Below are 72,089 nucleotides of genomic sequence, written 5' to 3' on the forward strand. Positions count from 1 at the left end.
TAATGGACTGGGGGGCTGTTTGGCTATTTACCTCCGTGAGGGGTCTCAGAGCTGTTGCCCAGGGGGTTAGTGCTCCTGGTTTTCCCTGTAATTTCCTGCCACTGGGCTGTGACCTATGCTGTTTCCGTCCAGCTGTTAAATCCCTGTCCCTTTAAGACTTTCAAAAAGCCTCCGCTTTTCTTTGTCACAGGGGCATCAGCTTCGGCACCCGCTCAGAGGTCTTGTTGCCCTATTTCATTAGTTACCAGCCCTCTATATGCATGCACTGTGCCTGCGCTCTGGTGCGGGTGGCTGGGGCTGGGTGTTCGGCAGTCCTGGGCTCCGTCTCCCTCCCGCTCTGCCTATTCTTCTCCCGCCGGGAGCTGGGGGGATGTGTGCTCGGGTCCCGCCGGGCCGGGGCTTGTATCTTACCCCTTTCACCAGGCGCTGGGTTCTCGCTGGTGTAGTTGTATTCTGTCTGTTGTCCTGTGTCTTCTGGTCTCTCTTTTAGGATGAGTTGTATTTGTTGTATTTTCAAAAATATATATTTTTTTGGGAGGAGATTCCCACTGTCCTACTCACGCCGCCATGTTGGCTCCGCCCTCCTTTATCACCTCATTTTTATGAGTAATAACTTGCATCTCTTTAAAATCTATTCTGAAGGATGGCTCTGTCAGCAACTATTTACATTAGAAGATATAAATTTATTATATCACTTTGTTTCTGACATTTCTACTTTAGGAAAATTGCCCTTATGGAACAAAACATTTCCCACCATTAATGAAGAGAAGAGAGTCATTCTAGAGCAAGAAGGCCTTTCTGGCACCTCTAAAATTTACCTGTTTCCTACTACTATACCAGTTTCTCTAAAACAAATTTTTCTCTGAGAAAAACTACACATCTGAGGCCCTTCTCCTTGGTAAAAAGAAAGTGGTTCCCTCTTAGTAATCAATATGGAAACCCATGAAGGAAAAGAGGCAGAAACCCAGACAAGGGAAAATAAATGAACAACCTTCCAGCTGGGAATACTTTTCAGTCTTTGTTTCTCTGTTCTTTTGCCCATTCCCTATCCACCAGCATTGGATGGAGTATTTGGATTTGAAATGTGTATTTTTTCATCCACAGCTTCCTACCTGTGTGGACAAGAGGACCGTGGATGGAATGTAGAAGGTCTGGGCTATGTCTAACCTGAATGACTCACATCTGAAATGCCACACTATGCCTTGACTTATGGATGGAGAACCAAGAGAAAGTGAGGCTACTAAAGAGCCGACTTCTCCACACACACCAACCTTCTGATAATCACGATCACTGGGGAAATGCAGAAAATCAGAAGTAGGTTAAATTGCTTTTTGTTTTAATGTCCTCCTTGTTTGCATCTGTCCTGGTGTGGGAAGCCCCCTTCTGTGTGTGAAGCTGCAAGCAGCCCTCCCTACAACTAAATGCTCAGTGCAGGACTAAGTCTTAAAGTGCTCTCTCAAACAGCCTTTTATTTTTAGAAGTGGATAAGCAGGGGCTCTGTAACATGCACAGATTGGGACAAATACTGTGGCCTAAGACACTAAGGCATCATGTAAATCTTCTAGCACCCAGAAGAGGATCTTGTGCATGTTCAGAGGTATGAACATTGGATGTTTACTCCTCTCTGCTTATAAATTGCCCATGAAACTTTTTTTTTTTTGGTGAAAGGGGTACAGTGGGTAAAGATGAAAATGATAGTTTTTTGATGCTCAGTATAATAAAGTAAAATTCCTGAGGCATTATAGAACTCTAAGTGGCTGTAGAATAGAGGGATAGAATGAAAGACAAATACTGATGGAGTGCCGACCCAAAGCTCTGGGGATGAGATCAAAGGAAAAGAGGAGACATGAGCTCTGCAGACAAAGAGCAATAAGAACAGTAATGAGAATTTTGCAACTGGGCAGGACCTGAGAAGTCAGGATGCAAAGGTGAGTCAGTGATAGCCTTCATGCCTGGCAGAGTCACCTAGTTTTTTCTTCAACATATATTGAATAAGTGCGATGAGTTAAGTGTGCTAGGTCCAGAGGCTAATGAGAAGTATAAGACATGGCTATTATCTGCAAGGATATAAGGATATAAGGACATAACAAACAATTACATTCAAATAGGATCCAAATCAATTTTAAAAAATAGTATTATGGGGCCCAGGGGGAAATGTGAGAAACTTTCAGGCTTAGAAAATGCCTCATGAGAAAGGAAATGTTTTAGCTGGGACTGGCAGAGTGAATAGGGATTTTCCGGGAAAAGAAATGGAGAGATAGTAGCCCAGACCCAAAGGTGTGTGTTGTGGAAGATAATATTTTGTTTAGATAACATTGGATATTTCATGGGTGGGGAGGAAACAGAGATGGATTGAGGAAAAGACAGGGAAGAAGATGAGGCAGACCAGCAAATAGCCAGGAAGTGAAGAGCGATCTGGAGACCTTAAGAGAGGTCTCCATGCAGCTGATAGATGGAGAATGTGGAGGTGTATGCCAGAAAGTCAACAAGGAATACTAGCCATGTAGAATCTGTGGGGTGAACTTAATTCTGAAGCATAGCTTAGCTCCAGGCCGTCAAACGCTTCTTAGTCTCACCAAGACTCCAAATCACAGAAACCAAATCCAGGTTGTTAGAAAGCAATTTCCTTGTAAACGCTTATTTGGAAGAGATGACTAAAGTTTGGAAATTCACCAAATTCATCAAAACTTATTGTAATTTTGTTATGTGCAAGGTATGATACTATGAAAAATTAATAGGTTGAAGTGTTTGCCCCCAGAAGGTTATAAACTAGCAGAAAAGAAATTCATGCACTTCAATCCTAAGTGGCTATAGCATTCTCATGCCTCAGTAGGGAAGGATAATGAACCAACTGAGGGCCTTTGAGGTACAAAGCAATGGGCCAGATGTCTGCATGAATTCCCACTTTAAGTAAAAAAGAGATTATTGTCCAATGTAGAAATGAAAAATGTGCTTAAAAAGGCTATAATAATTCTCCAAGGACACCCAGTTAATACGTGTCAGAGTCAAAATGAGCTTGTTTACCTGACACCCCAACTTGCCTTTTTGGCCTAATACGGGCTACCTTGAATCAAATAGAATGTAAATATTTGCAATATAAGGGAAAAAACCTCATTTTTCTTATGCTGTGTGGGGAAGTTGGGGTTCCTATGGCCAGGATCCTCACTGAGCTTAAACCACTTGATGATGTAACTGGCCTGTTGCTAGGCTACTGCTTCCACAGCCTTAGGCAATAAGCCATTGTTGCACTATATAGAGAGCTCGGCCCAGTGCTCTGGGCAGAGGCAGAGATGGTAACTTTCCTCCGGGAGAACAAGCTGGATAATAAACACTTTCACCCCAAAGAAACGTTCTACTGTCATTTCTTTGGGCACACTGAATCCATAGTGAACTTGCCCGGGGCTGAAACCCATTGGCAAGACATGCTCCTTCCTGTTTAGTTTGTTGAACTGTGCTGTGAGGACTTTTCTGGAAGGAAGGAGACTCCAAGTGCAGAGATTTATTTACTCCAAGTGGAAAGAAAGGCTCTCTGGATGACTACCCTAACCCTCAACAACTGGCATTTATCTTGTAAATAGTAAACAGTGAAGTGCCATTTACTATGGCCCTGAACCTGCTCTTAGGAATTAGGTGGAGAAAACTGACTCACTCTTACCACACTCATAAGACATTGATGTAAAAGCCAAAGTGCCAAATGTTAAGTTAACATCAGACTAGGCAACCTTCTTCTCTCATGGACACATTCTTTCCTTATCAAAAAATTATAGGGAAATCAGCACAAAGTTTCTTGTTGACAAAAGCTGGATGAATTAAATGGCTAGTAATACCCAGATAAATGGCACTCATTCAGTGAAGAATGATCGAACACTTTGATATGAATTATCATATTTAAACCCTGTGCTAGGTCTTGAAGGACAGTATGAAATCAAAAGATCAAACACTAAAGTTGCTCTCAGAAGTTCTCAGTCTTCTGAGAGGCAGCAAAGAAATAGACGACTATTTAATTATGGATACATGTTTACTCAAATGGGGATCAGGTGGGAGAAGTTACAGAGGCCACTTAGCTTAGGCAACACCTGAGCTGCATTATGAATGATCAGCAGAAGTTCCTGGAAGGAGGAAGGAGAAGGAAAAAAAGGGGGTTTCAGATAGAAACAACAGCTCAAAGACTAGAAGCAAAGGATGGCTGAGAGTCTATGCTAAGTATTTCCACTTGACTGGATCGCAGCCTAAGTCTACTCCTGATTGCAAAGAGACGTGGTTAGGTCAGAAACAAAGATACTCCATATATGGGATATTTGTGGAAGAAAAGCAGAGTTGAGTTTCCTGGTAAGGGTTATTTTTCTCTTTTAGAGCTGATTTTTTCCTTGGTTTGTCACTTTATATTTTAATGTTTCTGTTTCAACTCAGTTTTTATATTTGTTGATACAAAATTGTTGATAATATCCTATTTATTCACTACAGTTATACCACCTTTTTCACTATATAATGATATTTGTGATAAAGGCCTTTGGGTTTTTTTCTTTGGTTGTTTTGAAATTTCATTACATATGTCTAGGTGTGTGTAGTTTTCAAATGTATTTATTCCTCTTTGTTATATTGTTTTAATTTCAATCATAATTTTTATTTCTAGATGTACTTTTTGGTTCTTTTTCAAAACTGGAAATATTACATGTTCTTGTTACTCATTATTTTCAGGGTCCTATTTTATTTCTTGGAACATGGTGAAAAATACCAGTTTTTAGTTTTGTGATAAATTTAAGATCTGGATCTTTACAGTTTTGGTTGTAATGGCTGTGGTTTCTTCTGGTTCTCAGGGCTTATTTCCTTGTGTTCTGTGATTATTTACTGTGTTTCTATCTCTGACAAATTTATTGGATAGGATCTTTTGACACTTGGGTCAAAAGTCAGTGCTCTAGAGTACATTTTCTACTGCTTTTGACAAACACCTCAGGGTATTGCTGTCCTGGGATCAACTTGAACTAAATCTTGGGGTTAAAGGGTTTTGCTGCCTGCTCTCATAAGGGCCACCCGCGGTCATGCACTTTCAGGAGAGGTTTGTTCACCCTAACCCATGGCCAGCATTTGAGACCGTTACTTTCCATGCTTCCCCCCTTGAGAGGGACTTAGATTTACATTGCTGGGAGTTTCAGGGTCCCAGTTAAATGTGGGAGTCTTCTACCAGACTCTTCACTTTAGGGGGTTCCTCAACTTTTTCTTTTCCCACCTCTTCACCCCACTGATAGAGCATGAAAGCTAAAAGTCAATAGCTTTCATTGATTGCTATTGACGGAAAGACTCGAAAGTAAAAGCCAACCTCAGTGCTCTGTTTACCTCTCTGGGTTCTGTTTTCACTAAGATTTTGGTCTCAGAGGAGTCTTGTATTCTTGTAGACAAATAAAAGCCCTTAAAGAGATGTTTTAAAAACATTTTATCCAAGACATTTTAAGTTCTCAGTGGTAGCATAGTCAGGGTGCTTAGCTCAATAAATTGCTCTCAGTGGAACCCCAGGCCTTTTTAATTGTGAGTAGTTGCTGCATTTTTTTGGTTTGGCAGAGTCAGCATTGTCAGAGTTTCCATTTTCTTTAACCCATCAACATAATGTTAATCATATGATTCCAAGTTCAGAAAGAATACGACAGCTACCTCCTCCTTCTTATTGTTGACGAATACTGTGATATCAAACTAGGACTAGAAACCAGCTAAAGAAGACGGCATTTTAACAGGTGGAGATATTGGTTTATGTTCAAAGTGGAGAAGAAAACTCTGGCATGGGGCTATTGCTCACTGAGTACTCACACAACAAAGGATCTCATTAAGCTGGATTTATTATCCTTTAGATATTCTAATATTTTCTGCTAGACAAAGAAGTTCTTCGTGGTCAACTTTAAGAAATAATGAAAAAACCTAAGATAATGGGGAGTTGGTCTGGTCTTATTCTAGGGATCCGTCATCCACATAGATATCGCATGTGTACTGTGGTTTAGTAATGAGGGAGCAGTAGGCAGACAGGTGGAGACTATTGTGTGGACGAGCCACTATGCCACAATCTCAGACTGGAAAATTAAAGTCATTCAATTTGGCCGTTTGACCCTGTGGATTCCACAGAAACAGTTGAAAGCACAAGGATGCCATTATTGCTGACATTGTAAAGCCCAGAAGAACTAAAGGTTGGTGGGGGGAAGAACTGTATCTCTTTAGAATTACAAATTAAATATGTATGAAATATCCCCCCCACTAGCCTACCTCCTCCTCAAATCTGGCTCAGGGGATATTTGGAAAATACAGATTTGACAGGTGAAACATAAATAACCTATTTAGTTTCTTGGTAGCTGAATATATTTTTGTTGTTAACCTAGAGAGATGGCAGAAGAGAAAATCAGCTATTTAAGTACCCTGTGGGTAGCCTGCTCAGGAAAACGACAAAACATAAATGGCTGTTTTCATATTGCTCCCTAGTGCAGCTAGAAAGGAATGGTGCTATTTCTTGAGTCTGACATAAATACTGGATTTCCAGATTGCTAGATTGTATATGTGTATTTCAGGATATTATGGTTTCTGCCGTGTTCTTAGGAAAATTAGCAAAATAAAATGACTTCAGGATGCATAAAATCTATGTTTCAAATAAGTGACCTAGGGTAAAACAGAGATACCATGTATTTGGGGAATTAAAATTGTAATCATCACAGATGGTTTCTAAACAGTATTACACAGAACTTTTAATGTACTCTATTTTTTTTCTTAAAACAGGATCAGTTAGGTACTTAACAGCTAACAAAATGAAGTTTCATTAAGTTACAATTCCCTATAGAACAGAATGTATTTGTAGAGAGCAATCATAGAAAATAGTAACAGAATAGTCACCTTATTTTAAGGTGATTTCATCTCCAAGGAAATCTGATGACATGAATGGCACTGTGACAGTCGGTGTTTTCCTTAGTTGGCGGTTTGAACTTGGTTGTCACTAAGCTATTAAAGGCTCCAGTAATTATAGGATCTAGGCTCAAATGAAACACTAGATCTATTTTCAGAAGAAAACTTTTGTTACCTGGTTTCTCTAATTTGCTTTCACACAGATTAGTAATACCTAGTTAGTGAATAGCTTTTAAGGTTCACACACCGAATACACCTTTAAGCCAAACTGCAAGAGATAGAGCACTAAACAGAGAGTCTAAAACCTGGTTTTTAGTTGTAACTGTGCAATCTCTCCCTTTTCAGAACTTCTGTAGACCTTAGCTTCTTGATCTATGAACTGAGGGTATTGTACCAAAGGTCTATTCTAGTCTAAACTTTATAAAGATTAAGAAGTGTATTACTGGACAGGATGATTCCTTTGCAAAGGACAGAAGCCCAACTCAATGTGGTCAATGTGGCTTTTAATAGAAAGAGAATTGATTGACTGGTTAACTTGGCTGAAGGTCCAGAGGTAGACCAGCTCTACAAGTGGCTGAGACCAAGGGTTTGACTGAGGACTCCACAGTCAACTTTTGTCTCTCTCTTGCCTCCCAAATGCTTTCCTTTGTTTCTTTCCCAGGACAGTTGTCTTCCTGCAATAATTATAAAATTCCAGACTTAATTATCCTACATATAACAGTTCCAGGAAAAAAAGAACATCTCCTTTTTAACAGTCCCACCAAAATCCTAGAATTGATACTGACTTGTATGACTTGGGTCAGGTGCCCATCCCTGTTTTGTGGCCAAAGCAAAGTAATTTTCTGATTCCTCAGGCATAGGTTATGTTTTTATCCTTATGCTGAGGGTAAGGAAATGCCTCTCCTTCCAAAATTACATGAACAGGATTGTGTGGCCCCCATAAAATAATAATGAAGTTCTACTACCTGAAATTTAAAAGGGAAAAAAGTATTTTGAGAAAGCAAAGCTAACAGATGTTCAGCACCCATCTTATTTGATATAAAAATCATTCATATTAATATCTTCAGATTTTATTGACAGTGAAAACATTTTGTTGTGTTTATATAGATTACAATAAACAAAATGATAAGTGCAAAAGGAATGAGGTAATTTTAAAATTAGTATTTTGTAAATTTCAATGTAATAATTTATTCAAATACAATCATCAACATAAGCTAAAGGAAATTTAATCATCAAATGCCATGTAGGAATTTAACTGGATCTTGGACTTTAAAAAAAATTCTATAAAATCATTTTTGGAGTAATAGGGAAACATTGAATATGGGCTGAATATTAGTGATACTAGTGATGTTTTGTTTTTTAAGTGTTATTGTGATTGTGTAGGAACATGGTCCTATTAAAATACCCATGCTGAAGCATTTTGGGGTGGGTGAGATATGCATCTTACTTGAAATGGTTCAGCAAAAGAAAACATACCCACAACACATATGTGTGTGTATTTATATATGCATTTGTGTATCTTTATCTGTGATCTAAAGCAAAGAAAAAAATATTCCTAAGTGCAGTTTCATTTTTCTAAACAACAACTTGGAATTGTGTAATTTTTCCAATCCACAATAAATGTACCAAGATACTTGGGGATGCCATTATGAATCACATCACTCCAGTCTTGATACCTTTTCCATTCCTCCACCCTATCCTATTCCCTCATCCAGAGAAAAATATGCTGAGAAATCACTCTTTGTGTGTGAAGACTCCCTGTTGTCAGTTCTTACCCCTATCTTAGCCATGCCAGTTACTGTTAATAAGTAGTTATTTGCAGCTTCTTTTCCCCTCTTCTGGAACCAATGAATGGTGATAGTTTCTCACCCCTACAATCAGTGAAATTTGGAATGATTTCTGCTGCTCCGTAACACTAATACTTAAAATTTTTTGACCATTTCTGTATGACAACGTAATGTTAGATGATGTCATGCCCATAGGAAACCTATAATTTAGATAGATAAAAATTACTGCTCTGATCCTTACCCTAGTCACCACCATTTATCTCTTGTCTGAATTACTACTCTAGGATCCCAACGGCTTCCATATTGTTCTTCTGTAAATGATCCTCTCTGTAGCAGCTCGAGGGACATACCCAGCAGGGAAACGGATTTATGTCTGTATTCAAACAGCCCTCAGCCTATATCAATGCCTGGCATGTTAATGGTAGTAAATAAATACTGATTGGAGGATGTATGCCACTTGTCTCCTTAAAACATTTTGATGGCTTACCTTTTCACTTAAAATAATATGTAAATTGGTTCACAAAGCCTTCCATGGGCTTTCCCCTGCCTACTATTCTTACCTCTAGTATACTCTTGCCTCTTTTTCACACTAGCCTACTTTTCCCAACCATGCCAAGTTTAGTCCTGCCTCCAGATTTTTATACCTTTTTGTTTTGTTATTCCCTCTGCCTGGAATCATCTGCCTCCAGATCTTCCTTGGCTGGTTCTGTCTTTTCAGACACAGCTCAAGTCAAAGGCCTGTTCCTTTGGGTCATAGTAAAGAAAGTCTCCCTATCTTTAATAATCCCTCTAACTAGATACATACTTTATGTTTAATTTGCTCACATCATTCCTATTTTGTTGTCTTCATAGCTCTAAGCCCTATCTAAAATTACCTTTTCCATTTATTTGTTTGTTTTCTGTTGTTCAGCACTAGAATGCAATCTCCCCATGTCTAAGGACATTATCAGGTAGATAAAAATTTATTTAACACAGAATTTCTAGTTCTTAGGGCAATGTCAATACATAGTAGGTCTGAAATGAATGCACTTATTTTGAATGTATGAGGAAATTGAGGATTATGGAGGTCAGGAGCACATATTTCTGATGATTTGAACCCAGATAAATGTTACATTCTGTGTTGTTATCCAGATCTTTTCTAAGCCCTCCAAATGAGATTCAGTTTGAACCATGTTTACACAAGTCACTTACAAAATAAGTGGGGAAGCCTATTTGTGGAATATTGCAAGCAAAGAAGAAAATGAAAATACCCATTCTTTTTTTATACATTTATTTTTTTGTATGAGTTTAACTCTTAGGTTCCAACCAAAGCCAAAATTGGGTACATTTTTCTCTGGGTATTTTCTCTGATTCTGTTTATTAGAATATATTATGCCTTCAGTTGTAGATTAAGGTAGAGCAATTGTAGAGAAAAATATTCTTAGCTTTGTTCCATGAACTAGCATTAAAAAAAAATCTTCCCTGATCTTTCAGGCTGACCTGTCTGTACTTTCTTTTGTTTACTCTTGGGAACAAAATGAGAAGCCAGAAACATGAGTTAAGAAATTTTACCCTGAAGCTTTAGCTGTAATGAATAACTCCCAACAAAACTCTAATTTTTAGAGATAAACTGAACAGGTTCCACAAATTCTTTCAGGTTACATGTCTTTGAAGCATTTATTTTCTGTTAATTCAGGTACTTGAAATTACATAAATGTGCTTTTATATAAAAAGTATTACAGTTTTTTTCTCACAAAAATAAAGAACATATTAATATGATAAATTACATATTCTAAAAGTCCTGAACCAAAGTAATTTCCCCTACATTCTCTCATATTAATTTTAAAACATTCCTAGAAGATAGGCTTCTTATAAAATACTCCTCTTTAATGGATGAGGACATTGAGGCACAATGTGGTAAGAAAGCCATGTAAGGAACACATCTATATAACAATGTACAATGAACTTGAAGAGTCAGATCTGGAAATTAAGTCTTTCAGTTCCTTATCCACAACTGTTTTTTTTTTTTTCATGTGAGATGAGATACAGATAATAGCATCATAGGCAAATGTTAGTAGAAAAATGTTATAACAAATTAAAGTATTTTTAAAAGAACAAAAAGTCAGACTTTTAGAAGGTTTGTAGCATCAATATTTTGAATGATATAGAGAGAGAATGAATTGTCATTGTTTATAAACATCTAAATTGAAAAACGAAAATAGCCATATTAAGGATTTGAAAAAAAGCCATTAAGGCAGAATGCTTATCAGATTAAAGGCCTATATCAAATTTCATCTTCAACAGTTATGAAAACTATATCCTTCCTGAGTATCAGCTAAAGTACCTTTATTTCTTGCTTGGCTGAAATCAGAAATCAGACATATGTGGTAATTGAGTTTGAGTAGAAGCAAGTTTTACTCATTTTAATTCTTTCTGCAAATGATATATGTGGATAAAAACTTGTAAAGATAGTTAACTGACTTCCTAATTTTTCCTTCATAATGTTATACTTTTTATGAAGATAGCTATAAAGATAAATTGATAAATTAGAGCCTCATGAGGAAACAGGTGTCACACTCAAATTAGAATTATTCACAAAGAATATTTATTTTCAAGGCTGTTGAGGATCTCTGATCTCTTTTCTTAGTTCCTTGTTGGTGAACCCAAATCTGAAGTCAGAGGTAAGGTCAGCTTCAAAGGGCAATTGGCAGGATATAGGAGAGAGGAAATATATCTGGAGGTACAAAACAAAGGTGTCTAGTAGGTTGTTGTTGGTGGTGGTGGTGATGATGAAGCTGACACTGAGTATTTACTATCTATACACCAGTGTACTTTCACTTTACATTCATCAAACTCACTGAATTTTCATAAGTATCCTATGGAGTCAGTATTATTCTCACCATTTCATAGGTGAGGAAACTGAAGCTTTGAGAGATTACTTGCTCTCTAGTCAATTTCTTAAAGGTGTGTTTGTGATTATCTTCCTCTTTGTAATAGAGCCCATGAGGAAAGTGGAAAGCAAATGTCAGGCAGGGGAGAATTTCCCGCAGAATATTGTTGGTTATTTCCCTTGGAAAAATAAAAAGGCAATATTGATATATTTATGGTTAGGTATATATTTTTTTATTTAAAATATATAACAAAATACAGATAACTTTAGCTAACAAGAGTGGTCTGATACCAAAATGCCAAATGCCCCACTGGATACAATTCAGAAGATAAGCCACTAATGATTACCCTCCCATCCTACTTCCAGTCTTCTAAGTCTTTGGAGGAAATAAGCCAAGGAGATAGAATGGTTGGATATAGCAATGTTAGAGGAAGTGAATCAGTAAAGAAGCTAGTCTTATTTCTGTTAAGACGTTAGGTGCAACCTTATTGCACTGTCTCTCCTGGGATAAAAAAAGGGAGTATTCACGTAATGGGTCAATCCTCTGGTGAGTCGTGAACATCCAGCCTGGCCAAGACCATGGAGGTCAAGGTGGGTGCAGAAAATGCAGGAAATGGGTATTATCATTTTCTTCTTTGCTTGTAATATTCATCAAATAGGCTTTTCCCATTTATTTTATAAGTTATGTGTAAATGTGGCTCAAGGTGAGCCTCATATGGAGGGCTAGAAAAGATCTGGATAAGATTGCACAGAAATCTTCCTGTGGCACTTTCCCAGGGCCATGAGATAATAAATGCTGGAAATGGATCTTGTACCCAGATAGGCTCTGAAAGTCCATCTACCTACCACTTTGCCACATTGTTCTCTTGACCTTTCCTCTGCATCTACAAGGGGAAAAATGTACAATTGGCATGATGGTAACTTACATACATTATGTGAAAATGGGCTATGCTCTTTGTTTCATATTCTGCATTCTACCAGGATACATAATATGGGTGCCAAAAATAGGTCCTAGAGCACCAAACTGAATGGTTTAGGCAGAAGAGATGTAAAAACAATACTGTTTAAGACAGGTAACACTAAATCACATCTCTGGAGATTTTATCAAAGGTCTTTTAAAGTCTGCATGAGTTGCTTATATAAATGTAGTAGTATCATATTTACCTAGAAAATATGGTTAGGGTGTGAACAGACCCAAGTCCCTCAAGCCTAATACTCTAGGACTGGGATGATTTATGACACAGAACTAACAAAACCATGTCAACTTTTCTGTACCCATGCTGGTCCAGCTTTTACCTCTGTATGTTTTACTTCTCTAGAAAATGGGCATAGAAATCTTTAAGAATTTTCTGGAGATTGATAATTTGTAGAAGGTACTCTTAAATCCCCAGAGATTCTTGCAATTAATTCACTGTAAGTTTTTTTTTTTTTTAACCGGATAAAAATTTGCAGGCCATACACCACATAGCGTTTGTTCTAACTTGGTTCTTGAGAGGTGGAATGGTGTTTCTTGAATGCTATTTTATTGGCACAACATTTTGTTAAACTCTATGGAGAAATACCATGAAAGAAGTGATTGCTTTGTTGGAATTATGCCTGGGGAATGACCATTTTACGGATCTCTAAGGTGTTACCAGATTATACAGCAAACTCCCTTCCCTTTAAAAAAAAGTTAGACACTATGAATAGAAACATAGAATTTTCTAATCTCTTATATATCTTTTCAGGTTTTAAAATACTTTATATTAACTCTGCTCTGAATTCTTAAAGAGCTTAATGTTGATAGTGCTGTCCTAAACCATTTCAACAGGGTATGTTGTCTTCCTCTATAGTATGCACTCACTTTTCCATGTATCCCAATAAGTGTTCTTGGATTAAAAACAAATCAAAAGAACTCACAATTAACAGAAAACTGACAGCTGATATTCAGCTTTCCATTCTGGCTACATTGGTGCCATGAATGGGCTTTCTTCTTGGCATTGTTTTTCTGCACATTTCAGTAACTGAGCCTGTGAATATGGATCCGAGCCAGGAGAAAGTTCATGATATATCTCTGAAATAGCATGAAGTGCATCAGCTTTCCTGACTGAAAACACGTTAGGAGATTCAAATTTAGCTTCTCACCATTGTTGGCTTCCTGAGTGCCAGTTTATTCTTTAGCTGATGGCTGGGAGAAATGGCTCCTGGAACAATCTGACCACATACTGAAGGTTTTTCTATTTCTTGTTTAGGGTACCTTGGGATGGAAGGATTTTGGAATGCAATGTTGACTTTAGTCAACTACTGGGTAAGGAATCAACTCCGAAGAGTATTTATAGGAATATATATATATATATTTGCTTTAAGTGTACACTTTGCTTTCTTAAGAACAAAAAAATTTTCAAGAACTGTTTGCTTTCTAAAAATGTAATTTGAATTTAGCAAAGAGGAAAGAAAAACCCCCAAAGCAATTCCTTCCTTTATCAGAGAGAGAGAAAGATTACATTGAGATTTTGAATTTAATCAAACTGCAGTTAATAAATACCCCAGTATACTAGAATGGACACTCATGGACACAATCCCATGTAGTATATTCTATCAGTTACAATCAGAGCATTCCAAAAGATAATTTGTTTCCTCACTTAAATGTTTGAAGAAGCTGGAGAATTATTTCTTATCATCCTCCATACAATTGCAATGGTCTTGAATGTTCTTGATTATTTCATTTTACTTTATGCAGGGTATATTTCCAACCAAGAGATGGCATGTTTTATTGTTTGCAGACTGCTTACCGTTTTCTGCTCTTTCAGCCACTTGAGTAGTTCTGGTGCAATGGTTCTCAAACCTCATTAGATTATCTGGGAAAATTTTTTAGAATATGCCTATGCCTGGGATGCAATCTAGACCAAATGAGTCAGAATTCAGGTTGTAATGGAGACCTGATGCATGGCTGTGCAATGGTAGCCTTAGATTTCTAGACTTCTTCAGCTGAACCATAAAGTGAATAGACAAATGCTAAGGCCCTTCAAGGGGCACGTAAAATCCAAGTCAAAGTATCACTTCTTATTTTTAACTAGTTGGTTTCCAGCCAGGACTTGACATTCAGTGTTTTGTTTAATCCAACCACAACTTTCTGAGGTCAGTATTATTATCTATATTTAACAGAAAAGGAAATCAAGAGTCGGTGAAGTTCAGAACATTTCCTTAGGACACAGCATTTACACATGGTAGAGTTAGGATTTAAACACAGATGGATTTACATGGAACTAAAGTCAAATTCTTATCTTTATCAGTGGTTTTCATTCCGATTCAACCCCTCCTTCTTTTTAAAAAATATTTTGAATCTCCCTATACTATCTTGAAATTCTATGCATAATATATTTAAAAGTAAAATAATACATCCATAACAGTAATGAAGTAAAAGATAATTAAAAAGAAAGTAACTTGACCTAAAAAGAATAACCAGCACATTACTGATGTCTCAACACCCAGGTGCCGCCACACTGTAAGTCTTACAAGTAGCCAGCTGCCTGTACCTATAAGAATCAGTGAATGCCACAAACACATGCACACTGACAGAGATGTGTTGGAATAGGCAATTTGTGTATTGTGAGCAGCATTGCAGTCCAGGACAGTTTTTCCAAAGATAAAACTCTTGAGACATTTCTGAACAAAATAGTACAATTTTTTCCCTTGATTTACATATAGCTGCAATCCTGGAAAATTCAGTGTGAACTAAAACTTTGCAAAAGATATTTTATGTCTGTGTAAAATAGAGTTAGAGTATGGGCTCTGATACTGTAAACAGGTTTTTCACTTCAGTGGCTGTTGGAGGCATTCAAAAGACATACAGAGTGCCCATTGTTTTTATTTGTGTGGGACTCTGGTGAATTTCAGAAAGATAAGAATCTCTAGCCCTTGCTGGCTAAAACCCCACCCTCATCCCGCCCTAACCTTGCCTTGACCAGAAACTCTACAAGAAATTCACCTAATGCACTCTAGGGGGCAGCAGGGCCATTGTTGAGAACTCCCCGAAGGCTAATCTTGTATGTCTGTGAAACCAGCTTGTGGTTTTTATCTTTTGGGCATATGATACAGTGGTTAACTGGGTAGCTAGAACTCCAGGTTTGATGTACTCTGCTAAGTCAAGGAGCAACTTCTCTGAAGATTCCTGTATTTAGTGTCTCTTATAGAGATTAATTACACAAAGGCAAAAGGTGAAGTGATGGAAGTGGGATGCTGAGCTCACTCCATTATTTGAATATTAGAACACAGTGACACATACAGATGCTCTAGAAGAGACTAAAAATCTACTTTTCTGTCTGAGATGTTGTTGTGACACTTCAAAAATTCCTAACAGGGATCTTTCCTTCATTCTATGCTATTCCACAGTGAAGCTAAAAATAGTTTTTGCTTCAGGCCTTCTTTTTCTTTAAGCCACAGTGCAAAGGGAAAGAATGGCAGGTGTTTCCCTTCAATTACATAGATTTTTTTGTCCTCCTTTTTGCTTCTGTCTTAAACACTGGCCACCAAATAGGTCCAATTTGAACTAAAACTCTAAAAACTGAACAAGCTGGGTATTTATCCTTCTCATCATTTTTCCCATGATCCACCATTCATTTTTATTATACAAATATTTACATAATATTAAGATATTAGCTATTTCTCAATTTCTGGCATACTTTAGGATTCATGAAGGAAACATTCTTTTTACATTGTTTATGGCTTTATGTTGTTTCAACCTTTGAGAATTTTGACTGCCCATTTGTAGTGAGGAAGAACACTACCAACATCATTAATTTTCCAGAGTAAAATTCAACACTTAGAAACAGTCTGCATGTCTTAAAGTAAGTCTAAGATAGATTAGAGATTATTTCCTAGCTGCTTAAAGCTCTTGATATGGGTTAAATTTTAAAGGATGGGATGGAAGGAAATTTTTTCCACTTGGGGAAAATGTTGAAATAAATGTTTTCTGTTCAAACATCATATCTCTTCATACCAATGACAGGTAATTTTCACAGGTGGAAAATTGCTGTTCTTCTCTTTTTCCCAATCTAATATCCCTTTGAAAAATAGTTTTTGGTTTGGAAAATGGACATTTTTCTCTAGTAAAAATATTTGCCAATTGATACAAGCACCTTACCTCAGGTTAGGTCATACTGGGGGAAGTTTGCATTTGCAGTGGTTAATAAAAAGTAGATTTTTCTTTCATAAATTGGGAGTCTCTCAGTTGCAATTGAGGAAAATTTAAAATTGGACTAAGAAAGAAATAAGAAATTAATACCTCAACCCTCTGTTTAAACATGAACTGCATTCTGTGCTATCTCAAATATATTCAAGTTTTGTTTCTCCAATAATTACTAAGAAATACCAAACAAAAAATGAGAACCAAAGTAATACTAAGCTTTTGGCAGCTGACTCACCTGTGTGTTATCAAGAGCCAGATTACTCCATGCTCATGGGAATGTGTTGAAGCCCAGAACAAATACGGTATTTTGTAATTCAGCATTTACTAACTGTTCAGTTGTGGGGTAAGTGGAAATTTTCACCCAGAATTGCCAGAATTTCCTGCCTGGCCTTAGCCATTTACATACCAATGGATGTTTACCACATCAGAACCTCCAGTCAATCCAAGGCAAGAGGAGGAGAGAAAATGGCCATTCTCTTCTCCCCTCTGTTCCTGGCACCTAACTGGTCTGGCGCTGGCCAGGTACCAAGGATCTGCCCGTGGAGGAGAGCCCACGCCGCGGCTGGAGGAGGCTGACGGGAGCAAGCTGTGAGAAGTAAATTCCTTTAACCCAACCTATCCTTCCCTTCATCTTCCTTCAGTTTCATTTCATTCATAGAGAACTTGCCCCGGGCAGGGAACAGCCTTCCCCCCACCCGGAGCTACAGCAGTTTTAAAATAAGTTCTTTTTTTAAAAAAAACAACACATCAAATCCTTTGGTATTTCTCCCTTCAAGAGATGGAGGATATCTTGAGCATTGGCTGGAATTAGTGATGCTTCTAATGAGTAGAATAAAGCAGAGTGTGGAGACTGAGGCAGAGAAACAACACAGTGGCTTCTATCTAGCTCACTCCTGGCTCACTTTCTCTGGTTAATGGCAGCTGCCTCATTATGAGGCCACTTAAGCAACCTGATGGAGAAGCCCCTGAAGTGAGAAACTGAGGCTCCTATCAACAGTCACATGAGTAGAACATTAGGAGCAGACCCTCTGGTCCCAGTCAAGCCTTCAGATGACCCCAACTGCATGAGGGACCCTGACCCAGGACTCCTAGAGCAGTTCTTTCCTGAATTCCTGACCCATAGAAACTGGCAGACAGTAAATGTTTGTTTTAAGGCATAATTTCAGAGTAACTTTTAGATAGCAGTAGATAACACACCAATAATATGTCTTTGCTATTCATTTCTATTTAGAGCACTTTCAATTCTGACATACTGCAAATCCAAAGGCTTTACTAGCTTCTTAATATGTCAACTAAGATAACTTGGAGGTAAGGCTATAATTAGTTTTATCAGATCTTTGACAACTTTTCCAACTTAAATACTATCACTTCTTTCAGGTTTATAGATATAATCTATATGGTCGGAGGTTTATAGATATAGAACAGGTTATGTGTTCTTTCAGGTTTATAGATAGATTCTTCTGTAATTTGTAGACATTATCTTCTTAAGACTGAGTGACAATTGATGAAGTTCCAGGTCTATATGTGGTGGTAAACTCTATGAATAAGTGCAGGACCTCTAGAGCCAGGCTGTTTGGGTTCAAATTTTGGCCTCACTACTTAACAGCTCTGTGACATTGTACAAGTCACTGGTTATGTCTATGCCTCAGTTTCTTCCTCTATGAAATAGGCAATAATAATACTACATTCTTCATGTTGAAGTGGATTGTTTTAAAATCTAAAATTCAATTAATGGAATTTACCACATTAACAGAATGATGGAGAGAATCATATAATTCATCTTAATATATGCAGAAAAAGCACTTGATAAATGTCATATCAATTCACACTGAAAAAAACTAAGCTAGGAATAGAAGTGAACATCTTCTAATTTGTAGAAAGAGAATCTATAAAATATTGAAAAGAATCTTACATTTGAATCTGAAATGTAAGTTTTCCCTTTGAGTTTAGAAACATTAAAAAATGAATTGTTTTACTTTGGTTACTGGTATCTAGAAATGTAATTAAATTTTATTTTTAGTTGGTTATAAAGCAACTTTTCTCAGTGCACCTATTCTTCAGATTTATCTGTAGAATGTTTCTTTCTTTACCTGAATGATTGAACAGATTTTTATTTTGTGCCATTTATAAACAAGGCAGAGAATCTCATCTACAAGTGAACCCCTTCATGTTAAACTTACCCATAAGGAAGATGGAGGACTTGTTAGTGACTATGGCAGCTTATATGATGTTCATTTAGTCTTTATCTTGTCATCATGCTCATGAAGAAATCTTGTTGATCAGGCACTTTTCTTTGATATTTTAGATTTTGTGTCCATGATTTCTGAACATGGAAAATTATTGGTACCTATGGAATAAACAATAAAATAATACCACATATTTATACAATTCTTTATTGTTTACTAGGACACTTTCATGTTATTTCATTGAACAAATGCAATGACATAGTTACTTTAATTGTCTGTTACTCAGTTATGTTCCCCAATAGACAGAAAAATACAAATGAAAATAACAATGTTGTACTCATTTCCCCATCCTCAGAATCTAACACAGTATCTGACATAAGGAGGGACTCACTTATTGAATGAAATAAGATCTATTTGCTTGTTCATGGTGCCAGTAGTTGTTGGAGCAAATCCTGAATGTGGGACTTCTGGCCCCAGGACAGAGTTTGTTTTCTACACTACTAGCCTCATAGCACCTGCCTATTATGTAAGGGCAAAAAAACTGGAAAACCAGAGAAAAGTAATATAGACATGTTTGTATTTCCTCTGAAACTGTCCAACCTTTCCACTTTAAACATGCTGGCAGATAAACAGATGAAGACAAAAGCATGGGTCACTAGGAAAACAAGTGCTAACAAGTCCCTGCCCATATAATACCACAGATGTACCAATCTGTTCCATATTTAGACACACATTTTTCAAAATTAACATATTTAGACCCATTTAAATGAAGACCATATGTTCAGAAAGGTGTTAGAGAGTGCTTCTGAAGAAGCCGGAGGTCTCAGAGAACATCGGCAGCAAAAATTTCCTTATTCTGGAAAGACCTATGTAAGCTAGTAGAGAAGCTTCCAAAGGGAGAAGGTCTCCAGTGTTGTGTCAAGGGATAAACTTGACCTGTGTAATTTCACTGGCCAGGGCCTCTGACCAAAAGCAGCATTCATCTGTCGCTTTTTAGATTGAATAACTGGATATTAGAATGGCAATGATTTTCCCAAAATGTTCTACTTTCAGAGGAGCATAATTACCACTAAACAGAATAAATTTTGTTAATGGCCCTCTATACAATGTATCAAACTTCCTAATTTCAATTTCTTCATCTTTCTTCTTCTTATATTATCTGTGCATTTTACCAGTCATTAGCCATTTTTCCAATCTGCTTATGGACGTCTAGGTGCCCTGGGTGATAGAATCACAAATAAATGTCTATCTTCCTGAAATTAATAATCTAGATATAATTCAGGAGAACATATGAAGTGGTTTCATACTATGGACAAATTTGGAATCATTAAATTAGCACCTGTTTTGAGTCAGTCTATTGTGGGAAGCACAAAGGATTGAATCCATAATATTTGCTAGAAAATAATCACATAAAAAAACATGAAATAATTATAGTAAACTAAATTCAATGCAAAACTAAAAATGCATGCTATTATAAAATATATAATATGATCTGCTTACATATAATTAAGGATGTATATTATATATTTAAAAAATAATGCAGTATATACAATCTTACTACTAAGTGCTTAATACAATTTTTAAATACAATGAGTGTTAGTAGAGGCAGAACTTTGAGCTGTAGTAAATGGGGAATTCCACGAAGGAGGAAAAGACTTGAGATATGCCTTGATGGAAGAATTAAGTGTCCAATCTTGAGAGACTACAAAATGAAAGAATAGTCTAGGTTATAGAGTTAGTCAGGTGATAATTCCAAAGCAGTTTGGAGTTTTAATCCCATTTAAGAAGGAAAACAAGGATAATATTTGGAGGAAAAGAAAGAAAGCAGTAAGATAAGACATGTTAAGAACAGGGAGCAGGAAACTGTGTGTTGGTCCATGCAATTTCAATATATTTTTGAGAAAGAATTGTGGTTAGAGTTTTTCTCAAACGTTTCCATCTTAGACTACAGATCAACACTGTAAAAACTGGGTCTAAGTCAAATAAACAGAAACAAACAAGGAAGTAAAACTATGGGGCCAGAACAACACCTTTTCGAGTCTCTGGTATTCTTCAACTTCCTTGCTTTAAGCTTGTAAGAGAAATTTCCCACTCTCTTCAAGCAGTAGTTATCTGACTTACTCAGATATTATATGGGGAGAGTTCTGAAAAATGTATTGGTAAAATGTGCCTTTATTCTACTTGTTGCTATATTAACTCTAATAGTTATGTGTTTAAAAGGAAGAAAAGTGGACCCTGGAAATGCAGGTATAGCTATAATTAGCTGTACCAATGCTTTAGAGGAACCCCAACCATCTTTTTTGCAATTGCTTGGGTTTTCTTCATATTTTCTCAGACTGTGTGAATTCCCAGATATTATTATTCCTGCCTTCTTTTGCAATGCAATTATTCACAATCAGGCATATACTCAAGTTTTCATCCACCTCTTCACAAGCATATTCATCATGAAATAATACACTTGAAACAGAACCTCTTTTCATATTCTGCCTAATACTGTTCAGCTCAGATAACCCAGCATTTTGCAGAGCAGTGTGATGCCACACTACCCATTTTCTTATGGATTTGAGTGTTTAGGAGACTCAGTCATGCACAGAGCATTTTTACATCCATAGTTACTTTAAAGCCATGTTGTCTGATTCAGACAAAATGACTGTTGTCCTTTCTTCCTCTAGTTATTTTTGCATCATCCACTGACAATTTCTGAATCTAAAATTCAGAAACAACAGCAAACATCCACTTAATGTGCATCACTAATTTGATCACCAGTCCAGTGATTTATTAGAAAGGACTTTTTCTACCATTTATCTCTATTGTAGTACTGTTATCTGTGATCTGAAAAGCACAAGGTCATTTCACACCGAAAGGGCACAAAAGTGCTTTAGTGCATTTCTCACTGAAAATGAAAGTATGGAATCTTACTGCGAGGAAGGGGTCTGGTATATATTCACTGACCTAGAAACAGCTTTAATTAATCTAGATATACTCACTGAGGAGACCAGAGGAGGTGGTTACAACTATTGATCCACTCCATTCACTCTGCTAGATAAAGAGAAGAAGTAGTGAAGGTTCTCGTCCTTAAGGAGTACAAACTTAACAGAATAAGCACATACATGAGTAAATATGGCATAATGAAGTACAGTATCAGAGGTATGTGACCCACCTAGGCCAGTGCTGGGATCTCAGTAAGCATGGCAGTGTCACCATTAGAACTTTTCATTCAATATAATGACATGGAGGAGAAAGCACTTGTCAGTTTCGTTTGTTCAAGAAAATTTGCCTTCAGTTATTATTGCATTAACTATCATAGTAACCATCTGATATAAATGTAATTAACTTTGATATTTATAATAGAAGAAATGGAAATTGAGTAGTTAATTAACTTTCCTCAGATCACATGGCTCTCAGATGGTGCAGTTCATGTTTGGAACTAGAACTGTCTGATAACCAGGACCATCATCTCCCCAGAATGCTGCCTCTTACCTCTATATTACCATCTAGGTCTTGTGGAAATTGCACATATATTGTTCATTCTCTATATCCTTAAGGAGTGTATGAACCTGTATGACTCCTCTTTCTTCCTTAAAAATACACAGTGTAGATTAGAACATAAATAAATGAAATACAGAATAGAAAAGCAGTACAGAAAATCAGCAAAATCAAAAGTCAGTTCTTTGAAAAGATCAACAAAATTGACAAACATTGACAATTTGACAATTAACCCTTTGGGAGCCTATAAGACAATTGAGCCCATTTCCAAAAATGATGTAATAGGAATGTATGCACTCTTTGCAAGATACACATGCATTTGTGATAAGTGGATGTATATAGTATTACAGTGCTGTTGAAGTTCAGCAAAGAGAGCATTTTTGCCCCTGGTAATTATGACTCTGGGATGGAATTGCCATTTTGAAACTTCCAAAGTAACAAATTTTTTGATTTTGTGAACAAACTTGAAATTGCAGTTGCTTTAACCTGACATTAACAAAGATCTAACTAAGTGTTTCAAGGCATACTTTTATAAGCAAATGTTGCAATCTTACCTTATTTGGGACATCAAATTAACTCTGTTAATTCTGTATCAAAGAAAATAAACTTGCTACTCATAACAAAAAAAAATACACAGTGTATAGCAGAATTTTCTATCAAGAGGAGATAAACTTCAACTGATTTCAGCAAGGCCATTCTTAGAATTTCTTAAAGATAGAAATCAACTTTAGCCACATCTATGCCACTTTTAATAGCACATTTAGTGTGGCTATCAGGCTTCAGCCTGTACTAAAGATGGCTGTAAAGGAGAAAGGAAATACCTGTGACCAGTGACAAATCTCCTTTGGGTATGGGGGTATTCCAAGAGAGAAAGAAACTGATCTGTTTGGCTTGTGGAATGTTAAGTGACTAGTTCAATAATGGCACTCTGTTGCATTTTGGGGAGGAACATTTTTAAAAGCTACTTTAAAAAAAATCACTTATTTCACTTTGTTTTAAAATGCAATGTGTTGATAGAGAAAGCCTCATGACTTAGATACAAACTATTGCTAAAATCATGTGATACTGTCTATTATTCTGGTAGCATTTATTTGCACATCCTTTATAAAGATTGGTTGATTTCTGTGAAGATCAGCTAAAATGAGCATAATTTCTGGGTATTTTTCTAGGGAGAAGGCCTTGATGCCAGAAAAATAATAGAAGGATCTCACAAGACTGTCTTTGGATGAACCAGTAGTAAATGATTCTCATTCTTGAGTTACCCAAGTCAGTAAAGTACTTTAATCTGGAATATTAATGACTAATAACTAGTTCAATAGTTAACATTCAATACAAAATTATAAATTATATACTAGGTATAATGTACTTTGTTCCTGGACCTTATGGGGAATGCAAAAAAAAAAACAAACCAAAACCTCCTGCACTTAAGGAGCTTTAAAATATCAATCAATTAAAAACAAAATAATGTACTAGTTCTTTCAAAAATTAAGTATATGCCAGACACTGGTAGGACTGGAGGATACAGTGGTATGTGAGATGAACAGATAGATAGATGCCTTCTCTCATGGAGATTATATTCTGCTGGAGTCAAGACAATAAATTCTTAAGTAAATAAACTGAATCATATCAGGTAATGAGAACCCCAAAAAGAAAATAAAACAGAGGTCAGAGAAGTTATCTTGGTGTAGATAATATTTATTTGTGCCAGCCATGCAGGCATCTGAAGCCAGTGCATCTTGAAGGTACAAACAGCAAATGAAACTGTCCAGAAGCAGGAGCACGGGGTGTTCAAAATGACCAAAGTTAGTCATGGTGCTGGAGTTCAGCAAGCAAGGCAGCCCTGGTGTAGGATGAGGTCAAAGAGGTGGGCAGGGCCTTTCCTAGAGGGTCTGTGGGTTCCAGAAAATAGTTTGGATTTTAATCCATTGCCATGGGAAGCCAGGTGCGTGTTTCCCAGTGGTATGCAATGTGTTGTGCACAAATAATTACATACATAATATGCTATCCATCCAAAATGTACAGCCTAAGCGTTGTGATTTAGAGGCTGGACAATTTTTTTCTCAGAATTAAGGATGATGTCATAAAGAAGTTGGCCTTTGAGCTGAGTCCTGAAGTATGCATGACACTCTATGTGCTGAGGAAAGGGTGTGAACAATGCTCTCTGGCAAAATATCCGAAGACGTTGACAACTGTTTCACAGACACATTTGCTTCCTAAGAAAGGAAAATATTTTATCACAGAAATTGCCTGTTCAATGTGAAAGTGTAGATGCCAGAAGCAGGCTGCCACAGTTGGTGACTAGCCACTGAGAAGGGTGAGAGTGTTTGGGCTTCACCCCTCAGGCAACCCTGGAAACTGACCCTCTTGTTGTGCTTTGACGCCTTGAAGGACAACATGACGCGGTAAATGTCATGGTAAAGGTGCTCTGTTTCAAGAATCTGCTGAGGTCGCAGAGAAAGGTCTGTACATCCTTAGAGTAGAAGAAATTCTCACTAGTGAATATAAATGGGCTGCCCTCTGCTGCCTTTTATGTTTCTGTGGGTGATTATGTAGTCAACAATGCAGTTTGCATATAGAAAGGTGACTCAAGTGCTTGAGAAAAGGAACTGAAAGGCCAGTTCTTGGCTCTGGGTTATGCTGATTACTCTGAAAAAATTGAGGCCAACTTTAGTAGCTCTGTCTTAAGAGATGGTGCACATCGTGTCACTAATGCAGTTATAACATGTAGTCCTGGAGTTATGATGATGATACAGTCTTTATTTTGATGTGTGGTGTATTTTCATTGTGTTGCTTTCCTATCTTGAAAGACTGTTAGTCAAACTGCCTAGCAATACAAACTACTAGGTGAATTGCCCAAAAGCAGAGGTCAGCAAAGGTTTTATATGAAGAACCAGATGGTAAATCTTTTAGGCTCTTTGGGCCAAGAAGAAAAATCAAGGATATTACAGAGGCAGTTACATAACAAGTTAGAAAAAAAAATCTACAAATGTTTTTATTGATGAATTCATAATGTGTACAATTTTTTGTAATACAAGTCTAAGGAGAAGAATGGCATTCTTCCTTTAGGAAAAGGATTTCACTAAATTGGGGTTCAAAATTAATGTTCCTCAGTATCAAATCAATTACAGTTGTTGATTACATAAGAAGCATTCTTAGCTTACAGGCTAAAGGAGGCGATGGGGCTGATTTGGCCCAATGGGTAGTCTACTGACTGCTGCCCTAAGATATTCCTTAACTGGTGATGTGAACGTTTTTTCAAATAATCAAAATACTAATAATTTTCACATAGCAGAGGCCTTTTCGTGTGTCCACATACAACAGAAGAGGAGTCAAGGGCATATACTTTGGAGTTAGGCCAATCCAGATACCATGCATGGCTGCACTCATCTCCAGCTGTATGACTTTGGGAAAGTCACCTGGCGTCCCTCAGGCTCCATTCTCTCGTCCGTGATATAATGATAATAGGAGTATTTCTTCAACACCATTTTCTTGAGAAGAGAAATGAGTAAGATAGTATCAGTGTGGTGGTACCTAATATATAGTGAACAATGAATTGTAAATATTAATATTTTTTTACATGCTGTCTCCAGCAGTTCATTGGAGGTATGTAGTTCAGGGATTTATTATTTGCTCCATTACTGTTACTGCTCATTAGGGGAGACTGAAGTGAGATCAAGGAACTTAATGTCTGTGATTATGGAACAGCAAAAACTCAGTACTTTTATATTATTAATTTATTTCATAATTATGCATTAAGTACACACACACACACATACACACATTAGGCAGATTTCTAAGACAGCCCCCAAGAAGCCTGTCCTTGTATACATACCCTGTATAACCCCTTTGTTTGAGTGTGGTCTTGAGTGGGACTGTGAATATCAAGGATAGTAACTTGCTTAAGTTACATTACATGGCAAAGGTGATAGACTAGTGGCTCCCATGACAATGTTATGTGGTGTAAGACTCCATAATAGCAGACTACAGGGAGGTTCTCCTGCTGACTTTGAAGAAATAGCCATGTTTTGAGAGAGACAAGTGGATAAGAGCAACTTCCAGCAGATAGCCAGTAAAAAAAATGAGGACTTCAGTGTTACAATTGGAAAAAAAAATCATGACAACATGTATGAACTTGGAAGAGGACTCCAAACTCCAGTGATAATTCAATCCAGTTAACACCTTGATTTCAGTCTTGTGAGACTCTGAGCAGAGAACCCAGCTATACCATACTAGAAATTCTACCCTGCAGAAACTGTGAGGTAATAAATGTGTTTTATGAAACAGCTAAGTTTGTGGTAATTTTCTACATAGCAAAAAAAATCCCCAAAACCAAAAAAAATAATGTATCAAATGGTGTAAGTGTTGAGAATAAAATGTTAAAGAAAATAGACTTGGTTCTTATCCTTTTGGATCTGCGATTTGGAGGACACAGCACTTTAATGCAATATGTTTCTATGATGAAAGTAAAAAGAGGAGGTCATGAGAGAAGGAAGAAGGTCAGCTAGCCATCCGGTGTGGGGTGACTGGGAAAGCTTCCTGGGCACAGGTGAAGAAGGGAAAATTTAGTAGGTGTAGCCAGGGAAATGGAGGGCCAGTGTTGGGGGGAAAGTAAGAGAGTATCCCAGTATTCCAGCCTGGAAGGTACAAGTACAGAGATTCTGGAGAAGGATTAGAGCACAAGGAATTCAACAAATTCCAAATCACTAACTGATTTGTAGAGGGAGTGTGGTGAGAGATTTAGCTGTAGCATAATCACAGTCTGCCCTAATGAGCAGTAATAGTAATGGAGCAAATAATAAATCCCTGAATCACATACCTCCAATGAACTGCTAGAGACAGCATATAAATAGTATTAATACCTACAAGTTTGCACTCTGACTCTGCATTTAACTGCAGGGTAAAGCATGAGGGGCGGGGCCACAGTCCTGATGACAGATCATGGTCTTTGGAACTAGGACCGTTGCAGGTAGGGTAAAACGAAAGTGTTCAGGGGCTTGTACATTTCCACAATATGGATATTAAGTTGCCTTAGCTTCTGACATTATGGTGTGATGGTTTATAAAGGCATACCTGGAAATGTAAAATCTCACTCGTACTGAAACCTTTTTAAAAATAGTTTATATGACCATAATATCTAGACTGTGGGAAAGAAGAGATTCAATCAAGTACTATTACCTCTGATGGAAGAAAACAAAAAACTATGACTTTCTATTGGTTTTCAGTGATTATTGTTTGTTCAGGAGAAAGTGCTGTCAGAATAGTCACTCATAGCTGTTTATTGATCCTTCCAGGGATTGAGAAGTGATAAAATGCTCTGACCTTTTTAACCTTATTGCATCCTTTTAGCATTTTGATGAAAAGCAATTACCCACTTCTTTTTTTCCAGTAATAGCAGCTTCAAATTCAGATCAAGCTCCCTAATTAGAAGATCATAAGCCAGGATGGAACAGCAAATGGTCACCTGACAAGCCAGAGTAAGATAAATGTTGATGCTTTATGCAGGAGCCACTGGACACAGCTGAGAATGTTCACTGAAAGAGAGTTTAAAATTAATCATGTCCTGTGTAAAATGGTATGGATGTCGTAATGAATCTATTGTTTGTTAATTCTTTAAGTGCTGAAGTGCATGGAAATTTGTTTATGGTAGCAAAGGAGCTGAAAAAGCTTACAATTAGTTGATTGAAAAATAATACCATGGATATGATTATCTTGTCATTGAGACAGCTGTGTGGTGGCTACCACCAGTCTTGGTTCCACTAAAGGTACAATATAGACACTTATTATTATCCCCTAAATAGGATTTAGTGTGATTCTCTATAACCCTGAATAGGGGAATTGCTGCAGCCTTGAGCTTCTTGTACAGCTATTTTGGTAAATGACAGAGTGGAGCGTCCAACAAGCGTATCTGAAATAAGAGGTGGTTTGACAGCCAAGGAAAGCTTTGATCATGTGATAAACGAGTCAATGGGAAGAAATCTCTCAGGTGAAAGAGCTAAAGTTCTATCAATTATGTTGCTCTATAAATCAGGAGAACTGGGGAAACAGCCAGAGGTTGCCTTTCAGCTTCCTGCCAGATGGATTTCTAGGAGAAAACCTGAGCTGCGTTCCAGAACCATATCTGTATATATAGATATAGATGAACTCTCAGCTGAAGTATGTTAATGTGGACAGGAGCACTGTGAAAGTACCGATGTGTTCTCAGTCTTCTGTGTGAAACAGTCTGTGGTCAGGGTATACTTCTGATGTAGACTAAACAAAACAAATAAGGACACTTAATTACAAACCCTCTTTTAATGTCAACTTAAAACACATGGCCAAACTTTTGTTTTTTAATTTATTTTTATTATGATATCATTAATATACAATCACATGAGCAACATTGTGGTTACTAGATTCCCCCCATTATCAAGTCCCCCCCACATACCCCATTATAGCCACTGTCCATCAGCACATGGCCAAACTTTAAAACATGTTTTATTTAACAATCTTTACCAATCACTCTTCGATGCAGGTTGATGCTGAGGGACCTGAGATTCCAGCAGCATAGTCTCTCTCATGGGGGACTCTCTCCTTAATTAAGCCCCTGTTGGGTATTTCCTTACTGAAATGAAAGGAGTTGATCAAGGAGTGACGCTTTAGTGAACCCAGAAAAAGTGGCACAGAGACCTCCTTTTCTCACTTTTTGGATAGGTGGTTTCATCAACCCCATTGTTCAAAGTCTAGAAAGTCTCTTAGGAACAATTCATGTTCTAAGATTGCCAACATGAAGACCAGTGTAAGGAAACTCTCCATAAGCGTTTTCAGTGTGGAATGCTAAATTGCTACAAAATGAGCCCACTGTTTTTTGAGATGGTGCACATTCCCTGACATACAGGACTCTGTCCCTGGCTTCACACTCATCACTGGGGACACTAGGAAGGAAATCAGTTCTAAGATGGCATAGGAAATGTTTAGCCCCTGGATCTTTGTGATCTTTATAAATGTCAAAGTCCTCTACATGCCTCACCTCTATATACTGCCAGTATATCTTTATTAGTTCTAAATAGGTATAAAAAGTAAATGAACTGGTGGTAGGATTCATATAAAGAGACCAAACCTCCCAAAATAGTCTCATACCCAACTAAGCACAGATGAAATATTACCTAATACCTCAAGTCAGTAGGCATATAAAGAAATCTGATCTTAAGTTTACTGCCTTCCTAGAACCACCCATAATTTGATATCCTTTAATAAGAGGAGATTAAAGGAATGAGGCTTTGAATCAGTTAAAAATGTATCTTGTTGGTAGTTACAGAAAACCATGATGGCTTACAGAAAATTTTCATTTTTTTCCTGTGATATGTTGTCCAGATACAGTCAGGGGCTGGCATTGATTCAGTGGTTTAACAATGTTGGGTCAACATTGTTGTGATTCTCTTGATCTTTCATCATCTCAGAAAGTGACTGCTTGTATTAGTTTGCTAGGGATGTCATAATCACAAACTGGGTGGCTCAAATAAATAACAAATTTATTTTCTCACAACTGGGAGACCTGGAGTCTGAGATAAAGATGTTAGCAGGGTTGGTTTCTTGTAAGGTCTCTCTTTGGTTTATAAATGGCTATCTTCCTGTGTGTTCACATGGTCTTCTCTGTGTGTGTATCTGTGTCTTAAATCTCTTCTTATAAGGACACCAGTCATATTGTATTAAGACCTACCCTAATGGCCTCATTTTACCTTAGTTACCTCTTTAAATACTCTATCTCCTAATATAGTCACATTCTGAGGTTTTAAGGGTTAGGACTTTAATAAATTGATTTGTTGGGAAACGCAGTTTAGACTATAACATTGCCGAAGCTTGAAGTAACACTATGACGTTCAAAGATGGTAGAAGGCACCATGTCAGCTAGGTTTCCCCTTTCAGATAAGCCCCACCCACCAGCAGATTGATAGCCCATACAGAACTGGAACATGATCACCCCTAGATAAAAAGGAGGCTAGGAAGGGAAGAGGGGGAGTAGGTTTGTTGTGATTAGTTTTGCTCAGTCACAATCCATTGCCTGGAGTTGGGTACTTCACTTAAACAAAATCATTTTATTAGCGGGAGGTGAAAGGAGGCATTTTGTATGTGTAAGTAAGAGAATTTGCTTCCAGGATGAAAAGAAAATAGACATGAAAGAGCAGGAAAGGTATCACTTTATAAACTTGTTTAATTTCAGTCCAGGCCGTGATTAGGGGTGAAGGTGCAGCCAATATTACACACAATTGTAAAGGGTCAGTGGTCTTTGTGTTGTTTCCTTTCCCTCCCTGCCCCCTCCTGCTAGGTGCGCCATGCCAGCAGATTATCAGCGTGTCCTTTGGTCAGAGCTTGTCCCCAGAAGAACATCTATCGGTGTGGACTCCCTGTAGTATCCAGCATGAATGTATAAGTCACTGCAATGCCTTTCTGAAGGAGATTTCCATTTTAAGCTTTGCTTTATAATGAAAGGCTCTGTTCCCAACTCAGGAGTTTTCAGGCACTGGTGTACTAATAAGGGAGCTTTTGGGTCACAATACCCATTCTAGTGCCCTAGAAATTACATTAAATCCGTGGCTGAATTTACAGATGGCTACCTATTCTGCTTATTCAGAAGGTTGGTACTGCTTATTCAGAAGGCTGGCTTGAACTCTGGCAGCCCTAGAATATTAAATCTAGATTGGGTCATTATATTTGTTTTTATTGCTGTGTAACAAATTACCACAAATACAGCAGCTTAAAACAACTGTAACAGCTTGAAATAAGCTTGAAGCTTATTATCTGTCTCACAGTATAGTAGGTGAGAGGTCTGGTGTAGACTTGTCTGAGTTCTTAGGGTCTCACAAAGCTGAAATCAAGATGGCTATGGGGCTCTTCTCCAGAGGATCTGTGAAAAATCTGCTTTCAAGCTCACTGGTTGTAATCAGAATTCATTTTCTTGTGGCTGTAGAAATGAGGTCCTTTTTTTCTTGCTAGGTAGTCTCTGGGGTGGTTCCCAGCTCCTAGAGGCTGCTCTTAGGTCCTTGCCATGTGGCCAATTCATCTTCAAGCTAGTTTTGAATCTTCCATGAGCTACCATCTCTGACTTCCCCTTTTGCTGTCAGCCAGAGAAAACTCTCTGCTTCTAGAGGGATCATGTGATTAGGTTAGTGTATGCAGTCTCCCTATTTTAAGGCCAACAAATTAGCCTAAATTGTATCTGAAAAGTTTCATTTGCCAAGTAATGTGACATAATCAGAAGAGTAACACCAGGGGACAGAAATCACGGGGGACATCTCAGAATTCTTAGAGTTCTGCTCGCCATCTCTGACTATGGGGATGTCCATGAAGAAATGTCTGCCTAATTGTTTTGGAATTTTAATCAGTGGTAGGGCAGGGATGCTAAAGGAGTACTGGATATAGTCTGGGCCAACCCAGTGGTTTAGCTAAGGGATGAAACTTTTGAGATAATGTCAAATGGAGGAGGGTGGAAGAGACCTTTCAGCTCTGTGAAAACAGGAATGGAAGCATGTTTGCACTGTTTGCTCTCTTGTGTGTGTGGGACTAGGAAATAATGGATGAAGCACTCGCAATGATTATTAAATGAGTGATTAGACTGTGTATTAGTCAACTTCTGTTAATAAACACCCACCCAAACATGCATTTACAGTAACATTTTATTTCTAATTATCTTAGTGTTGGTATTTCCTCCTGATAGATCTTGGTTAAAGACCCAAAGTACACAATTACGTGAAAGTCTCTCAGAAATGGACATAAGTCCCATCAACTCATATGGTCAGTCCCATAGTAATGGGATGGGAAAGTTTGGCCAATCTATTGAAATCACATGACAAAGGTTAGGATGAATAATTCTAATTACAGGGAGAGGGCAGCATAGTTGGCAGTAATGATGCAATCTATCACAGACTATTCACAGTTTATTGCCTATTAATTGTCTATGCTCCTGTGTCAGCAGAAAGGAGAGTTTTCAGGTGGAAAGGGTAGGTGATTGAGGTTTGCCTGCTCTGTCACTGTGAGCTCTCTTCCTCTGGGCTCTCATGTACCCCTTTGTGGACAGCATGACAGGCACCAGGCAAAATTCCTTATGGACATTGGAATGACCCATAGCCTTACTGAAATTTAAGAGAACAATTTTATTTATTATCATTATTCTTTAAAGACCCCCAGATACTATTACCTAATCCATGACTTTTACATGGAATATTTGATTTCTCACTGTTTAAATGTAATTTCAAACCTAATCTAATTGGAATAAGGACATTCATTTTATTTCAAAGATTGTAAGTATTGTTTTGTAAGGGAAATGTATGTGTAGCTCAATCTATCTTTCCTTAAAGAAGTATATATCTTTCACTTCTTACATTCAGGGAACACTGGTCTTAAATTATAGCAACATATAGTGAAAAAATATTGTTCTCTTACTTTAAATGCCCCTTCATTTCTCAAAAGTAGAGGAAAAGTTGTGAAAAAACATTTTAGTCAATAGATTGCTAACGTATTACATTATATGCCTTGCACCTTGGGTAATGTGATATATGGAAAATTACTTAGCTTTTGGTCTTCTGTGGGAGCCAAATGAATAATGAGAGTTGGTAATTCATCTTATTTTCAAGGATTTTCAACACTATCTGTGTCCTTGGGGCCACTTTTGCAAATGTTACACTTTACTGTTTCCTGATCCAAGGCGACAGAAGGCTTTTCTTTTTTTTTTTACATTGAAGATTTAAAAGAAGATTGAGGCTTGTCTGAGCTGTGCATCCATAAAGAGAGGCAGGCAGAAGCATAACCATTTATTTGTGTTTCTTTTCAACTGTGACAGCTAGAACAATGGCTGTGTTTTCCTCTCCGTGTGAAGTTCCCAAAGCACACTGGCAGCTTCTATTATCTGTTGTATTATCAGATAAAAAGCTGAGTGATAGCCTCATACCTCACCTTTACTGTTGGACCTTGGTCTTGAAGAGCTACCTTGTGCCTTAATGGAAAAAGTAAAAATTCTCACCATCCTCCTATTACCCTGATGGGCACCAATAGGTTTCCTACTAGCTGGTGATACTGAGACTCTCCTTAAGTCCTTGTTGAAAAAACAAACAACAAATGAATGAAGTAGATGGAGGAACATTCATATGGATGGATATCAGAATAGAGTCAGAAGCATGCGGTTCTGGCTGTCAAACCTAACCTGATCTGCAAAATAAAAGACAACGGTTCTTCTCTGTCTCCTGACCTCAGGGTTGTCCATCTCTCATATCTCGGGTTTATTCAGTTAATGGCGTCTCACAGAGATTGGACTGAAGGGTAAAGGGGAAACAGAATTATGCAGTAAAATGGTGGGGCAAAAAGCTAGCTAGCTCTTTACCAAACCTTTTTCTCCTTCTTCCCCCTGAGCACACAAACCACATTTTCCAAATTTATGTATACTTAGGTGTGGTACCTGAGTTCCAGCAAGTAGAATATGAGCTGAAATTCAGTGTCCCACTCTCCAGGAACATGCCATAAAAGTCCCATTAGGGTTCCTTCACTTGCTGGATGTAGAGGAGCACTGGTGATCTTGGAAAGCATGCAGGGAAGATAGTGGAGTTACAAGATGAAAGGAGACTGAATACCTGAATTACCATTTGGACAGGTGTCCTCTGCTGATTGAGAATTATTTTGGACTTGCTTTAACACAATAAACTTCCATTGTGCTTGAACCATTATGTATTGTCAGCTTTGTTACTGCATTTAACTAAAGCATATACAATTTCATTGTGTCCTGAAATGTAGACATACACAAATAATTTAATGGATACATGTCCTTAAATAACATGAAGAGGGGAATGGGACATAAGAGAAGAACGAGGGAGAGATATCAAGTGCTTTTGTAATTAAATCCGAATCTAACCTGAGTTAGCACAGTGGATTCTTTATTGCTACTGACTGAGGTTCAGAGATTCTTAATCAGTGAATATACTTAATTAAGCCTTGAAATGATGGACAAACCTGACCGACACTGATGGTGGAGGTATTTTGATTAGGTATACACAAATTCCTAATCAACAGAAACTGTGAGATAGAAATATTGTCTTAAGCCACTAATTATGGAAAAATCTATTACTTTTTTTTAAGGTAATAGAGAACTATTACAGGTTGGCTCTCCTAGAGCTGAATGTATATACCCTATCACCCAGACTTTCCTTGTATAGCCATCAAAAATATAAATATAAAATGTTCACAAAGACCTGAACAGGAATGTTCCTAGCAGCACTATTCATAGTAACCCACACTGGAATCTTCTCAGTTGTCCACTGCATTAAATGTCCACCAAATGTAATGGATAAGTAAATTGTAGTATTTTCACAAAATGGAAAACTGTACAGCACTGAGAATGATCAATACTCGGCTAAACACAACAATGTAGATACATTTCATAAAGAAGCTGGCTGCAAAAGAGAGCCTACTATGTCAGTATATATAAAGTATTCTCTTTTCTAATCGGTATATCAGTGTAATGATTACCCTCTGGGGGATTAAGACTAGGAAAGGGACTCAAAATGGGCCTTGTGTTGTAGGTAATATTCTGCTTCTTGAAATGAATGCTGTACATGGTATGGTATATTCCATAAAATTCATACAGGTTTACACTTGGATATATTTACATTTCTCTATAAGTATTACATATTAAAAACTTTAAAATGTCTTCATGATAGAAATCTATCTTAATTTTTCAGTCTGATTTTTTTTGTTTTTAATGTTCTGTATTGTTTCAGAAACGAAGTGATTGGTTAAATAAATTGTGAGCATTTATCAAATGGTTTTCTCTAAAGCTATTAAGATGAATATAGGGATCTGTGTTAATATAGAAAGATGCTCACTACAGGCTTCTCAATTTGAATAATAGATCAAAGACATACGTGCAAGGGATTGGCAGTGCCACAGTGAGTCAGACAGAGATGCTTAGTGAAATATTAATGATTTACTTGGCTGGTAACTTCATGGCTGATTTGTTTTTTCCTTTGGCTTATCTGTATTTTTAATTTATCAGTGGGCTTAGTTTGATTTTATGTTTTTGTATTAATTTGATTTTAATATCTTTGAACAAAGAAGTCATGCTTTTTATTCAATATTCATTGTACCCATATTTAACACATTTAACCACAGAACTTGTACAAAGTCAGAACTCAATAAATATTCACTTAGTGCCTGTATAAATAAAAACACGTCATAATGAGATAATCCATCATTCTAATCCATATATTTTAATATAAGTCTTGGAGAAAGGCAATTTGGTATTTTAACAAATATCAATAGAGACAACACTGAAAATGGTTTGTATTCATGTGTATGCATCTTGCAGGGGAGAGTTACATCTTAAAACCTGGTTTAAAGACATTCTAGACATTAAATGAGAGGGAGAGATGCAGCTGAGAGGGACAATAAGGGTAATGCCTCTGATGGGTTAATAGTCTGTGGACTTTCTTTTTTTTTGGGTCTGTTGAACAATGTGTTCATCACACATGTTATCTGACATGTAGGTTCCTTGTCTGATTTTGTGAAGGTTGCATAAATCCTGACTGATTCATAGTGAGGAAAAAAACCTGCCAAGGCCTTCACAGCCCAGGCAGGTGGTTGCTTTCAGGATGCCTGGCCATCTGAAGTCTAGAATTGCAACTGGTTTCTGATTCTGAATACAAGGCTCAAGTTCTGGATTTTTATTTTCTATCTGTAAATGATTTCACAAAAATAAGGACTGCTAGAAAATTCCATAACGGTTGAAAGCAGTTCTTTTTTTTCCTTGCCTTTAGTATGTGTGTGTGTGTGGTGGTAGCCCTAGACTTCGCATCAGCAACTCTTTATTGTTGCTGCTGCAAACAATATTGGTAACTATCCACTTAAATATCACAACAGCAACTCAGGCTTATTAGTGGAAACCAAACTGTTCAAAACCCCAAAATGTAAATAAGGATGAGGGAGGGTAGAGAGGATTTAAATTTTTTTGAGATCTAAGGGCCAGGACTTTGCCTATCATGAAAGTAGCAATTTGATGCTTTATGAAAATTAATTTATGCACTATAAGAAGAATTAATAGGCTGGCCTGGGAGGTAAATGTGTTGAATAACAAAATATAGATACAAAGACATAGTAAATGAATAATTCTAGGTTACAGATTATACAGGCTTTTACTTTCTCTATTTCTCCTAGTTTTTTGGTTATTTACCAGATAACTAGAAGAATATAGCTGAAATTTAAAAAAGATGATCAAAGCTCAAATGGGTTCCATTTATCTGCTTGCTGGGATCTATTTTAGAAAGTAGAATGAGGGATATCTCAAAGTGGTTGACTTAATCAGGGCATTATCTATAGATCTGTAATTTAGTTTTTGCTACTCAGTCCCATTTACCCTAAATGTAGTTTTGAAAATCATTATGTGAAAAAGCTGACCAAATTATTGCTACTTTTTGTTCCAGCTTTTATAGTTCAGTGAGAAAAGTGTGGTGGGGAGGAGGTGGGGAGAGCACTTGGCCTAATAGTCTTAAAAAAGGAAGTGTTTTTCAATAAAATTGGAGGGGAAAAAAAAGAAGCAAATGACTAGGAAGTACTTTTGTTGACTGCAGCAGTTGATGAGCTTGGCAATGTGTTCACTGTAAGTTTAGGTGAGGGGTAATGCCAGACCCTAATGCTAGGGTAGACTGTATTCAAATACAAACTTGTGGAATACTGAGGTGCATGCTGGTGGGCATTCCAAGGGGCTTATAAGTCTATAACTAAGATTCAGAATATAACCAACTCCTAGAATAGCACTATATCTCCCCTGGAAATGGATCTTTGATACAGAGATTAGGTATCAGGCAATTCATGTAAGAGGGCTAAGGTTCCTAACTGCAAACCTGTTTAGGGAGAGGACTGAAGTAACCATAGTAATCTTGGCTTTCAGGACATGATACATAAAAGATAAATTGCTGAGTTACAGGTGTTTAAGCTCTTACCTTCTCTTCTTACTCCCTATTGTGCCCTTTCTTGAACAGAAGAAATTCTTTTTCACTGGTCAACATTCTGGATTTTTTCCAAGTTATGCACCATCTGTGTCCTGAGAAATAGGAAAATAGAAGCTAGAGAGACTAAACTGATTTACAAATTCACAAGCTGAGATGGGAGATAAGCAAAGAGGAGAAGCAAATACCTTTGAGGACTTAGTCTGAGAAAGGTGGTAGGAGAAAAGTTCCAAGAATGTTGGAGCAAAAGAGGATTTGGAGTTTTGTCATGCCTGTAAGAGCTGTTGAAAATGAGAGACAGAGAAGTAGAAAAGTGTTTCAGAAGTTTGGAGGTTAGAAGAGTAATTAGGTGGTTTTGAAGCTGCAGGTGAGGAGATTATTGAGACCAAAATGTATGGCAACTGAATTAGAGGGGAGTTCAGTGAATGATGTGTAGGCAGACGGCTTATACACATGACTGCCTGAAACTTCTAGAGTAGTTTGAAAAATAAAATTCAACATTACATGGGGAAAGAAACATAAAAATTTATTTTTTAATAGAAAACATGCTTATTCTATGAAATTATGGTAGTTGTGGGACTGCTGATATTCTCATTATTAAAATATAATAACATGAAAATAAGCACACTAGCACTATGCCCAGTATATGCTGGTTTAAAGAAAAAGGCAAAAGCAAAAGCTAGGAGCCTGTCTGTATATAAGAATTTTTAGATAATTCATCAAATACTTTTATAGACTGTAAGACTTAATTTGGTTCAATGACTTCTATAATTTATAGGTAATAAGTAATTATTAAGCACTGAAAGAGGTTTTAACACTGAGACACTAAAAAAAATGTTGTAATCATTCGATCAGAAATAATAATCTATGCAACAGAGCCCCTATAAAGCTGCTGGTTTACAAAGCATTAAAAGGACCAGGTGCCTAGCAAGTATAATTTTGCAAAAATAAAGAACTTGATTCTTTAAATAGATATTCTTGGCCCCATTCCTATTGCATGTATCTATTTAGCTATTTTCTAATCTAATGATTAGTGACTTTAACTTTTAGAACTTTTAATTTTAGGAGTCATAGAAATGATGGTGTTGAACCATATTATAGCACCCAAGAGAGGGATGTCAAAAACTAGTTTGCAGAACTTAGAGCTGAGTGTAAACTCTACTACGTCAGGGGCATTTTCCTGATTTTCTCTCCTGACCAATTTCAGTGCCTAAAATAAGACTTGGCCACAAATGGGTGCTTAATAAATATTTGTAAGAGAATTAATGAACAGGTAAAATAATCATGAAGTTACTATGGCTATTGACCAGTTGGGTTATCTGTGGTTAATCTGTATTTTTCAAAATTTAACTCCTTAGAGAGTAGTTCTGTCTATCAAATACAGTGTGAGCTACATCCATAATTTAAATTTTCTAATAACCATATGAAAAATAAACTGGTGTAATTAATTCTAATAAAATATTTTATTCTAATATATTCTAAATAGTATTTTAACAGGTAATCAACATAATTAGGAAATATCTTACATTTTTATTTTATACTTTCTTTGAAATCTTTTTTATATTTTATACTTAGAGCATATTCAGATGAGCTGCATTTTAAGTACTCAATGTCAGGAGTAACTTGGACAGTACATTTACAAAGTAGTCAAAACCTGATTTGAAAGAGAAAGAGCAGAATATTAGATTTAAATTAAGACAAGTGATTTATAGAAAGAACATGTAATTCAAAGTTAGGCAGAGCTAGTTTTGAATCCCATTTTCTAGCTGTGTGAATTTGAACAAAATAATACAATGAACTTGTTTCTTCCAGTAAAATGGAAATAATCATCCACACCTTGATGAATTATTGATTATCTTATATGTAGTGTATGTGAAAAGTCTCCTATAGGGTCTGACAAAGAGTAGGTTCTCAATAAGGATTAAGAACAGTTGTCAATATTTTGTTATAATTATTTTATACACATTTTATGTATTTTATTAGTTCATGATTAAAGAGAGATTACAGTTCATGTTTAAATGGCAATAAGGCATGAATCCCATTGCTGGGTTATATACTGGATGTTAGTCCTGTCAATTATTCTTTAGTTATCCCTGAATATCACAGGATAAACTCATGTATGTCCCATACAAAGTGCTTCTGTGCATTACATATCGCTGTCATGGGGCTGTCTCAGGGACAGAGAACATTTTCTGCTGGGTTTCCTGCTCTGCTGGGACAGTTCTCTTCTGGTGTTTTGCCTCTGTAACTGCTACGATACCCCCTTTTCAGAGAAAGTACCTTATTTTTAAGACCACAAAGGTAGTGAAATAGTCACTAAATGTGAGAAATAAAGACATTTTTAAACATAGAAATACCTAGAAATGTATTACCCACTAGTTTCTCTGAAAATTAAATTACTCATAAATGTACTTCAGCAAAGAAAAGACTGGTAGTTGGAGTAAAACATACATACTCTATAAGAAGAGATAAGCAAGTAAAGAGGCTATGAAATTAAGTTCAATTATCAGGTAAATTAGAAAAATATAATTCATAGATAATACAAAGTTAAAAAATCAGTAAACTAAAAGAAAGCTAAGGAGTGGAGGGCTGATAGACGAAAATAAGTAGAAGTGTACTGTCTGTGAAATGAAGGGGCTCAAGATAATCATTACTTTTTGACATTAATATAAAACTGTTCTCAAATATTAGCTATAGAGTGTAAACATTAGTAGAAATAAAAACAAAACATCCAATATAGCAGAAGACAGAAATCAAATAACATGTGATTAACATAAGGAATGATAAAAGAAAAAACTCCAAGTTTTGTAGACACTGAAAAATAAGATGACTTTAGTAGAAATTCACCAAAACTATTGTCTTTCTCTGTTTCCTGGGCTTAACACTGCACAACAGTTTCCATCTTTGTGTAGTTTGCTGTAGTCATGTGTCTTCTAGCCATTAGAACATAGGAAAAAGTGGTATGTGTCACTTAGAGGATTGATCCCAAAAGTTCCTTTCATGAGGGTTTCGTGATACTAATTTGTTTCTTCTGACTGGATGGAAATCACAGTGACAAACTTGGACTTGATTGATGGAAGATGGCAAAACCTATATTAATGTACATCCTTCAGTGACTGTATGGAGCAGATCTCTGATCCTTGGTACCCTGGATCACTCAAGACTATTATATGAGAAATAAACTTCTGTTACATTTAAGTCATTATATAATTCTTTTGTGTCTGTCACATATGTAGCTAGCATTTACTTTCCTAATATTATATCTGAAATCAAACCAATTATACTAGTGATTATAAGAAATATTAATGGAGTAAATGTCCCAAATAAGCAAGATTTAGGAAAATGTAATGTTGCTTAATGTAATTGACATTCCTGGGTCAGGGGGACCAAACCACATCTGAAGGTATATTTAAGTCTGAGCGATGGAGACATGTTTTCTCTAAAGGAAATGTATACTTCTGCTATCAATAATCTTGTGGTAGGAAATAGTTGTAGGACTAGACTCAGTGGGAGCAAGAGTTTTCCCTTTTTTTCTCCTTGTGTCTTTCCTTTTGATTGATACTGTTGTACTTCTTGAATCTACCTTCTATGCTTCTTAACTGCATTTAAAATATTTTTATCTTTGAATTTCTACATAGAATTTTGGGAATATCTAGATTTACAGTGCTGTCATTTATTCTTCAGCTGAATCAATTTTACTAATCCTTTTGATGCCTTCTTTTATTTTTATTTATTTTTATTTTTTCTATTTTTTATTTTTTATTTTTTTTGAAGATAATTATTTTTTATTGAAGGGTAGTTGACACACAGTATTACATTACATTAGTTTCAGATGTACAACACAGTGATTCAACATTTATATACATGGTAATTCTAGGTACCAGCTATCACATACCAAGTTGTTAAAATATTTTGACTATATCCCTTATGCTATACATTACATCCCGGTTACTTATTTATTTTACAATTGGAAGTGTGTACTTTTTTTTTGTTGTTGTTGTTGTTGTGAGGGCATCTCTCATATTTATTGATCAAATGGTTGTTAACAACAATAAAATTCTGTATAGGGGAGTCAATGCTCAATGCACAATCATTAATCCACCCCAAGCCTAATTTTCGTCAGTCTCCAATCTTCTGAAGCATAACGAACAAGTTCTTACATGGAGAACAAATTCTTACATAGTGAATAACTTACATGGTGAACAGTACAAGGGCAGTCATCACAGAAACTTTTGGTTTTGATCATGCATTATGAACTATAAACAGTTCAAATATGAATACTCATTTGATTTTTATACTTTATTTATATGTGAATACCACGTTTCTCTCTTTATTATTATTATTTTTAATAAAATGCTGAAGTGGTAGGTAGATACAAGATAAAGGTAGAAAACATAGTTTAGTGTTGTAAGAGAGCAAATGTAGATGATCAGGTGTGTGCCTGTAGACTATGTGTTAATCCAAGCTAGACAAGGGCAATAAAACATCCATGTATGCAGAGATTTCTCTCAGAACAGGGCAGGTGAGGTTCTAAGCCTCACCTCTGTTGATCCCCAATTTCTCACCTGATGGCCCCCCTGCGACTGTGCCTGTCTTAGGTTGTTCCTCCCTTGAGGAATCTTACCCGTCTCTGGCTAACCAGTCATCTTCCGGGGCCATACAGGGAAATGTGAAGTTGGTAAGTGAGAGGGAAGCCTTATTGTTTGAAAAGGTTAGCTTTTTACTTCTTTGAATATTTATGCCCTGTGGCTTCTATGCCCAGCATTTGTCTTGAGGTATCTTTACCACTTGGAAGAATTATGATACTCGGTAAATTCAATATGAGACACGAATTCTATTTAAGGGTTGTAATTAGGAAGGAAGAAGAAAAGCTATAGAAGTAGCAGGCGGAAGAAAACATGGGAAGATTGATTATTTCTTTGACATATCTTCTTGTAGAGTAACTTCAGCATGTATAGGTTTTAAACTACTAATTAAATTGTGCACACACATTAACGTAATAGGGGTATAGTTATATAACCAAAGCATACCTATAATTACCAGCCATCTGCAGTGAAACCAAGAAGAACAGTTAGGCACCTTAGGCATTTGTGAAAACTTATCTATGATATGGTGGATATTGTCCAACTGAACTTGAACAGTCTAAGAGAAATCAGACAAATTAAAACAACGCATCCCTGGGATTCACATCCCATACGTTCTTTTAACAGTAAATAGTCTGTAGTTGTAAGATTTTGGACTGCTACAATTTGCACTTCTCCTAATTCTCGGTTGAGTTCCAACAGTATAGATCCAGTCAAATTTGTTGTTTAACTGTATGCACAGGCCAGCTTAGATATCTCCTTCTTCATTCCCATGGCAAGTCCAGGAACTGGTGGGATGAGTGCATCTACACCTGTAGCAGCACGTGGATCTTTGTTGGGGTTTTTTGATGATCATCTTCTGGCATGAGTCTTCCCGAGAGTGCTGATGTTGGAAGTTCTTTTTCATATATCTTAGTTCATTTTCGGGGTAGCCCAATTAGGCTTTGATCCTCTGTATAAACACAAACAGACCTTTTGCCTACACTTTTATATGCCCTTTATACCCTTGTGTAGAGCTCATTGGAGGGCACCACAAAGGAACTGCCTTTCTTTTTTTTTTTGGTATCACTAATCTACACTTACATGATGAATATTATGTTTACTAGGCTCTCCCCTACACCAGGTCCCCCTATAAACCCCTTTACAGTCACTGTCCATCAGCATAGAAAAATGTTGTAGAATCACTACTTGCCTTCTCTGTGTTGTACAGCCCTCCCCTTTCTTCCATCCCCCCCATGCATATGAATCTTAATACCCCCCTTATCTCCCCCACCTTATACCTCCCTACCCACCCATCCTCCCCAGTCCCTTTCCCTTTGGTACCTGTTAGTCCATTCTTGAGTTCTGTGATTCTGCTGCTGTTTTGTTCCTTCAGTTTTTCCTTTGTTCTTATATTCCACAGATGAGTGAGATCATTTGGTATTTCTCTTTCTCTGCTTGGCTTGTTTCACTGAGCATAATACCCTCCAGCTCCATCCATGTTGCTGCAAATGGTAGGATTTGCCCTTTTCTTATGGCTGAGTAGTATTGCATTGTGTATATGTACCACATCTTCTTTACCATTCATCTATCGATGGACATTTAGGTTGCTTCCAATTCTTGGCTATTGTAAATAGTGCTGTGATAAACATAGGGGTGCACTGGTCTTTCTCATACTTGATTGCTGCATTCTTAGGGTAAATTCCTAGGAGTGCAATTCCTGGGTCAAATGTTAAGTCTGTTTTGAGCATTTTGATGTACCTCCATACTGCTTTCCACAATGGCTGAGCTAAGTTACATTCCCATCAGCAGTGTAGGAGGGTTCCCCTTTCTCCACAGCCTCGCCAACATTTGTTGTTGTTTATCTTTTGGATGGCAGCCATCCTTACTGGTGTGAGGTGATACCCCATTGTAGTTTTAATTTGCATTTCTCTGATAATTAGCAATGTGGAGCATCTTTTCATGTGTCTGTTGGCCATCTGTATTTCTTTTTTGGAGAACTGTCTGTTCAGTTCCTCTGCCCATTTTTTAATTGGGTTATTTGTTTTTGTTTGTTGAGGCATGTGAGCTCTTTATATATTCTGGACGTCAAGCCTTTATCGGATGTGTCATTTTCAAATATATTCTCCCATACTGTAGGGTTCCTTTTTTTTCTATTGATGGTGTCTTTTGCTGTACAGAAGCTTTTCAGCTTAATATAGTCCCACTTGTTCATTTTTGCTGTTGTTTTCCTTGCCCGGGGAGATATGTTCTAGAAGAGGTCACTCATGTTTATGTCTAAGAGGTTTTTGCCTGTGTTTTCTTCTAAGAGTTTAATGGTTTCATGGCTTACATTCAGGTCTTTGATCCATTTTGAGTTTACTTTTGTATATGGGGTTAGACAATGGTCCAGTTTCATTCTCCTACACATAGCTGTCCAGTTTTGCCAGCACCATCTGTTGAAGAGGCTGTCATTTCGCCATTGTATGTCCATGTCTCCTTTACCATATATTAATTGACCATATATGTCTGGGTTAATGTCTGGATTCTCTAGTCTGTTCCATTGGTCTGTGGCTCTGTTCTTGTGCCAGTACCAAATTGTCTTGATTACTATGACTTTATAGTAGAGCATGAAGTTGGGGAGTGAGATCCCCCCTACTTTATTCTTCTTTCTCAGGATTGCTTTGGCTATTCGGGGTCTTTGGTGGTTCCATATGAATTTTTGAATTATTTGTTCCAGTTCATTGAAGAATGTTGCTGGTAGTTTCATAGGGATTGCATCGAATCTGTATATTGCTTTGGGCAGGATGGCCATTTTGACGATATTATTTCTTCCTAGCCACGAGCATGGAATGAGTTTCCATCTGTTAGTGTCCCCTTTGATTTCTCTTAAGAGTGACTTGTAGTTTTCAGAGTATAAGTCTTTCACTTCTTTGGTTAGGTTTGTTCCTAGGTATTTTATTTTTTTTGATGCAATTGTGAATGGAGTTGTTTTCCTGATTTCTCTTTCTGTTGGTTCATTGTTAGTGTATAGGAAAGCCACAGATTTCTGTGTGTTGATTTTGTATCCTGCAACTTTGCTGTATTCAGATATCAGTTCTAGTAGTTTTGGGGTGGGGTCTTTAGGGTTTTTTTATGTACAGTATCATGTCATCTGCAAATAGTGACAGTTTAACTTTTACCAATCTGGATTCCTTGTATTTCTTTGTTTTGTCTGATTGCTGTGGCTAGGACCTCCAGTACTATTTTAAATAACAGTGGGGAGAGTGGGCATCCCTGTCTAGTTCCCGATCTCAGAGGAAAAGCTTTCAGCTTCTCGCTGTTCAATATAATGTTGGCTGTGGGTTTTTCATAGATGGCCTTTATTATGTTGAGGTATTTGCCCTCTATTCCCATTTTGCTGAGAGTTTTTATCATGAATGGATGTTGAACTTTGTCAAATGCTTTTTCAGCATCTATGGAGGTAATCATGTGGTTTTTGTCTTTCTTTTTGTTGATGTGGTGGATGATGTTGATGGACTTTCGAATGTTGTACCATCCTTCCATCCGTGGGATGCATCCCAGTTGGTCATGGTGTATGATCCTTTTGATGTATTTTTGAATTCGGCTTGCTAATATTTTGTTGAGTATTTTTGCATCTATGTTCATCAGGGATATTGGTCTGTAGTTTTCTTTTTTGGTGGGGTCTTTGCCTGGTTTTGGAATTAGGGTAATGTTAACTTCATAGAATGAGTTTGGGAGTATCCCCTCCTCCTCTATTTTTTGGAAAACTTTAAGGAGAATAGGAATTATGTCTTCCCTGTATGTCTGATAAAATTCCGAGGTAAATCCATCTGGCCCAGGAGTTTCGTTCTTTGGTAGTTTTTTGATTACCGCTTCAATTTCATTGCTGATAATTGGTCTGTTTAGATTTTCTGTTTCTTCTGGGTCAGTCTTGGATGGTTGTATTTTTCTAGGAAGTTGTCCATTTCTCCTAGGTTTCCCAGCTTGTTAGCATATAGGTTTTCAAAGTATTCTCTAATAGTTCTTTGTATTTCTGTGGGGTCCGTCGTGATTTTTGCTTTCTCGTTTCTGATACTGTTGATTTGTGTTGACTCTCTTTTCCTCTTAATAAGTCTGGCTAGAGGCTTATCTATTTTGTTTATTTTCTCGAAGAACCAGCTCTTGGTTTCATTGATTTTTGCTATTGTTTTATTCTTCTCAATTTTATTTATTTCTTCTCTGATCTTTATTATGTCCCTCCTTCTGCTGACCTTAGGCCTCATTTGTTCTTCTTTTTCCAATTTCGATAATTGTGACATTAGACCATTCATTTGGGATTGTTCTTCCTTTTTTAAATATGCTTGGATTGCTATATACTTTCCTCTTAAGACTGCTTTTGCTGTGTCCCACAGAAGTTGGGGCTTAGTGTTGTTGTTGTCATTCATTTCCATATATTGCTGGATCTCCATTTTGATTTGATCATTGATCCATTGATTATTTAGGAGCATGTTGTTAAGCCTCCATGTGTTTGTGAGCCTTTTTGCTTTGTCCAGTTTATTTCTAGTTTTATGCCTTTGTGGTTTGAAAAGTTGGTTGGTCGGATTTCAATCTTTTGGAATTTTCTGAGGCTCTTTTTGTGGCCTAGTTTGTGGTCTATTCTGAAGAATGTTCCACGTGCACTTGAGAAGAATGTATATCCTGTTGCTTTTGGATGTAGAGTTCTATAGATGTCTATTAGGTCCATCTGCTCTACTGTGTTGTTCAGTGCTTCCATGTCCTTACTTATTTTCTGCCCTGTGGATCTATCCTTTGGGGTGAGTGGTGTGTTGAAGTCTCCTAGAATGAATGCATTGCCGTCTATTTCCCCCTTTAGTTCTGTTAGTATTTGTTTCACATATGCTGGGGCTCCTGTGTTGGGTGCATAGATATTTAGAATGGTTATATCCTCTTGTTTGACTGATCCCTTTATCATTATGTAGTGTCCTTCTTTATCTCTTGTTACTTTCTTTGTTTTAAAGTCTATTTTGTCTGATTAGTACTGCAACCCCTGCTTTCTTCTCGCTGTTGTTTGCTTGAAATATGTTTTTCCTTCCCTTGACTTTTAGTCTGTACATGTCTTTGGGTTTGAGGTGAGTTTCTTGTAAGCAGCATATAGATGGGTCTTGCTTTTTTATCCATTCTGTTACTCTGTGTCTTTTGCTTGGTGCATTCAGCCCATTAACATTTAGGGTGACTATTGAAAGATATGTACTTACTGCCGTTGCAGGCTTTAAATTCGTGGTTACCAAAGGTTCAAGGTTAGCCTCTTTAGTATCTTACTGCCTAACTTAGCTCGCTTATTGAGCTGTTATATACACTGTCTGGAGATTCTTTTCTTCTCTCCCTTCTTATTCCTCCTCCTCCATTCTTCATATGTTGGGTGTTTTGTTCTGTGCTCTTTCTAGGAGTGCTCCCATCTAGAGCAGTCCCTGTAAGATGTCCTGTAGAGGTGGTTTGTGGGAAGCAAATTCCCTCAGCTTTTGTTTGTCTGGGAATTGTTTAATCCCACCATCATATTTGAATGATAGTCGTGCTGGATACAGTATCCTTGGTTCAAGGCCCTTCTGTTTCATTGCATTAAATATATCATGCCATTATCTTCTGGCCTGTAGGGTTTCTGTCGAGAAGTCTGATGTTAGCCTGATGGGTTTTCCTTTATAGGTGACCTTTTTCTCTCTAGCTGCCTTTAAAACTCTTTCCTTGTCCTTGATCTTTGCCATTTTAATTATTATGTGTCTTGGTGTTGTCCTCCTTGGATCCTCTCTGTTGGGGGTTCTGTGTATTTCCGTGGTCTGTTCGATTATTTCCTCCCCCATTTTGGGGAAGTTTTCAGCAATTATTTCTTCCAAGATCCTTTCCATCCCTTTTTCTCTCTTTCTTCCTCTGATATCCCTATAATACGGATATTGTTCCGTTTGGATTGGTCACACAGTTCTCTTAATATTGTTTCATTCCTGGAGATCCTTTTATCTCTCTCTATGTCAGCTTCTGTGCGTTCCTGTTCTCTCGTTTCAGTTCCATCAATGGCCTCTTGCATTCTATCCATTCTGCTTATAAACCCTTCCAGAGTTTGTTTCATTTCTGTAATCTCCTTTCTGGCATCTGTGATCTCCCTCCGGACTTCATCCCATTTCTCTTGCGTATTTCTCTGCATCTCTGTCACCATGTTTATGATTTTTATTTTGAATTCTTTGTCAGGACGACTGGTTAGGTCTGTCTCCTTCTCTGGTGTTGTCTCTGTGATCTTTGTCTGCCTGTAGCTTTGCCTTTTCATGGTGATAGGAATAGTCTGCAGAGCTGGGACGAGTGACGGCTGGAAGAACTTCCCTTCTTGTTGGTTTGTGGCCCTCCTCTCCTGGGAGAACAGCGACCTGTAGTCTCTTGTGCTGGGCAGCTGCACGTAGACAGGGCTTCTGCTTCCTACCCGGCTGCTATGGAGTTAATCTCCGCTGTTGCTGTGGGCGTGGCCTGGCTCGGGCAGCTGCTCCAAAGTTGTGGAGTCGCGTTGGAGGGGGAGCGGCCGGGAGGCTATTTATCTCCGTAAGGGGCCTCCCTGCTCCCTGCAGCCCAGGGGTTAGGGTTCCCAGGGATCCCCAGATTCCCTACCTCTGGATTAAGTGTCCCGCCCTGCCCCTTTAAGACATCCAAAAATCACCCACCGAAACAAAACAACCACAAAAAAAAAAAAAAAATTTTTTTTAATTAAAAAAAAAAAAAGGTGTCCGCTCGTTTTTCTTTATTCTCTGGTGCCAGCCTCAGACATCTGCTCACTGGTCTTGCTGCCCTGTTTCCCTAGTATTGGGGTCCCTATCCCTTTAAGACTTCCAAAAAGCGCTCGCCAGAACAAAACAGCAAAAAAAAAAAAAAAAAAAATGCCGCTCACTTTTCTTTTGTCTTCCGGCGCCAGGCCTCCGGTACCCACTCACTGTTCTTGCTGCCCTGTTTCCCTAGTATCCAGGGCCCTGCGCACGCACTGTGTCTGCGCTCTGGCCCGGATGGCTGGGGCTGGGTGTTCAGCAGTCCTGGGCTCCGTCTCCCTCCCGCTCTGCCCGCTCCTCTCCCGCCGGGAGCTGGGGGGAGGGGCGCTCGGCTCCCGCGGGGCCGGGGCTTGTATCTTACCCCCTTTGCGAGGTGCTGGGTTCTCTCAGGTGTGGATGTGGTCTGGATATTGTCCTGTGTCCTCTGGTCTTTATTCTAGGAAGAGTTGTCTTTGTTATATTTTCATAGATATTTGTGGTTTTGGGAGGAGATTTCCACTGCTCTACTCACGCTGCCATCTTCTGATGCATTCATTTTTTGATATCAAATTTTTAATTTCTAAGATGGTGGTGTGAGAGGTGAGAATATGAAAATATTGTTAATACAACTTATCCTAAAAGAGCAACAGGAAAGAAGACTGCACCAGACTGCATACACTTGGAGAACAGAGCAGACCTTACGAAACAGGATAATGTACTAAAGCTGTGATTTGGCAGGAACCAAGACCCTCCCCCACCTTAGCTCACCAGCGGGAGGAAGAGAAATGGAGTGGGGAGGGGATGGAAGCCTAGAACTGCTGAACACCCAGACTTGGAGATCTGCTTTGGGAACACAGACCTGTATTGCATGGCGCTCTGGAGATTGGTGGGGTTGGAAAGCTAAGATAGGTGGAATACTTGGAGAGATTGAGATTCCAGCCATTTGTGGAGGACAGGGATCCACATCCGGCTGCCCTGGGACAAAGGAAAGGTGGACCGTCTCAGAGGCTTCATAGCAGCAAGAGGGCTGCTGAAGGGGGGAGGTTTGCATGGAGCTTGCTGTGCAGGGGAAGGGATAGGTGGACAGGGTTGTCTGGGCACACTCTGCCCAGCAGGTTGGGAACTTTTGGGTACTTCAGGCACTCCATTACCCTTCAGGCACTCCGAGGCCCCCACTGTGATACATAGCCTGCTGTGCTTTCCTCCTGGCCTGCCAGCACCGGCTTGCAAACCAGCAGTCCCTGCCCTCATGTCAGGCCAGATAATTGAACTTAAGGGGAAGGCAGTATAGCATAGAGAAGGAAGTAGTGACTCTATAGCATCTTACTATGCTGATGAACAGTGACTGCAATGGGATATGTTGTGGGAACTTGATAATGGGGGGAATCTAGTAACTACATTGTTGCCCATGTGTTTTTATATTAATGATAAAAAGAACTTTACTTTTTCATAGCAGCCAATTCTTGTTTTACATATGTTTCTGAGGTTACTAACTTTAATTGCTTAAAAATTTATTTCTTACATACATTCTCTTGCCTTGAGTGTTACCATTGTTGTGTTTTGTTTTTTTCCTTCATTCTGATGCTTTTCTTTCATGATGTTATCTTTAAATGTTTCATGGAAAAATATTGGTCATCTGTTCATTTTGTAAGGTTGTAAATGAAGTGGTATATTTTCCTGGAATGTATTTCACATAACCAGTGAATATTCTGTTTTTCTGGCAACAGATTCAGATTCTGGTAGAGTTTGGAGCTTCTGTGAAAGAACGGGGTAGGAACGTGATCAATCTATCCTTTTTGAGTATGAAGTAAGTTTACCTTCTCATTTTGAGACATCCATTACCTTCAGTTTGGTACAGACATTTGCTTATGGAATATCTGCCAACAAATACACTACTTTATTCAGAAACCTATTCTTGTGTATTTAGCTTAAAGAAAAATATCCAAGCCAGCAACTAGCACTGAGAGTAGGGGACTGTCACAGCTGTTCTACAGACTTTTAATCAGTTATTTCACTGACCCTTCAGCTCTGACTTACAGTCTCTGCTGCATCTGACTGAGATAAATCCCCGGTTTTTGTTAGGAAATCATAGTGTTTGAGTAATCCTATGTCCAATTATTTTGTGTTGAAGTTTATCATTCCAGTTGGGTTCCACTGGGATACAGTTCCCTCTGCTTTATATTATCTATAAAATCCTCAATATTCTTTTCTACCTTATCATTGTTCTTTGTTTTCCTATGGACTTACTTTTACTTTGTGTATCTTCTATTTTAAGAGACTGGGTGAGATGGAAGATGAACCTATGCTCATTGGCCTTTCCATTTTCACTTTAGAGTTCAGCTGTTTCTTGCATTCCACCAAGTGTTTGTTACCAACCTCAAAATGCTTAAAGTTCTTACTCTCTCAACTATATCTGAGGTGATAAGTGACACCTATGCCAGTGATTTTTTTAATCTTTAATGAGTGAAACATTGATTTAACTATTTAGTAAATACTGGCTGGCTGTACTTACATAGACACTACTGAATTAACATGTGGCTGAAAGTGATGTGCAGATATAGCTCCAATTTTGAAGACATATTCTTTCAAATAAAACCTACATGATTTAGTTTAAGAATACTTTTCTCATTAGATTCCTTGAGAATATATACTCACATCAGATTTAAAATTCTGTAGTTGTCTCCTCCTCCTTCTCCTCTTTCTTCTTTTAATTCTTAAGTAGAGATAGTTACATGAGACTGTAGGGAAAATTCCTCGACATCGGTATTGGCAATGAGTTTTTGGATATGACAGCAAAAGCCCAGATACCAAAAGCAAAAATCAATAACTAGGACTACATCAAATTTAAAAACTTCTACATAGCAAAGGAAACAACAAAATGGAAAGGCAACTTATGGTGTGGGTCAAAATACTTGCAAATCCTCCTCAATCTGATAAGTGGTTAATTTCCAAAAATAAGCCATACAACTCAGTAGCAAAAAGAAAGAATCTGATCCAAAAATGGGCAAAGGACTTGAATAGACATTTTCTCAAGGAAGACATACAAAGTCCAAGTACATGAAAAAGATGCTCAACATCAATAATTGTCACAGAGCAGCAGCTCAAAACCACAATGAGATACCACTTCACACCTGTTGAGTGGCTGTCATCGAAGTGACAAATGTTGGCAAGGATATGAAGAAAAGGCAACCCTTGTGCACAGTTGGCGGGAATTGAAATCGGTGCAGCCACTATGGGAAACAGTATGGAGGCTCTTCAAAAAATTTAAAGCAGAATTGTGATATGTTCCAGCAATTTCACTTCTGGGAATATATCCAGAAGAAATGAAATCAGCATCTTGAAAAGATATCTGTCCCTCCAGGATCATTGCAGCATTATCCACAATAGCTAGATACAGAAACAACCTAAGTATCTACAGATGAATGAATAAAGACAATATGACATTAAGACATGCGCATCTTTCTCTATCTCTGTATGGAATATTAATCAGCCTCTACAAGGAAATCATGCTATTTATGGCATATATGAACTTTGAGGACATTATGCTAAATTAAATAAGTCAGACAAAGGTAAATACTGTATGATTTCACATGCAGAATCTTTAAAAGTATAATTCATAGAGTGGGAATGGTGGTTATCAGGAGCTGAGGGTGGAAGAAACGGAAAGATGGTTAGAGGGTACAAACTTTCAGTTATAAGATTAATAAATTCTGGGGATCTAATTTACAGCATTGTGACTGCAGTTAACAATATTGTATTATGTACTTGAACAATGTTAAGAGAGTATATCTTAAATGTTCTCACCTCAAAAAAAAATCATGCGAGGTGAGAGGTGTTATTTCACTCTACTGTGGCAATCATTTCACAGTGTACATATGTATCAAATCTTCATGCTGTACACCTTCAACTCAGACCATGTTATATTTCAATTACATCAAAAAAGCTGAGAAAAGTTAGAATTAGCAGTTAGAGTGAGCTAGTTATATCAAATGTTAAAACAAATCCTTTATAATAATGTGGTATTGTTATTGAAACATAAGAATGATGTAACTGAATAAGAAACCCAGACATAGACAAAATAGCATACACAAATTTAGGAAAAAGAAGCACATTAAATCAGTGGGAAAAAATAAAAAATAAATGATAGCCATTTGGGAAAAGATAAAATTGACGCTATACTCCATGCACCAAAGTTCTAAATGCAAAAACTGAAATCAACATCAGAGTAACTACAGTGTTGATGCGGGGAAGTTTCTATTTGTACTGAATCATTCTCTTGTCAACTTGGTTTATCTGAGAACTGCATTTCCCATAATCTTCCTTCTCATATGGCCAAAAGATGAACTTGCAATATGGTATGGGAGATTTAAAATAAAAAAAAAAAAGAGTATTTCAGGCTTCTAGCATTTTCCTTATCTTTTGTTTTAACAAGTTTCTGTCAGGCATTATGCTAATATACTTATAATCTATGTTATCTTACTTAATTGATGAGAAAACTATTGTTTTTTAATTATTTAAAAAAATTAAATATTTTGCCTCAATTCACAGGGTGAATAAGTAGCAGATGCAGAAATCAAAAAGCCCCACGTATTTCATGTTTTTTTCCCCCTATGTTATGTTAATCCATTTTTTTTTAAGCAAACAGATTTGGGCAGCTACTAGTATTTCTGAGAATGTTTTTCTAGTTTATGAATTCCTAGGATAGAGTGATAATTAAATCCTACATTTTTTCAGAGGTGTGTGCCTTGTGGAATGATAAGGCCTTTGGGAATATTTTCCCAACATTCACTTTTAAAATTTTTGAATTGACCAGTGGACATAGCTCATACCTTGGTAACAACTTTAATAAAGTGAACTAGTATATGAGTGGTGAAGGAAGTTAATTTAATTATCTATCAGGTAAGTTGACAACTTGTAATCATAAAAGTAAAATGTAGCTATAGTTTCTGATATTGAAAATAAATTTTTTTGTGCATATATAATATGTGTGACTTTTTTAAAATTCAGGGTTAATGGGTTGGTGTGGCTTCTACAGTTCCTGGCTTATATAGCTATGCTTCAGCTTCCTGTAACTATTGAATAGTAAAATGTTTATTGCAATATGCCATAGTGAAACTTATTTACATTACTAACATATGGGTCTATTTCACATTCTGACAGGAGAAAGAGAATACATAAAGATGTATTATTTACTCATGTCACTTTTAATCAGAAAGCAAAACAAAGAGGTGAAAAACTCTCGTAGTATAAGTAGATGGTTTGATGTTTTTATTTCTTAAGGAAAAATGATAGGCTTCCGATTAATGTAATTTAAACAGATACCTGGTAATTAAAGTATGCACATCTTTCCCTCCTAAGTAAGCATCCTATCAAAGAAAAAAATGGCTCATCATAGGTAAATGAATTCTATATTTAGATATGTTATCTTCTCCCTGTTTCATATGTTGTCATAGCAACAGTGGACTTCAAATGGCCTGACTCAGCTACTCAACAACTGAAGAGAAAAGAAATGTCCTGTTTCTATAATCTGCTTTTAGAGGTGATAACTTTAGAGTGTGCAGTAATAAGAGGTGATGCTTAAAGCTACTGGATTTTCTCTTGTGATTGCAACAACATCAATAATTATCTTCTAGATGCAGGGCAGTTGTCATTTTGTAATTTGGGTGGTAATTTCTATAGGTAAAGAGCAGCGTTTTATGGGTGTCAGGGTTACTTGGAGAAAATAGAAGCAGGATCCCCTTCGAATAGTTCGGTGTCCAAATATTTTTATGTGTAACTTAGAAATGAGCAAAGATGCGGAGAATATGATATTTCTGAATAGAGAACTATTGGTGTAACAGGTAAAACTCTAGTCTATTTTTCTATATTTTACAAAACTTCATTCTTTTATTATATTGAGGTATTTCTTTTCTATGTTAAGTAAATTTATAAAAATTGTTTGCCAAAATATGGGAAAAAAGAATGCCTGTTTTGAACTGAGTGTTGAGTATCTGGTATTGATTTTCTTCAAAATAACAATAATGAAATAGTAAAAATTTGCTAGTCATAGGTTTCTTAATTTTTACATGACTGTGTTGAAAAGGTACAAATCAAGCTGAATAAAATCACAAAAACTTCTTTCATGGCCTTGGGAGACTAAAAAAACAACAATAGTAAATAGTCCTTTAAAGAATTAACTTAAAAATGTGAGTTCTAATTTTAGTTACTCAGTTTCTAATTCCTGAGTGACATGGGTTTAAATATGTTTTTTAAGTGATTTCCACTTGGTAGACTACACACCTATTATAAACAGCTTTAATCTCTGCAGGGAATATCAGCAGGGTCTGAGGTGGTCTGTACATGGGAAAACATACTGAAAAAGCCATCTTTTTTGTATGTTTAATTTTTACATTTCATTATTACAGCTATATTTATTGCCTTTATCTAGAAAATATGGTGATTATAAATATGCAAACTAGCCCAGTAAGGAAGGCAATTATGAGTAGAAACAGAAATCTGATTGAATGGCTGACATCCATGTGGTGTCTGTACTGTCAGTACCTCATCCTCTGCCCACAGCTGTCCTAACACATACATGGAGATGCCCTTACCTATGAGTCAGATTTGGCCTCACAATTTAACAAAATAGTCCTGACCACCACTTCTGGGATTTTCCTGCTACACTATCCGACTTATTTTTATAGAGTGAAAATAGCTAGGGAAAGAAATTAAATACCTTAGAATGTGAAATGTGGTTATCCCCTGACTTCTACACCATCATCTCGATTATATTTCCGGTCATCTACTCATTTGCCTCATTTAGGTGATGTGGTTTATCCTTAAAGGTGATCTGGTTGATATTAAAGACAAAGATTTAGTCACTGTAACATGTCTCAGTTCTGTCATCTCAGTTCTGCATTTCAAGAAAACTGAATCACATTAGTACAACATCAAATGCTTGGGGCTTCTTGGAAAAATGACCCTACCTTAATACAGTGCAGTGCTGATGGGTTTTTAAAAATGACTCAGTCCCAGTGGGTTGTAGTAGCTCCTCTGGAAATCTGGAATGTTGGAAGTCTCGCTATTGATCTTGGCTTACAGACTGGCCCTGAATTTATCAAACTGGTTTTGTAATAAATGAAACTGTGGAAAGTGCCAAAAAAAAATCTAGAAATTAAATATTCTTCCTTTAACTTCTCTGTACTGTCCCAAGAAGTGGATTCTCATTATTTTCCCCATTCTTGTTCATCTTTGGATAGTCTACTAATGGTAAAATTCAGAGAGGTGATAGCAGTGTCCTGCATATCACCTTCTAGAAATGAGATGTCCCCAAACTGTGTCCTTTTTGTTTTTTGGCCTCACATTTTATTGCATCTAGACCATCTACAGACCTTGTTGTTCAGAAAATGAGGTGAAATGGTTCTAGCTGGGCCTCAGCCCAAATACTGGACTTGTGCCCCTCTCCCCCTTTAATACAGAAAATCTTTATTGTGATGCTCTTCCTGCCTCCTTGATGTCAGGAACTGCTTTAAGGATGAATGTCTTTTAAACAATGAAGGATGGGCCAGAGACAGTTGGGAGAAAATACATCTTTGGAGCTCCAATGCAATCTTCTGATATTCTTCTAAGGGAAGTGGAGACATGTGGACTTGATTCCCAAAGAGGGACTCTGTCTTCTCTAGATATTTGTAGAGGTGGAGCACTTTGCTCAGTGGACCACGGCAGTAGAAAGAAGAGGGGGTACTTCTTATGTCTGAGTTAAGACAGAACAGTCCTTCAAACTCTACCAACACTTTAAGTCCTCTGAGAGCACATCAGGTTGAAGAGGTAAAACTATAGTTTTTACAAGATTCCTGTGTGACTCTGATGGTCTACCCTTCATTACCTGCCACTGAGCTAAACAGAGCACTGTGTAGGTCTCTATTAACTACTTATTACCCACCTACAATGGCAAGTGGATGAATGCTTATGTGTGTGTGTATATATGCACACACTTCATGTATATGTGTGTGTGTTTTACTAGAAAGGAAATAAATGGTAAGAGCATAGACTTTAAAATGAATTCCAGGTCAGAATTCCAGTGGTAGATAAAATATGTTATCTTCACTTATGAAATGGGGAAAAGAATACTTTATATGATTATGGTGACAGTAAATATAATAGTTTCCATTAAATACCTGGAATAGTGCATAGCATCATAAATAGCCTGTGTTAGTTTCTTCCTTAGTCCTAATATCTGGGAAAGATTTCTTTGTGCTAACTAGATCTATGCTTACTGTAGCAGTTAGCTTTTGCTGTATTACTAAGCACCCCAAACTCTTTTAAGTAATTAATTTTTTTTCCCCATGAAGATAGAGCTAGGCAGTTCTGGTAATCTTGGCTAATCTTACTTGGGCTTGCTCAAGTGATCAATCATGGCTCAGCTGGGTGGGGGTGGGGGGTTTGAATTTTAAAATGACCTTGGATATGGTGACTGGGTTTTGCTCCCTTCTCCATCCTATCCCTCAGCAATATAGCCCAAGTGCAAGCAAGCTCAGTGTGGAATGGGGCAAGGAAAAATGAGCATGTGCTTTTCAAGCTCGGATTACATTGCTAATATCTTGTGGGTCAAAAAAATAAATCACATGTTTGAGCTCAGAAATACAGTATAGGGGGATTGTAAAGCTACAGGACAAAGGTATGAAGCATCAGGACCCTTAGTACAATCCACCTAGCACCCTACAAAGCCTTTTTTTTGAGATCCTTTAAATTAGTCATGCTTTGATCAGAGAACCCCTCCAACTCAATTGATACAGAATGAAGGAGTTATTTTAAGAGTTAAACTTTGCATAATGATGGGACCTATTGGAGCAGACTGTGCAGGCCTTTCTGTCTAGTGTTGATTCTGAAGCTGTTTTGGTCATCCAGACTCCCATTCAGGAAGAAAAACAAGCTGTGGGGAAAGTCAGTAACTAGAGCTCATGAAAATAAACTGAGACCATGTCCTTACCTCACCACCTCTCTAACCTTGGTGAGGTTGGTCACCTGAGGGAGGAGGTGGTGCTCTTCACCACAGGCTACACACCTTGTCCCAAGAATCAGAGGAGCTGAAAGAGGGGATTTTGCTGAGAGCTGGAGGAATGCTGGTCTAGTTACTGCCTTAGTCCGCTCCTGAGCTGCTACAGTGCCTGAGGCTCTATATCAACCTTCGGAGTATAAGAATGTATGGCTGCTGCTTCATTTCTGTTATCCAAATCTCCTACAAATGTCCTTTGCGGCCAACATTAACTTGGAATTGTAAAGGGAGGTAAATTCTGGGAAATGCATTTCAGCTTGGACTCCTTTGTTCTTTTGTTGAATTCTTTTTGTCTCATATCACTTTGTATTTGATTATGCTGAACTCATCTTTTCAAGGGTCCTCGCATTCAACTCTTCTCCTTAAGATTTTAGATTGCTGATTCATTATGGCAGAAATGATGAAAAAATCCAGTTATATGATATCACCTGAATATTTGGCATTTGTAGCTATGTTTTTCATTTCATAATTCTTAATAAAATACCCCTATGATTTAAACTTTGCCTTCAGTTAGAGTACATTTATAACAGGTTTTGGAACTTCAATAAGATGTTTTATAAATGCAAAGACTGAGACTGAGAATTTAATTTCTGAAATAATGATCACAACTTTAAGCAACCAAGGGGACAGAAAAACCAACCAAGTGTATTAGGGATTTGTTATCATTTAAAAGAAGAAATTACTGCAATGGTTGAATAGTTAAGTGCCTTAATTAATGAAAAATTATAGTGAAGCTCTTTGGCTTCACTGTAAATTCCCACAATTCAATATGTAGAACTTATTCTCAGTAGGGATTCATAGACTTTCTAACCTGAAAGCAACCAATGAATAATAGTATTAATGCTGTTTATTAAAATACTCCACTGTAGCAATAACCATGACTAATCTGGTTCAGAAAAAATTACCCTCTCTTTCTGTCTTTCTTTCAATGAAAGTTCCTGGAAGAAAAAAATCCAGTTTTAAGTTTTACAAGGAAATCAAGATCATTATAAGTGAGATCACAAGTAGGTGGTACTGAGAAGAGTTCAAATGGAATTATTAATGCAGGTAGACTTTTTATGAAAAGTTAATTCTAAAGGTAATATCTCTGGATAGTAGCTATAGGTGTGATACAGAAAGAACTGAATTTCTTTTCAAGGTACATACTTCATGATTTAGTGGGATAAAATATATGAGTATTCTTTTGTTATTTGTGTATTTAAACATGTAAAATTTACCATCTTAACCACTTTTAAGTGTACAGTTCATTAGTGTTAACTATGTTCACATTGTTGTACAACAGATCTCTAGAACTTTTTCATTTTGCAAAACTGAAATTCTGTACCTGCTGAACAATAACCTCTCATTCCCTCCCCACTCCAGCCCCTGGCAATCATCATTCTACTTTTTGTTGCTGTATGTTTGACTACTTTAGATATCTCATATAAGTGGAATCATATAGTATTTGTCTTTATGTCTGGCTTATATCACTATAATGTTCTCAAGGTTCATCACATTCATCTGTATGGCAGGATTTCCTTTTTTTTAAAGGCAGAATAATAATCCAGTATGTATGTATGTGTGTGTGTGTGTGTATATATATATATACACACACTACATTTCCTTTATTCATTCATTTGTCATTGGACATTCGGGTTGTTTCCACATCTTGGGTGTTGGGAATAATGCTTCAGTGAACCTAGGACTGCTAATGTCTCTTTGAGATTCTAATTTCAATCTTTTTACATAAATATCCAGAGGTAGGATAGCTAGATCATATGTTAGTCCTATTTTTAATTTTTTGAGGAAGTCTACAGTATTTTTCTTTGCAACTGCTCATTTTACATTGTCTACAACAGTGCTCAGAAATTTCTTCATATTTTTGCCAACACTTGTTTTCTTGTTTTTTGGATAATGGCCATCCTAATGCATGTGAGTTGATATCTCATTGTGGTTTTGATTTGAATTTCTCTAATGATTAGAGTTATTATCACCACTCATTGATCAGTTGCATGTCTTTTCATGTGCTTGCTGGTCATTTATATATCTTGAGATAAATTCTACCCAAGTGCTTTACCTAGTTTTAAAAATCAGTTTCTTTTTTCTGGGTTGTGGGAGGTTTTTTTTCCTGATATATTCTGGATATTAACCCCATATCAGAAATATGATTTGGAAATATTTTCTCCCATTTGATAGGTAGTCAAACTCTGTTGATTGTCTCCTTTGATACAGAGAAGTTTGATGTTATCTCATTTGTCTATTTTTGTTATTGTTGCCTGTGCTTTTGGTGTCATCTGAGAAATCATCACCAAATCCAATGTCATGAAGCTTTCCCCTATATTTTATCATAGGAGGAATACTATTCCTCTCTTATAGTTTTAGGCCTTACATTTTAGGTCTTTAGTCCATTTTGAGTTAATTTTTGCATATGTTGTAAGGTTAGGATCCAACTTTATTCTTGTGCATATGGATACCTTGTTTTCCTACCACCATTTGCTAAAGAGACTGTCTCTTCAACAGCTGGTGTTGGCAAAACTGGACAGCTGCATGTAAAAGAATGAAACTGGATCATTGTCTAACCCCATACACAAAAGTAAACTCAAAATGGATCAAAGACCTCAATGTAACTGGTGAAACCATAAAACTCTTAGAAAAAAACATAGGCAAAAATCTCTTGGACATAAACATGAACAACTTTCTTCATGAACATACCTCCCTGGGCAAGGGAAACAAAAGCAAAAATGAACAAGTGGACTATATCACACTAAAAAGCTTCTGTACAGCAAAGGACACCATCAGTAGAACAAAAAGACATCCTACAGTATGGGAGAATGTATTCATATATGACATATCCTATAAGGGGTTGACATCCAGATTATATAAAGAGCTCATGCACCTCAACAAACAAAAAGCAAATAAGCAATTAAAAGATGGGCAGATGAGCTGAACAGACACTTCTCCAAAGAAGAAATTCAGATGGCCAACAGGCACATGGAAAGATGTTCCACATTGCTAATCATCAGAGAAATGCAAATTAAAACCACAATGAGATATCACCTCACACCAGTAAGGATGGCCACCATCCAAAAGACAAACAACAACAAATGTTGGTGAGGATGTGGAGAAAGAGGAATCCTCCTACACTGCTGGTGGGAATGTAAACTAGTTCAACCATTGTGGAAAACAGTATGGAGGTTCTTCAAAAAACTCAAAATAGAAATACCATTTGACCCAGGAATTCCACTCCTAGGAATTTACCCTAAGAATGCAGTTTCCCAGTTTGAAAAAGACATATGTACCCCTATGTTTATCGCAGCACTATTTACAATAGCCAAGAAATGGAAACAACCTCAGTGTCCATCAGTAGATGAATGGATAAAGAAGATGTGGTACATATACACAATGGAATATTATTCAGCCATAAGAAGAAAAAAATCCTACCATTTGCAACAACATGGATGGAGCTAGAGGGTATTATGTTCAGTGAAATAAGCCAGGTGGAGAAAGACAAGTATCAAATGATTTCACTCATATGTGGAGTATAAGAACAAAGCAAAAACTGAAGGAACAAAACAGCAGCAGACTTACAGAACCCAAGAATGAACTAACAGTTACCAAAGGGAAAGGGACTGGGGAAGATGAATGGGAAGGGAGGGATAAGGGGGAAAGGGGTTATTATGATTAGCACACATAATGTAGTGGCAGGGATACAGGTAAGGCAGTATAATACAGAGAAGATAAGTAGTGATTCTATAGCATCTTACTATACTGATGGACAGTGACTGTAAAGGGGTATGTAGTGGGAACTTGATAATGGGGGAAGTCTAGTAACCAAAATGTTTCTCATGTAATTATACATTAATAATACCAAAATAAGAAAATAAAATAAGAAACTATTCTTTACCCGTTATGTGGTCTTGGCAACCTTGTTGAAGATCATGTAATCATTTATGTAAGGATTTATTTCTGACTCTTTATTTTGTTTCATTGGGCTGTATATTTTTGTTTATGCCAGTGCCACACTGTTTTGATTACTGTAGTTTTTTTATATGCTTTGAAATCAGGAAATCACAAGCAGGTTGTTCCTTTTCAAGATTATTTAGGCTATTAGATGTCCCTCAAGATTCCACATGAACTTTAGGAATTGTTTTTCTATTTCTGAAAAAAAGTCCTATCTGGATTTGATAGGGATTGCATTGTATCTATAGATTGCATTGTGTAGTATTGACATTTTAACAATATTATGTGTCCCAATCCATGAACCCAGGATGTCTTTTGATTTGTGTCTTTCTTTTTTCCTTTCAACAATGTTACGTCATTTTCAGTGTACAAGTTTTCCCCCTCTCTTTCTATAAGTTTATTTCTAAGTGATTTTTATTTTTTATTTTTGGTGCTATAGTAAATGGAGTTGTTTTCTTTGTTTCCTCTTTGGATTGCTTATTGTTAGTATGTAGGTATACAATTGATTTTTGTGTGTTGATTTTGTATCCTGAAAACTTAATTGAATTCAATTATCACTTCTTATAGTTTTTGTATGTACATGTAGAATCTTCAGGAAATCTTCAGGAATTTCTTCATATAAGATCATATGTAAAAAGAGATAGTTTCATTTGAATGACTTTTGTTTACTTTTTCTTGCATAATTGCTCTGGCTAGGAGTTCTAGTACTAGGTTGAAAAGAAGTGGTTAGAGTGAGCATCCTTGCCATGTTCCTTATCTCAGATGCAAATAGATGATAATTCTTGAGAAAGGAATGTGTTTAATTTTAATAACAGTTTTAGGCAATGCATGTTACTTGTCATATTAGTCTGTAGTAAAATGTTCTGTGATATTTGTTTCATTGTTTTCAGTGTGCCACCTAATTGTTTTTCATTTTTTTCAATACCTACCTATGATTTACCTTTTTATTTGCAGGGTTTTTGAGACATTGGATTTTTTAAACATTTAAATTAATTCCTGATGTTTTATTTATTGTTTTCCTGGCTTTGTCTTGCAACCAGGAAACAATGTTCTGTCCTTGCCATTAATTTATTATTTTTATATTTTGGTTTATGTAGTTTTTGTGGTTTAATGAAACATCATCTCTACTTCCCTTCTTCTGTGTGAGCTCACTGGGAGATATACTTAAGTTTTGGTCTTCATTAGTCTTTAATTTTTTATTGTTAAATGGTTAATTTTCTGGCGCTATAGATGTTATTGACTTAGACCACTTCCCAGTATTGCAGAAATAAAGTGCTAGTTTGGCATTTTTTCATTGGTTGAGGAAAGCATGTGTTTAGTGATTATTCTTTGCCTTGTACTGCAATCAATATTGCAGTAGATATCATTCCAGACTCTTTAGGAGGTTTTAGAAGATATTCAGGAGATATCCAGTCTCTTTTTTCTTTGTCTGTCTCTACTATACAGGCTGGAAAAATAATACAATGATGCATTTCTGGCTCACATATATGGTCAAATGATTTTAGACAGGTGTGCTTAGACCAGATAATGGAGAAAGGACAATCTCTTTAACAAAATGGCAAAACTGGGTCACTACATACAAAAGAATGAATTTAGCTAAGAGAAGATTTAGGTATATTCTGATAAAAAATGGAGAAACATAGTGGGTATTTTCCTTCCTTCTTCATTTAATGAAGTTGTGATGGTTGTATCTATGCCTGTGAGCATGAAGAAAAGGCTAAGAGAACTAAAAAATGCTGTCTCTGACATTGTTAAGAAGCTAAAAATGCTAAGAATGTCCTACCTTCACATATCTGATAAGGTAAGAAAAATAAATTCCTATATGTTTAAGCCATTTTAACTGTATATCTTTTTTCAGCTAATTGCTTTAAATGGCATATATACATAAACATAAACATTGACTCACACAAATTAGGAGGTTTACATACTACCAATAAAATAGAACAAGTTCAAAATAGGTTTGAGTACTTAGGGAGTACATTAAGGAATAGGTGGAGTTTGAGTTGGCTTGAAAAGAAATAGAAGAACCCTAAAATACTGTTACTTAAAACAATCATTGTATTCCTTATGACTCTAAGTATTAGGCATTTAGATGTGGCTTAATAGGAACTGCTCATCTCTGCTTTACGTGTCATCTGGTGTGGCTTTCATTGGGGCCAGAGGATCCAAAATGGCCTCACTCATATGTCTGGTGCCTCAGCTGGGATGGCCCAAAAGACTGGGACTGTTTGAGACAGCTGGGCTTCTTTCTTCTTGGGTTGCCAGATGAGCTTAATCATGTCTGGGGCTTTAGTTCACTTTCATGTGGTTTCTTACACCTTATATTCCAGGGTCTTTAATTTCTCATTAAATAGTCCAAACTTCTTTATATGACAGCTGTCTCTTCCCAGAGGACAAAACAGAAGCTTCAGGATCTTTCATCTCCAGAATCAGAAATCGTAGAATATCATTTCTGTTACATTCTTTTGGTCAAAGCAAGTCAAAAGCCAACCCAGATGTGAGGAGAGGGGGAAATGTATGGGAGCAGTAGCAAAGTCACATTGCAAAAAGGACATGTAGGATGGAATCGATTCTTGCAACAATTTTTTAGAAATTACATGCTGTCATAACTTTATGTCCTGGTTTTATAATTCTGGGTTGTTCCTCTTTTTTTGGTTTAATAATTATGGACCTTATACTCTCAAAAGCATGCCTCTTTGGATGGTCAAATTAATTCTCAGATGTATTACTGTAACTATGCATTTTCTTTATAATACACAAACGAATTTCAGCAATATTAAATATTTGAAATAAGATGGGTTTGGGGGTCCATCAGAACTTGCTAGGTAATATGACTTTGGGCAAGTCAGGAAATCTCTTTTAGTCTATTTCTTCATCAATTGAAGTGGGAAAATAGGAAAGGAATACTTTTATCAATTGTAGTAAGTATTGATTATAGAACTTAAGTGTAGTGCCGGCAAGAAAGCCTGGCATATATAGGAAGCTCAGGTTACCTTCACTCTATAAATCATAGAACAATGATAAAGCCTGGAAATCATGGCAATATATAAATAAAAACAAACAACTTGATAAAAATGGAATTTTTGTGAGCTCTGTGAAGCAAATATTTGTATTATTTTACTTAAATTGTGTTACAGAGTCTTTTTATTTCAATTGTGTGTGTGTGTGTGTGTTATAGGGCTTAGTTTTTCATTCTACTCACATTATGTGCCTATCCCTATGTCACAGTCAGTACCTACTACTAATAAGCTCTTGGTTTCTTTGTACTATGTATAGATTTTATTTTGCAACCTCTTACCATGTACTGCAGTCTGCTCCTGGGTCTGTTCCTCATTACTGAGGCTGACAATTCTCTCCAGCCCATGGTCTTGCACTCTCCTGAGACCTAATGCTAATTATTAATATTCTAAGTCCTTGACTCTTTCTCTAAGCATGTTTCCAATCAGTGTTTCTGCTGACTGCTATGTGTTTCTTTGGTTACAAAAATGGTTCTTTTGTATGGAGTGAATTAGCACAGAGAAAGGATTCTATTTCTTTATTTGTCTAGGACTTCATGTTCTGGTTATAAGAAATCTTAAACAGTAGCATGAGGCCATGGGGAGTGTTTTTTTTAAAGAGGAGAGTGTTGTAATTTATTTTTTTCTAACTTATACTTAGGATTCAATAAAGAGACTATATCAAAATAGCTTTAAGCATCTCAATATTTTCACAGTAGCTACTTAAGCACTGATTAAAATGATCAATAGTTTTTGGGTTTATTTTTTTAAAGTAATGTCAATAATATCAAGTCAGCACTTCATATGTACTTACCCTAATTACTTCAGATATGCTATTTAATTCCCCTAATAAACTCTATGATATATATGCTATTATCTGCATTTTACAGGTAATGTTTTTGAGGTCTAAGGAGTGAAATGGCCTGTCTAGATTTACTTATGTTTAGTCAGGGGTAGACTTGAACTTAAGCTTCGCCAACTGAAAACCTGTAATTTTTCCCCCCATACTTTACTTACTGTTTTGGTTACCATTGTAAGAGAACCACATTTAGTGGGGGTAAAGAGATTGGATTTCATTTTCAAGAAATAGGTATTTACCTATCTCTTTAATTCCAGCATCTCAAAGTAGTATCTTGATGGATGGTTTGGAAACCAAGAATTATCTTTGAGTTTATTTAAAAATACAGATTCTTAGGGCCCAACCCAGACCGGCCTTCATGCCCTTGTTTACTTTCTGTGCCTTAGATCACATTGTGATTTCACACTAGCCTAGAAAAATAGATTTATGGATTATACTGTCATGTTTTAATTAAGCTAACTCTCCCAAAATCAGTTTCTGCAAAGAAACTCTTCTTGAAGATAAAAGAACAAGGCAAGCATAAGTAAGCAGAAGGAAAAAGACAGATGGCACTTCTACCACTGGTATAGGGGCTCTTTGAAGCTGAATATTGAGTAAATAAGATTCTAATCTGATCAGGAATGATATAGTCATTCATATTGTTCAATGACAGTGTTTTCATCATCTGTGAGGTCAAAACAAAAACTTGTACCATTCATATATAAAAATATTTATTTCATGTTTATCTCATTTAAAAATTTTTCTTTGTTCTTTTTTAATGGTATGTAAATAGGAAAGTGTATAATTTATAAATAAATATAAACATGAGTTGTATGATTAGAGTTTATTAGGGCTGAGGTACAAGGAAAGACTAAGAGTAGGGGAGCTAGGCATGTCAATACCTACCTGGCTATCAAAATATTCATATGAGAAGTTGATATAGTGTCACATATTCAAATAATTTTTCTCTACATTGTCTAAAATGTGCATATTGCAAATATCCTATTATTTTGTGATGTAAGACACTCCATAGGCTTGTGTATCTTATGTTTTGGTGCTAATGAAGGTAAAGAACCATGCTTTTAGTTACTGAGCTAAAAATTGAACTATGTCTCAGTTTCTTTTTTGAGAAAATTTGTACTAATTCTTCTGTCATAGCAGCTAAGTGCACAGAATGCTAAATAACTTCTAAATGAAATTTACATTTGTAACTCTTCATTTAGTAATTATGAATAAATGTAATTTTGCTATTTGAAACAAAATTGGTTTGTGATAGTTATAACTTTTAATAACAGTATCTATTTAATACATTTATAAAAACTGCAATATTAACACAAAAAATCTAATAGACTGATATTGGAATTTTTCCATTGAATTAACACTATGGACTTTTAACAAATGCCCTAATTAAGTAGAATTTCTAATGGGAATATGGCCTAAATTAAAATCAAGGAAAAATGTTCAATATGCTCACTAATTCTCTCAGGGAAATTTGGAAGACTCTTGCAGCCATACTTTTATAAAAACCTTAGCATTTCTCGGTCTATTTGAACCAATTTCTTTCTTATTGAATAATCTCTACTGTTGATTTTGTTTTGAGAAAAGTGACACTGTGGAGAGAATAGAGATGCAAAAGAGACAGATCCTAGAGAAGTAATGACTATTAAATGAAATGTTTATTATCCTTAAATTTAATATGATATCCTTGAAAACAACCAGTAGGATTTGAACATCTTTGTGTCTCGCATAATGTCTATTATGGAATAGGTAGATGGGGTACATAGATGTAACTATTCAAGTTTTTACTTTTCATAGAATAAATTAGTATGGTTGAAACTCATTAATACGGATGTAGAAAAATATGCAAGTATATCAATTTTGGATGTATTCAGTGACAAATCAGCAAGCAACCAGCAGAGTGTAACAGGATAACAAGGGATTAGGGAACTGTATTATTTGAGGAATGATCAGTGAAGGAAAGGGGGCTGTTTACCTTACAAAAATAAGGAATTATGAGGACCTTGCAGCTATTTTCAAAAATTAAAAAATTGTCATGTAGAGAGTAGTAGTCTTTGTTGTTCCAGTAGGCAAAGACTAATTGATATAAATTGTAGGAAGGCAGGATTTAACACATTATAGGGAAAAGCTTTTTTACAATTAGCATATAGCTGTGCTTTTTCACAATAATGCCAAAGGCTACCAGATGGGTATGGTAAAAATTTCCCCTGAAAGTTTGGTATTTTAACAGAGAATGATCATCTGCCTGAGTTCAGAAAGACCTGTAAACCGTGAGGGAGATTAGATTTGGTAGTTTTTAAAGTTCTTTCTGGTCTTAGAGTTTGTTCTTTTGCATATATATGTATATCTTTGTAGGAGTTTCATGGGGAAAGCAAATCTCTTTCCAAGAAGGTGGAGTTCTAAAGTATACTCCTTTGCCAGATTTTAGCCAAGTCACATCTTTGTTTCTGGATATATCAACTGGATGAAATATGCTTATTTTAGTTTACCTATTTTGGTGCCAAGAACAGAGACTCACCTCAAGAAAAGGTAACTTACTGAGAGAAATACAGAAATCCTTTTCATGTAGAAATCTCTTAAATAAACCTAAAAGTTGTTCCACAATCTTAAGAAGGTGAGATGTTCAGAAAGTAGTAGGATAAAGGTATTCTTGTATTACAGGTATTTGGTTGACTTCCCAGTCCCAGAACCTTTCTGATTCTTTTCCTGTGCTTTTATTATAAAGGCTCAGTGAATCTCTCTGACTCAGGTTCTCTCTGTGTCCTTTGGCTATAGCCACCATTCCTTTACATTATCTGTTACAAATTAAAATTCGTCCAGACACAGGATCTGACTTGACTAATTTGGTCACCATTACAGAGCTTTTCCACCCAACCACTTTATACAGAACTTGCTAACTATGGGTCAGATAGACTGTCTTTAGATCAAAAGTCAGCCGAGACCAATCACCTCTGTTCAGCCAATGGACATGTGTGTCCTCTAGTTCTAGCACAGCTACTGACTGAGTCACATCTCTCTGAGCTCTGGAAATGGCAAGCATATTGAGGTTGGGGCTGCCTTGAGTAACCTGTACTGAAGTTTTAGCTTTTATGTCTTGACTGTCTGCTGGATATCGTAACTATACATAATTAATTATATATTATATATATTGTATTATGTATTTTAATTTCTGATTGTCTCCTGTCGATATCTAACAGGTTGCCTTATAGATATCACACCCACACTATACACGTTTAGAATGAATATATGGTTGTTTAAATTATAAATCCTATAAGGTTTTATCAAATTAAATAAAGACTATTTTGAGTGCCTACTTTGTGTAAGGCACTGTGATAGACATTTGAATTAGATTTTAAAAGTTCTTAAATATTTACATTCAAATTCAGATTTAACTTAGGTTAATTACTGTGGCTTTGAATTACTATTTTTTAGCTGTACTTCCTTTCTGTTCCAGGAAGGATTTAAGATAGCTCACAAAATTTTAGAAAATAAAACATAATATACATTCAAAGTGAGGCTACTGAAGAAAGTATGGATTGGTGCGGAGTGGAAACAGGATTGAAAAATGTGAGGAAGGTGTGAGATGTAGAACCATAAAATGCTTCTAAACATTCTAGGAAAAGCTTGCCAGTCAGACTACTGTCAATGCCATGCTATTTAAACAACACAACTGCAATAGAGAGTAAAGCTAGTCTCCGAATTTAGAGCAGAGTTCTCAAGACAAGATCACATAATGATTTCGACAACATTCTAAATGAATTTCTTAGATATTGTATTATCCTTGATGCCTCCACTGAATAACATTTCCATTGGCTTAATTATTATATCTCCATTCACTCTTCTCCTTCATTTTTTTCTTACAGTTTTTTCTGTTTTGCCTGTTTATTTTTTGAAAGAGAATATAAGCAGTATGGACAATTGGCCATATTGTGTTACTATATCAAAGCAACTTCTTAGCTTTATAAAGTACTTCCTTCTTAAGAAGATTGCAGAATTAGGCATGGTGTCACTCTTCCTGAAACTCAGAATTCTTCTTTTAAATTAATCTGTCCATAATTGCTGTTCACTAATAAGCATTCACCTTGTAGCTCTTCATGTCCAGTATTTCTAGATTATCCTAAGTGGAATAAATATGATGTGAGATTTTATTATCTTTATATCAGTGCAGTAAAGCAGAGGTCTAATTCAAGGGTCTAAATAGACCTACACTTATTAGAGATCAGTAAAAACAATTGAACCAATAGGCCAATGAAAATATTATAGAACAAATGAAAAATAGCACCAACCTGAAACATTATAAAGACCTTTGAATACAAAAAGCAAATTTTGGAAACAATCTATTATTGGAACCAGAAGACTTATTTAGAAGCCTGAATGGAGCCCAGACCAGAAAATAGAAGGCATGAAGGTTAAAACATTGTGTGAATAACCATAATGAAAGAAGACATGAGATGAAAATAATCTCAAGAATGAAATAAAAAAGTGATAATGCATGTTGAAAAGGAGGTGAAACAGCACATTTTGAATGTGCATTGGCGATAATAGTAATAAGTTAGTAAGTTAAGTATTCACTGACACAGTTCAAGTAGGAGTTCTTCCTGTATTTGATGATCATTTAAGAAATGTCCAGGGCTGTTCTGTGTCACCACCCCTGCAAAAACTAAACTACACAACAGAAATACAAAACAGAAAAGTTGTGTCCCATGTGTTAAAATGGACTCAATGCCCCTTTTCAAAAAAAAAAACTGAACTACATAAGGCAGTTATTGGACATTTTTCTTACTAAGAAATGTGAATATTGGTTTTATACATCTTTGTGTTCAGTTTCTTGATCTGTAAAGACATTTATTATAATAATTTATATGAGTTGATGCACATAAAACACTTAGTGGCCTAATACAAAGTGGGTATTAAGGAAATAATATGTATTATAATACTAGAATAATCTGAGTGATTAACAGTTTTCTAACTGGGAGATGTTATCAGCAAGATGCTTTAGATATTATTTCACCAGTGGATTCTTCTTTGTTAATTATAAATTAATGTATACAATTTAAGGTCAAATGTATTAAAAAGATATCAAACATGAAAAAGATGACAGTGCATACCCAAACACTGAGATTATTTGTGTGTGTGGGATTGTGGGTGATTTTTATTTTCTTCTTCATTATTTTTGGAATGTTTTACAGTAAGCATGCTACATATTACCTTTCAGAAATTATATAATCCTTTTTTGTATGATCAGTATGTGCAAGTCAACTAATATGTGAGAACGATTTTGGAACAAGAAACTACAGAAACATCACTAATAAAAGTCTGGAGTGAGGCTATGGGAACGTTTCTTCCTACTGATTTTCCAGATTTTCTCATAATGGTATGTGATATGTTTTTAATGAAAAAATGCTATGCTATGTAGGACATTCTGAAATATATCTTCCATTCAATTATTCCTCTTCTCTCTAACCTGAAATTCTTGACTTATCTTTTGAACTCTGATAATGTTTTGTATTTCCATTGGTTACTCATGGTTGATTATCTTTGTTATATTATAATTATGTGTCTTTCTGATGTTTCTGTATCAGAATATAACTTCAGTGGATTTATATATAATTTCGTATAATGTTCCACTTGAAGTGGTATAACTATAATAGAGTCAGCACATTTTTTCTTGTACTGAAAATCTTGTGGCATTTATGTTGGCTGGAAATTCCATGATTTCTAACCTACTAGTATCCATGAAACTGTACATTTCTTCACAGATGTGGGAATCTGAATAAAGTATGGCACAGTAGGAAATTTCCCTTCCTAGGTATAAAATGTTGAGCAATACAGAGCACCTGTTGAATTAATGTAAGCACTGAGTTAGGAATAAGGAGACCTGTGTTCTAATTCTGGTTTCCTTAAGGGCTTAGCTCTTCTTTGAAGCACCAGTTTTCATTTTGGATTGGAACAATGATCCCCTTAACACTCTATCTGTGAAATAATAGTATATTCTCTTTTTTGCCTGGTTTCTTTCACTCCATGTTGAATAGATTCCTTTGAGTATGCCAAATTTGTCCATTTCATCCAGTAATGGGCATTTGCACTGTTCCAGCTTGGGGCTATTACAAATAAAGCTAGTAAAAACATTGATATTAAAGTTTTTATAGGCACATACTTTGATTATCAGGTACATATCTAAAACGTTATATGATTGGATCATTTGTTAAGGGTATGTTTAATTTACTGAGAAACTGGCAACTTGTTATCCAAAGTGGCAGTACCGTTTTACATTCTAACCAACAGTATATGGAGTGACAAGTTCTTTACATTCTCACCAATGGTCAATCTATTTAATTTTAGCCATTTCAATAGGTGTATGGTAATACCTCATTGGAGTTTTAATTTGTATTTCCATAGTAATACTATTTAGCATCTTTTCGTGTGCATTTTTGCTATTTATGTATCTTCTTTGTTAGGATGTCTATTCAAATATTTTGCCCACTAAAGAAGATTTGCTTTCACATTACTGGTTTGAGAGTTCTTTAGATATTCTGATACCAGTCCTACATCAGACACTTGCTTCCTAAAAATAATTTTCACTTTCTATGGAATGTCTTTTCATTCTTTCGTTTCTTTCAAAGAATGAATTTAC

The sequence above is a fragment of the Manis pentadactyla genome, chromosome 2, assembly GCF_030020395.1.
Source record: "Manis pentadactyla isolate mManPen7 chromosome 2, mManPen7.hap1, whole genome shotgun sequence".
NCBI lineage: Eukaryota > Metazoa > Chordata > Mammalia > Pholidota > Manidae > Manis > Manis pentadactyla.